Raw genomic sequence first — 64,095 nt, forward strand, 5'->3', positions numbered from 1 at the left:
TAGAAATTTACAGTTGGGGAGGTCTGTTTTTTTCAGTTTCTTCCCTTCAATCCATTCACAGCCAGTTAATATACAAACAGGCAAAATTGAGGTTACAAAAGGACAGATTTTGTTAGAAATATTTTTCATATCTACACTACTTATTTGAAAAGCTAAACAATTTTTAAATTGACTAAATGCATTTTGATAGAATATCTGACTGCTGTACTAAAGAAGTTACGTTCAAAAAGATTTGGGCCGAGACAATGTGATGGGTCGGTCAGGATCTGTGAACAAACATTTTTTTAAGATAGGAGTCGGCCTCGGCGTTGGGGTCTAGATCTAACATACTGAACTAAACAACTGATAACAAATGGTTTGAAAACTTTATATCTGAACAATATTTTCATTGTTTAATCCAAATATTTTTAACTGCATCCCCGTGCACGTCTTACAAGTCGGGCTTCGTTCTTTTTACTGTATCGAACAAAAGTAGAACGTGGCTACTCCATTACCTACCGGCACATCGAAGGCCATGTGTGGCACTAGCACAGACACTCCAGATTTAAAACAAATGTTGAACAACACCATAATTCCTGACTTTTTGAGTTTGGGTCATCAGCTACATGTATTACGGATGCATGAAATCCGATCAATATCATTTTGACGCATTAAAACGGCGATAAAACCTGTTTTGCTGTTATTATTCCGGACCGCGTAATCGGAAAAAAAAATATTTTTTTCGGAGACTTTTATGTACGTGCGGGCGGGTGATTTTTATTTTTTTTCTCGGGAATAAAATTATTGAAGCGGTAGTTCCGACGAACGACATATCAATTTGGTATGGCCCTAGGGGCACTGTTGTACCAATTTCTACACCGTAAGGAAAGACAGTCACTTGAAAGTGTTACAGAGACAGGGTACTGAAAGCTGTTAAACGAAAATACAAAGCAAATGCGTTCAAGGACTGGTCTTCTCGGTCTCTATTTGATCCATAGCAACGTTGTGGTTGACATGAGTGTCATTGTTTAAAAGTTTCTGAGAGATGAAAAAGTGGTACAAATCAAGTTACTGAAAATTTCCACTTTCCAAGGCTGAAAAAAGACGCAGACTAGACGCAACTATTCATCTAATAAAGCACTTGGGACTGGTATGTTTCAGTTACTTAAGGCCACACCAAGAGAAGACTACCCTACACCGTTCACCCCCTGGATTTCTCTACTGTGGAAAAGTGTATAAGTCAAGGGCGAATACTTTGAAGGGATAAACTAAATTTGAAGTCTGTACACATTATACTGTGCAACATATTCCAGCATGATTGCCATTATTTTTCGAATGGCCCTCGTAACTCTAGTTTTTAATATCTGGAAACTAATAGGAAACGGGAATACCTCTATTTGGTCTAACTGACCCTTACAAACAGTAGTCTGTAGGTCCCGTATCTGTTGTGACACTACAATCGAAGAAGTAAAACACTCCATAATGATCGAGATATTTTGATAAAAACATAGCTATCTTAAAACATTGTTTGCTAATCTAAAACAATGTGTTTCGGAGACACAAGAAGATTCAGGCATTTTAAAGCTTAAGCACAAACCATTTTTAAATAATAATTTTGAAATAACTTTAATTAGAGAACATTGAGATGTACTAAAATAAATGAGACGCGATTCAGCAGTTTTTGTTTTGGCATGAAATTCATCAGGCCACCAGGCATACACGCTTTGTAATTCATACTGATATGAAAGCAATGAATGCATGGACATATTCAACTGACAAAACCTATTAATATAGAACTGAACGACTTACTGTCGATACGTCGAACAATCTGTCATTCGTACATGTACATTTTATAACACCTGGCCTACTAAAATACCTGTAATTTAATTGCGTATACCTTGAATGTGGAAAGCAGCACACTGATCAATGTATACTCCCGTGTTTGACAAATACCTCGAATCTTCTATGCACAGTTTTACCGTGTGAGGCAATTCATTTGGGCATGTAAGAAGCCATTTCATGATGAAGTTTACAACGCATTTCATGAATCTGTCAAAGGTCCAGTCTGAGACGGATGTTAATAAAAATGCAACAGTTGATGTGTGCTCCCTGCTACAACTCGCCTCATTCATAACTTTCGACAGGGTGTTGGTCAATTTTTCATTCTCTGAGTGATTTCCATCCTTCCGTGGAGGTATGCCCATCTCCACAATGTATCCTCCTTTTAATATGTTCCCTACAATATAGAACACAAGATTGTTTTAATTATTATTAATATTAAACCAGATTGTGCCGATGATATGCACAATTACTCTTCACATAACTCGTGCGGTTTAGTGAAATTCAGCCCAATGGTATATACCAAGTAGCGTAAATACGACACATCTATTTGCGAAATAGTAGTGTTTTTACGAAATAAAAAAACCTGAAAATCTAAAAAAATGTCTGATTCACTTTAGGGGCTCCATAGTATCTTCTGTTGCAAGAAGTGAAATTATATTATGCTACCTTTTATAATAAAATGGGTATTGGGTACTTGTAATTATACTTTCCTTTTCGCCCATTCAGAAAAAATAAGATTTAAGACGAAAGCTGCAATTAAAAATTACCCAGATGGAGAATTTCCAAAGGAAAAATACATAATGAGCAAGATTTTCAACAATGCTCTGGTATGTATTTACAATAGATAATTTACAATAGATAAATCGACAGCATACACATACTTTAATTGTTAAACCGAACGCAGCTCTTATCCATTCCCATATGAAACAGGGGCAAACAAAACAATGTAAGTAAATATTAATTATGAACAGTATTCTACTGTTATAGAATAAGTGCAATGTTATCATGAATAAAACTTTGTTGAGGTAAATATAATATCATAATAATTACATGTTAATGAGAAATCGTCCCGGATACATGCTAGGGTGCCAACCATTTCCATCGTGTACGCAATGTCCCTTTTAAGAAGGAGTGCACGACTAACACATTTATAAATAGAGTAAAATTTATACATAAAATACTTTTTGTATCTCACATCAAAGTGATGTTAAATGACATGTTCCCTTGAATCATTTCTACAAAGTTTAAGTAAGACACGTTCAAATCAAACAAACATACATATTACTGTTTCGGGATATATCTAGCGTACTCTTTTCAGGAGAACATGTATACATGATGTACACGATGTTAATCAATTAAACATGTAACATAGATTATATAAAGCACCTACCTTGATTTTGACTTCTTCTTGTGGGTTTTATCTTAACAAATGCACTCACTTTTTCCAGGCATAAAGTCTCTAACTGAATTATTTTCTTGTTTTTAGAGACTGACCATTGGGTGTGATCGTCATGCACTTCTTTGAAAACTTGTGTTTTTTTGTTACCAATTATTTGAAAGTTCTGCTTCTCGAGTAAAACATGGAAATCCTTCTCTATCTGAGGAAATTGAAGACTTGAATCAGAATACAATAATAGCTGAACGGATTTATTCTCTGTAAACACGATCTCTTCTCTCTCAATAGCTTTTTCAAGTTTTCCAATGAATTGAATGGCTTTTTGTACTTTGTCTTTGGAACCATAAACTTCTACTGAATAACCCTTCTGTAGGAACTCTATCTTCACATTTAATGTTTCAGCTCGTTTTCTTATGTACTCGGAGTTTTCCAAATATCTTAAATGCAAACTTGAACGCACTAGGTAGTTGTCATTGACTTCAGGTTGCGATTCGATATCACCGACAGCCATATCAGATACAATGACTCGCCCTTCTTGAATATCCGATATCTCGGTCTGCACACTTTCTACAGCTTCTTTTAGACCTACTATATATAAAAAGCTATTTTTATCATCAAAGCCTACTACCATTTGACCCTCATACTTTTCCTTTAAATGTTTCAGAATCGCATGTTTCTTAGCTTTATCTCCCTGTATTTGTTTTTCCCATTCTACGATCAGGTTGCCAACATACGAAACCGCATTTAATAATTCCTTTTCATTAATACTAAATAAAGGTAGGCATGTATTTACTTGCTCTGAAACACAGTTTGGAAAACATTCTTCTAAACGCTTATTGACAACGTCTTCAACATGAAAATCCTCTAGAGCATTGCTTATCATGGCACAGAAACTCACATCCTGCGCTTTCAAACATATCCTTTTTGATTCCAGCTCACTGACAATTATTTTTACAGCACTTTCTGTGCCTTTTACTATGCACACAGTTTCATTTTCTTGATCCCCAGGTCTACACCAAACAGTACCGCTGTCCAGGTAAGCCTGTTTTATTGACGGGATTTTAAGTAACACATTTTTAACTGTTAACTGTCTTGTTATCAAAACTTCTCCTATCTCATTTTTACAGCCTGCAATAAAATGCTTAACGTTTTTCCTTTGTCCAGTTGGAAAAACAACATAAATGCGACATTGAATAACTTCAGCATAAGCAATTTCCTGACCGAATGATTCATTTAATTTCTCTGCTTCTTTTATGGAACCTTTCGTGTTACATTCAATCGACACTACACTCAGTATTGGACCAAGCTTGTGAACAGCATATTCGAAGACCTTTCTTGTGATCTGCCTTGCGTGTTCCTTATTTGAAACAGGAGATTTTATAGTAATTGAAGAGTCTGATTCAAATGTAATGTTTTCAGACGAAAAGTGTTTTCTACAATTGTCACATTGCCTTGGTGAATTCATCATATACTTCCATACCATATATTCGTGTAGACTGCATTCTAAATGCGGTCTGATTGTAAAGTTTTTCCTGGCGCCGATGCTGAAATTTACTTCTACCTGCAATTGTGTTTCACTTCTTTTACTTCCCAACTGACCTTAAATTTCGAAATGGCAAAAATCAAACTTTTTTTTTGGCAGTCAAACTATTATACAAGTAATACAAGTAACAATAATAGTTAAAGGGAAACAATAATAACTAGAAAATGCTTTTGTAAAAAAGCGCATGTCTCCCCCAATGCAAAGTCCTATAGGCAAGAAGTCAATAGGGGTCAGGAGCGAAAGTCAAAGAGACACTGATGGTTGGCTGCAATAGGGATCATCTACTTGGCATGTCCAGTCATCCCGCTAAATTTCAACACTCTTGGCCTAGTGGTTCTCAAGTCACTGTTCAGGCTCCTGTGACCTTGACCTTTGATCAGATGACCTCAAAATAAATAGGGGTCACCTACTCTGCATGTCCAATCATCCTATTAAGTTTCAACATTGTAGGTCAAGTGGTTCTCAAGTTATTTCCAAAAAAAAGTTTTACATGAACAGGCCACTGTGACCTTGACCTTTAATAGACTGACCCCAAAAACAATAGGGGTTATTTACTCTGCATGAACAATCATCCTATGAAGTTTCAACATTCTGGGTCGAGAGGTTCTCAAGTTATTGATTGGAAATGGTTTTCCATGTTCAGGCCCCTGTGGCCTTGACCTTTAACAGAGTGACCCTAAAATCGTTAGGGGTCATCTACTCTGCATGATCAATCATCCTATGAAGTTTCATCATTCTGGGTCAAGTGGTTCTCAAGTTACTGATCGGAAATGGTTTTCAATGTTCAGGCCCCTGTGACCTTGACCTTTCACAGAGTGACCCCAAAATCGTTAGGGGTCATCTACTCTGCATGAGCAATCATCCTATTAAGTTTCAACATTCTGGGTCAAGTGGTTCTCAAGTTACTGACCAGAAATGGTTTTCAATGTTCAGGCCCCTGTGACCTTGACCTTTGACGGAGTGACCCCAAAATCAATAGGGGTCATCTACTGTTCATGACCAATCATCCTATGAAGTTTCAACATTCTGGGTCAAGTGGTTCTCTAGTTATTGATCGGAAATGGTTTTCAATGTTCAGGCCCCTGTGACCTTGACCTTTGACGGAGTGACCCCAAAAGCAATAGGGGTCATCTACTCTTCATGACCAATCATCCTATGAAGTTTCAACATTCTGGGTCAAGTGGTTATCTAGTTATTGATCGGAAATGGTTTTCAATGTTCAGGCCCCTGTGACCTTGACCTTTGACGGAGTGACCCCAAAAACAATAGGGGCCGTCTACTCCAGCAGCCCTACAACCTTATGAAGTTTGAAGGTTCTAGGTCAAATGGTTCTCCAGTTATTGCTCGGAAATGAAGTGTGACGTACGGACGGACGGACGGAAGGACGGACGGACGGACAGGGCAAAAACAATATGTCTCCTAGGGGAGACATAATAATAACTTTCAGATCTTATCATATGTAGGCAAACCAATATGTAACACAATAATTACGTTTGATACGTTGTAAGTAAAATAATGTCTAAAGTGTTATCTAGTTTATGAAATGAATCTATATATTCAAGTATCATTTCAGTATATGATTCACATATTATTTATCTTGTAAAACCTACACACATAAATGAAAATGTCGAAGACTGTCAAATTTTAGGTGTAATTCAAAATTAATAACAAACAACTAAAAACTTAAATGAAACAAAAACAGTACGCATGTTAAAAAGACTAATAAGACTATGAAATGTGCAATGAGAATATGTTTCCTGATAACAATGATTTGACCCGTACATACTTCAAAGACATTAGTTTGACAATTGAGAAATTTGTTTGCCAAGGGACGACAACTTTTAATTGTATAATATGTCTTGTCTTTTATAATTCGGATAAAAATGAAATACATACAAATATTTTCCCTGCGAGCTTCACTTTGTGCTTCCATCTTCGACATTTTCCCTGTATCTTCGTTTGGGGTTTGGTGGTTTAGAACTACACACTCCTGTTTATTAATAGGCTGAAAGTCATTAACACAATAAAATGAGTTTTAAAATACAAATATATATTTCCCTTTATCAAGTGAATAACAAAGTCCGTACTCGAAGTAAATGTTATCAAAATCAAGGTCCTTCTCACCCCTTTCTATATGATAGTGGTGCGTAAATGCTAGGAATAAAATTATAGATATAGTAAGTCAGAACTGACACCATTCAGCTTGGAAATGGCTTATATTCTTGCTTTCTTTAACGTCACTCATGCTGAAGATGAATTTATATAAGCCTCTTGGATAAGTTCATGATTCAATCCATCCACAACACTAATAACAAGACAACATGCATATTAGCAGCATAGGAATATGAAATAGATGCTTTTTAAACAAATCATTCCATTTATACTATACTTTTTCGTTCAAACATAATGACTGACCTGACCATTATGTTCTTGCCATGAAACTCCTGCCTCATCACTAATGCTTCCTGTAGTCTCAGCAGTACACTGCGCAGTGAAAGTTTCTGACGGCACATCTAGCCCATGAGATTGGTCATGTATGCCATTGTTACCATGATGTTGCGTCCACGGCAGCTTTCAACCCTGGCCCGCGGTATTCATTCCTCAGCCTTAATATCATTCAAGACTTTTGATTAAAGAAACTTCATGGACAGTAACCAGGAATCAATTAAATTTAGGCAAATGTTTTTTCTTCAAAAGCTAAAACATCAATTCAATGCAAAACTATTTCGTTTAATTTTTCTGCGTAACTTGAATATACTAGGTAAAACTCCGTTAAATAAAACATCAATGGCACTGATACATCAGATCGTTGTACAAGAAAGCGCATATCAAAACCAATTTGATCTTATATAGATTAGTATAGATAGTATTTATACATGTCCAAATCTCTAAATCTAAGTTCTAGAATCCTGTTCATATTTTGTATGTATATATGTTAAATGTGTGCTATGTAATTGTAAAGCGCAATAGAATATTTTATAATTTTTGCGCTATATAAATGCCATGCATTTGTATTTGTATTTAATAACAGTTACTTTGACCCTACTTGCCACAAACTTAGACCCCATACCTTTCGACATCCTATTCAGCTACCTATATACAAAGTTCCCTCGCAATATTTCATTCTAAATTAGGGAGTGGAAATCTTTTGTTGTATTTAGTGACAGCGAGATCCAAACACTTTTTATTGCAGCTTGCTCTACAATTTTTTTTTGTGACAGTATGTCCGTCCCATCTGATGATCTCAGCCGGTATAAAATATATGTTAGTAACTGTGACCTTGTCCTTTGCCGGAGTAAATATTACTTCCCCTCAGTTGATGTAGATTAATTAAATTATGATAGAATTGAACTTGATTCCACTGACACCATGTGCAACCCTAACCTTGCTAATTCTTTGAGCTACTTATATCCCAAATTTAATTTCAATATATCAGTCCAAACAAAAGCAACTGTTTTTCTTCTATTTTTAGTAACAGTGACCTTGATTTTGAGTTCGCTGACCCTAAATGCAATCCAAACATTGGTCTTACTATAAACAACATACAGACCAAACAAAATCTGTAAAAAGATACTTTGGAAGCACAGAAGTCAACCAAGCAAAACAATAGCAGTCTCGGTTTGATTGAGTCTGTTCATGAGAGGTAATGAAATATGCAACACCCCTCACACCCCCTAGCACCGGCTTAAGCGGAACACATATATGGAATGGACGTCATGATCCCAAAGGACCAGAAAACATAACAACACTAAAGTGTCATTTAAACAGCTGAACCAAAACTAAAGTTATTAACGGACGGGGCCCAAATGATTTGTTGAATTTCTACTGTCTTAAGTATGATTTCAGGAATTATTTTTCAGAATTACATTCCAAAATAAAAAAAAAATGGATGGAAGAAGACCGCGAATGAGTTTGATTAGCAAATATATTCATTCAGCTGTATTCTTTGTCGTTTGTTCGAACACTTCTGTATTCGCATTTGTAAACATAATGAAATATCTCACCACATGCATTGCATATATACATTGGGATGTTACTTAAGCGCTAAACCGGTTCGGTAAAGAATCATATTGATCAAACGCAGCAAGAGTGAACTGTGTCCCTACGCAACATATGTAATGAATTAAATATCGTTTTATTTAAAGAAATGCAACTGTTTAAACACTATTTACACTATAACACAAAATTATACGAGAAAATCTCGTTTAAACACAACGAATGAAAGAAGTAAATGGTATACTATTATTGACACTTGAGGCATGGAATAAATTATGTGATATTCATCACTAGAAGGAAATATCGACCAAAGCGCTAGCATCTATCAAAATAACATTTTCAGACCTAACTGCAGTATCCACAATTTATGTGTTTTAGAACGTCAAAATATAAATAGTACGGAAAATGTGACGTTATGTTTATGACTTCATTTAATTTGATGAAAAAAAAAAAAACTTGATAAGGAGACATGTTGTCCATGATGGCCTGTCGTAGGCAAATGGGTATCTATTATGTATGCTGTGGCCATGAACTTTGACCACATTTTCTCAGAAACAAATGGGGTTATCTACTGAATACAGACACTCAAGACTGACAGACAAAGCCTGCGGAAACAGCCTGGAGTTCACTGTGACCAGGCCGTTTATTGACCACAGGCAATTATGTAGTGTAAGTGTTTTCAGTCTGAGTTAACTGTAACATTGACCTTTGACCTACCGAGCCTCAAAAGAATAGGGAATATCTATTGACCACAAGCAATTATCCTATGATAGATGTCCGGATCGATTTTGTGGAGAAATAGTAATAATATGTTTATCCGTAGGGTAAAAGAAAAATGAAGTAGAAATGCGTTCAGAAGAAGTTTGTCTTCTTTCTCGGATTAAACTGCATCAGAATCAGCCAGTATCTCCCACATAAGGACGGCGTTTTACGAAGGAGACTTATGATACTTTTATCAAATTTTGAGTGGAAGCCGTGAAAATTGGGTTCGAAATGATCTTCTAAAATAAGAAAGTGATACTTTAAAAAAAAATCACTGTTATCTGAAGCAACTCGCATGACTTTAGAAATGAAAAATACGGGGTTCATCAAAGCGTGAATAAATCAGACTGATTAAAGTAATCTGTATATTAGAATTCTATTAGTGTAACATTATTTTGACGTTGACCTAGTTTCAAATATTTAATTTGTGTAGTGGATACAATATATTTAATTTCCTTATGATAAAGTTGCTTTTTACATATACAGAAATCCGTTTAAATTCGCCAAAAGTTTAAAACGCTGTACAACTATGTTTCTATAGTGTGTGAAAAAATCGTTAAGCTCTAACAACACTCACTGCACATGTTACATGAACGAGCACCTGTTCCGTACCGAGATGGAATGAAAACGTGCAATACCCCTGGCTTTCTTTAAAGCGAAACTCCATTATACAAAACAATATTGAATATTCAAATGAACTCGTGTGTCAGTTAAATATGCTTAGTAACACAATAAAAAATTAAGTGTATAAAAACAGATATCAAACAGAATTTAATTATGAATCTTCCGTTATTTAAAAAGTCGTTAGAAAAAGTAAACATTTAATTGAGATATTGGTCAGTTCTTTACTTCCTTGTTTCTGTTTCGAAAACGAAAGTAGAATTTTAAATACTTATTTACTCGTATAGATATCACTTGTTCCGTTCATTGTTTATTTCGACCTTTATTTTTAAAAGCAGTTAAAACACTAACCTACCTCACATCAAAACAAAAACATTATTTCTCTGGCCATAGTTCGCGGCTATCAATATGGAAAATCCCATATAATAACGGAAGTTTAAAAATTCAGAGACATTAAAAAGTCAGTCTATCAATAACTATCAATAACTTACCGGAATGATATCACCGGGTCAAATGTATCCTTTGAATGGAATCTGACTGTTGTTCAAATAAAACGAAGTAGTATTAATAGTATAGCAGTATTTCAAACCGAAAGTAGCTTTGTTAAATTTTGTCCTGGTTTGATAAAACCCGTTCATGTTTACCGGAATACAACGTTCACTAACTTGCGTAATTTAGACGAAAATTTTATTGAAAAGATTTATTTGTTGTATTTTCAACTGAAGTTGAAATCTGTAGATCTAATGTGTTTTGCTTGTATATATATATATTCTACAGTAAAGTCAAAACAATAAAATGATCTTTAATATTCCATGCAGGTCTCAGGAACCAATTATGTTTAGTATTTCATCCAAAAATCATATAAGAACATTGCCATAACTTTCTAACATAAGATAACCAAAATTGTCAGAAAGTTAAAACAATGTTCTTATACGATATTCAGATGATATTTACATGTGACTGTTCAATTAACACCGGCGGAATGTAGACGTGTTCATGGGGCAGGGTTCGTATTACGGTTTGGGTATAATTTTCGCACTGTGTATTTTTGTGTTGAATATGTTACGCTTTTTAAAGTCCATACCGTTGAATATCAAGACATAACGGCAGCATTCAGTACATTATTCAGCCTGCTTTGCTGCTTTTAATTATGAAATCATATAACAAGTTTAGCAGATCGATATCACACAGAACGTACAAATAACCAATAATTTCAATATTGAAACGGCAATGTCTACTTGTTCAAGAATAATCATTTTTAAAGCTTTTTACTGCTGCTTTGAAATATTGTAACGCATACATCAAAACCGCACACATTATTCTATGGCAGCTAATGAGGTCCGCATCCGTCTGCATTTTTCTAACTAGACCAAGCTATTCTTTCTTTGACATTCTAGTATTTGTCGAAATGTTGTTGTTTTTTTTCACAAGTTTAATACATTTTCTTTTACCTAATTAAACATCCTAATTCGTTACAAAATAACTAGGTAAATGTGATCAGTAAACTTATTTGTTAGGCTATCTTAATTTTATAAGAAAATTTTATTTGGTTGCAATACACGAGTATTTTCAATTGGTAAGACAGATCTATATAACATGGCCGTTCTAAAACTCGTAATAAATTAGCGCCACATTGCATTTTATTGACAGATTGACAGATTTTGGCAAAAACATGATGTTAACATTCGAAACCTCGATAATAACAAAACAGTAGCAGAGGTTTCCGTTGATTCGCTGTTGATTCTTAAAAGTAAAAATGCATTTACAAATGACTTACACTGTCAGTTTCCTATCGCGGTTTATGAGGTCAGCAGATGAATATTGTCTAAATGTTAATTTGCCAAAAGTAACTGCCTAAATGGCTTTTGCCTTCGGTCAGTTTGCTGTTATTATGTGATGTTTGTCATAAACTATCCTTCAAAACATTCGTCAGCCGATACCGTGTGATTTTTCACTTAAATAGCCTTTCAGACACAAACCGGCATAACCAAAACAATCATTTTCAATTTATTTTTCTTACAACATACCTACTCACTGTAGAAGGACTTTTACAGAGTAGATGCCCACATATTTTTATTATTCTAAAGTGACAATAATTTAAAAGCATGCATTCACCGCAGCAATTAAGATTGTATTGCTTAGCCTTGACACAATTTTCATGATTGTAATTAATGTCTCATTAAATCTCACGGGTAACTCTACACATTTTTCAACCAATTCAAACTCGCTATTCAATAACAAGTGGTCTCCAGTCGTTTGCAGGCCCGAAGACTCCTGACTTTCGACGCCTGGACATCCAACACCATACGTGTCTTCGTGCGACCATAAGCAATCAATATTTAATCCGGCCCGTCTTGACGGGTTAGTAGTAAGCTAGGCTGTTTTCTTGAAAACAATGAAGCTTTCAAATACCATGGAGTTTTTTTATCTAGTTTTCTGTGCAGCTAGCAGCTGGTATACTGAAAACCAAGTAAACTACCGGAATTAGCTGGCAAGTAAACCTATATCGGAATTAGTCCAAAGCGGCTCCTGTTGCTATCAATAGTATGCCAGGATATATGCACTATACAACAAAACTCATTGAGTACATTCGACGGTCACATCTACACATTTACTCAGGAACGATTCTTTTTGGTGTTCATAAAGATGGGTGATAGTGCATGTATAAATCAACTTAAATTAAGATTCTGGACTTTATAATGTTTCCAAACAAATATATTATTTGAAATCAATTCTTCTATGTTTGGGGATGACACAATATTGAGTATACTATGATCATACTGGTCTGTTGGCGGCTTGTATCGCTGGGGTTTGGGACCTGAGAACTTGAATTTTACACAATCAAGAAGCATACAGCCCACTAGAACAACATAGTCTAGTAATTTCCCTAACAATTTGACAAGTCAAAAACAACAAATGCTTGGAGGAGAAAAACAATAAAAACAATAAATTTATTGATAATTATGTTCTATGATTGAACAAAAAAGCCCCTTAATATATACATGCCACGCAAGAGTAAAAGAGTAACAATGACACATTTTTCTATGGTTACTAAAAGATATGTCTTAGACAAAAATACTAATATATATTATCTACAAATGGTTGCATTATATATGCCGCTGCTAATTTACAACACAATAACTTCATAGAAAAAAAAATGAAGAGAATATGAAACAGAAATAATAATTCTAAAAGAAAGAAAAATAATCAGAAATGTAATAAATGCTAAAATAGGGAATAAAAATCCATTTAAAAGTAAGTCTACACGTGACATTTCAACAAACTTTGTTACAATTAGCATTATGAGACGGTGACAATTAGTAAAAATAAATCTTTTATTGTCTTAATCTTATCCATTTCTGTCTTTCATCTCAAACAAAGAACAAATGAAAGCCGCATTTTAGCTAGTCAAAAACATAAGAATTCTGATATTAGAATGCCTTCAAAATATAAAGCCAATATGGCAAAAACATTAAAGGGCTGAAACGGAATTTGGGCGTTGTTTATCTAAAATATTTGAATTAGATGTTGCTTATGTGGTGTAAAAACATGAAACGAAAAATCACATGAGGGACAGTTTCAAAACACTTTACATGAACCTTACCTTTGTCAAATTTCATCTCAACGTAGATTTAATTTTATTCACCGTTAGCTGTCAAGACAAATGAAAATATTGAAGAACTGAAAATCTTTGATGCAATAATTTTAATTAAGCCGTAATACCTTTTCTTAAGTACAAAGCTGATGTAATTTGCCGAACACGATTTTCCAAAAAAAAAAAAAAAAAAAAAAAAAAATAAATAAATAAACGTAAAATCTGTCAAACCTAATTTTGAGCTACAAGTCTTAATTCTGCAACAGGCACGTAGCCTTGTCACAGCAAATGTTTATGCCAAATTAGTAGATAAACTGCAATTTAGGTGTAAAGATGCGATAATAGCCTGACGAGAACCCTACACAAAGATCCTTTGAAAGCGTAGGTTTATAAGAAATGATGAAACGCGTAACGTCCCTCATAGTTTGTGTGGAATTCTAGAATGAAATTGCTGTTCTTATCACTTTTCAGGGGTGTTTAACGAGTTTTGACAGACAGATTCCCGCGCTCACATTCTGTTAAAACACCTTTTTATATATGCACATTCCGTGGCAAAGCAAAAACGTCTTACGGCCCCAAAACGTATCATTCGATAGGAAATAACGTCATTGGAAAAAACGCAGACGTTCCCGTGTCGTGGAAATTTAATGACACTGAGGGACAATATGTTCATTTATTAGTTTTTACGCGTTTTATGCTAGAAGAGCGTTTGCGCATGTTCATTTCATGTTAAAATATCTTCAGGATTCATAGGGAATCGTTGGAACACTCGCTCTACCCCGCTCGGGCACCAACCAATCCCTCGGGATTCTGAGGATGTTAAAACAGGAAAAAAACATGCGTTATCTCAATACTCTATTTCACATAAAAATAACAATGAGTCTAAGTATACCTTATGTATAACTTTCATAACCTGTCAAGTCGAGGACTTGAAACAGAGGCTAGCATATCATATGACTATTGCATAGTATTAAAGACATACGGCACATATTCTTTTTTTGACATTTCGCTCAAACATTGGAGTAGAACTATGCTTTTGTATACCGCATAAGGATATTGACATAAAATCGTTTCACAAAAGTGCAAGAGTTTCACCCTCTTCTGTTTTCTCTCCGAAGTATGGAATTTTAACACACGTAATTTTTATAGATTATGACTTGTATTTTTCTAAAAAGGTGTCATAAAATCAATTTTAAGACAGATTTATCTTAATTTTCTTTGGCTGATATATTAACAAAAGCCAAATAGTTAACTTGTAACTTCTTTATATGATGTTCGTAAGTCCTAAGTTTTACTTTGTCCTAAGTAAGCTTCATGAACCGGGTCCCAGGTAATGCAGGGAAATGCAGGGAAATACCCTTGCAGATAAAACAGAACTTGGCCTCGCTCTTGTATTTTACATATACCCCTAAAACATATTTCCAGTTGAATATTCATAAACAGTTATAATTTCGTGTCTGTCGTAAAGGTTTTCTTGAAATAATCATCTTTTAATTCTTCGATTAATTCCGTCTCGGCATCTTGCAGAGTAACACCCTTGGCTTCTAGTTCCTCACGTACTCTCTGAAGGTATGTCTCGTCAGGATAACCGAACCTGGAAATTAATTTTTATAAGGTACTCCTGACTCATTTTGACAAGTATAATAAACCAAAATTTTGAAGCCCAAAGCTTAAGGGCAAAAATGCCTAGCCTATTATTTGTTGACACACCACCCGAACGACTCTAACATTTCAGGCAATTAAAACAAACTTGATTTCAATATCTTAACAAAAGGTATTTAACAGAAACGATCATCCACACACAAAATTCCACAAAAGTCGCAATTTTTACCGGATAAATATAAGTAAAAAGTTTGATCTTGAGCTTTAAGATTGGAACCTGCGATTTGCGTGCGACACTCTGTCTCACGGAGGTAAATATTCATTCCAAATATAAACAACATTCCTTTATGCATGTCAAAGTTATTTTCCGAACAAAATAATATGGACGGACGCAGGCTCGACAAAGAAAGCTATTCCTTAATCCGAAAAGGATAGGTATACAGTTTCGATAGCCTAAAATTGAGACACAAGGCAATGTTATTAACATGCCGACTCGCTATCTTTGGGTTGAACTGCGTTTTTAAAAATAAGCAAACCGTTGCCAAACATTTTCAGAGGAATCACACACTTGGCTGCCACCCCATAGATATAACATTGACATCTTCCATCTCTCCCAACCACCAAATCCGCGTCAAGTTATGACAGAAAGATTTACAGGCTGCACAAATTACAAAAGAAAATACTTCTTCGAATTGCGTTAATACTCTGAGCTAACGCTTTTTATGAATAAAAAGTTTAATTAATAACATTACTGTGTATTTGGTCTCATGTCTGTTTTGTGGTGTATATCATTCCAAGTTATCACACATTCCTTGCCGGTGGTCCTTGAAGTTCCAATCGTGAACACCAATCGCCGCGTAAAAGCTATCTTCAACATTGCGCATATCCTCCTGCCTTTCTTGTTATCAGGTAAATATGCACTACGTCTTATACCTTTGTAAGGCGCTCCTGGCCGAGGGTGGACACTCTGGAAAGAACATTTGTACTCGATTTTCAATTTCAAAACGTGTGTTTCCCCATCTTTACCCGCAAATTTCAATTTATCCTGTCACTTGCAGGATTTTCGACCCGATATCAGGGTGCCGTATATCTTTCTTGATATACTGTCAGTTGACACGTGACCAGTGATATACGGTCAGTTGATCATGTGACCTTATGATCGATATTGTTGTCATAAGAAATTTTGCATTGAAACCATCACCATTGTGTTGGAAATGTCCGAACTAAGAAAATGAGTGGTCAAATAATGAGTTTTTATTCAAAAACGAAGAAGTATTTGCAATTTTCAATTGTAACCACATTACTGTGTCGGTGATGACGTCATTACATAAGTGACGTCATTACGAATATGACGCCTTTAGAACAGTTGTTGCACACTAATTTTTGTAAATTAAAAAATTGCCAAATATCGGACAATGAAGTAATGACAAGATATTGTTGCCATAAGAAATTTTGCATTGAAACCATCACCATTGTGTTGGAAATGTCCGAACTAAGAAAATGAGTGGTCAAATAATGAGTTTTTATTCAAAAACGAAGAAGTTATTGCAATTTTCAATTGTAACCACATTACTGTGTCGGTGATGACGTCATTACATAAGTGACGTCATTACGAATATGACGCCTTTAGAACAGTTGTTGCACACTAATTTTTGTAAATTAAAAAATTGCCAAATATCGGACAATGAAGTAATGACAAGATATTGTTGTCATAAGAAATTTTGCATTGAAACCATCACCATTGTGTTGGAAATGTCCGAACTAAGAAAATGAGTGGTCAAATAATGAGTTTTTATTCAAAAACGAAGAAGTTATTGCAATTTTCAATTGTAACCACATTACTGTGTCGGTGATGACGTCATTACGAATACGACGCCTTTAGAACAGTTGTTGCACACTAATTTTTGTAAATTAAAAAATTGCCAAATATCGGACAATGAAGTAATGACAAGATAACCTCCTCCACCTCGCCAGATAAACTTTCTCATCTACGGCATTAACCTATTATTCTCTATAACCTCGTCTCAAAAATAGTTCAAGATTGCTGTCCTACTTTCTTCATTTGTTAGAGGGCATTCTCTCCTTAATTGTGTTAAAATGTCTTGTATGAAATGACAAAATGATATGATATAATTCGATGCAAATTCCTAGTTTCTCTACAGTTTGATAAAAGAATGCAAAAGACAAGATTAATTAGTAACTACCTTATATAATATCATAACTGTATAGTAATCAACTTATTATCGTAGTTACCAATTGTGTTCCGTCATTGAAGCAGTAAGTGATGGCGATGCTTTTGTATTTTTCGAATCCTGCGACACTCGATAGCTGTTTACCAATTATCATCATTCCGTCTGGCTGGTCCCCTGTAATTGTGCCGCAAACTTTCCCACATGTCGGGCATACCTTCTTTACCTAAAATTAAAGTCAAATTGTGTTTTATTACGAATGTTTAAAATTATTACCGAGGTATTAAATCAAATTTCCTATCTAAACTTGTTGAAATACCGAATCAGTAATGGAAAAAATGAATAATATGTGCTTTATTTTTGAGTTATTAACAAGCCGTGGAACGGATGTCGTGTAAGAATCGAAATAACAAGTTCCCAAGTGTGATTTATCGTACAATAACCCGTGTTTTGAGTTCTTATGCGTAAGAATATATCACGAAGGCCGTATGCTACTATAAATCACACTTGAGAACTTGTTATTTCGATTCTAACACGACATACTAGTATCAACAGTGTTAGAAAAAATGGTAACTACGTTTTACGACATGACGTCACTACTTTGCACGCTCATGGGTTATCGCAAAACAGTTGATTTTCTCCTATGTGTATACAGTTTATTTACTGGTCGTGTTAGAATTACAATAATTAATACGTATTTAGCCGGCAACATATGCTAAACAAACAAATGTTGTAAACTGCAGAATATCTTATATTCGCGAGTAAGCATTGAATTATAGTACACGGAGCATGTTTAAGGTGTGCAGCATTTGGTAAATGTGATATACATGAACGTCAAGAGTGATAATATATTTTACTATAACTTCATATGCATCATTAAAGTATATGTATTTAGACTAAGTATTGAAAACTGTAATGCATTCACTTAGATTCTGCTTAATATTTAAGAACTTCAAAATAATATCCAAAACACATACTGCTAGAGCTTAAAGCTAGAAATTTAGCAAGTGCTCCTGGCGAGCCCTTAGGAACGTTTAAAGTTTGGTGAGCAATGTGTTTCTTCTGATCGGCAGACTAGAACTTTCAGTGCTGAATACAGTTTGTAAAAACTCTAAAAATCCGTCGGTGTTGTTTTTGCTGGATTTCAGTCCAAAGAGAACCCATAACTTGATCTACTGACCACACGTAATTATTCAATCAAATTTGACAGATCCTTAAGTTATTGAACAGAAACCATTTTCAATCTCTAGATTGCTGTGGCATTGATCATTGGCAAACGTACTCCCGAAAAATCTAAAAATTGTCCAATGACCACAGGCAATAATAATCGTCTTAAGTTCAACAATGCTTTGATAGAGCATTCTCCAGTTATTAATTGGAAACCGTTTGCAAACCCGAAGTAATTGTAATCTTGACCGTTGACCTCTTAGAGACATTACACTTTTACCTACTAACTAACATTTGCAAGTACAAGGCAGAGAAAAGCAGGTTCACAAACTGGAGATATTTTAATGGGCACTCACTCGGAAATATCCTTCTATGCATTCTGCACAAAACATATGTCCACATTCCAGTGTCTTCGCATCTGTAACAGTGTCCATGCATATAACACAGTCACTGTTCGCTTCAGCCTGCTGGACAAAAAGTTTAGTTAAATACAAACAAAATTGCTAGTCAGTGTATAACGAGAAATAGTATGAGCTGACACATTTAACAAGAGGGCCAAGATGGCCCTAGGTCGCTCACCTGAGAAACACACCATAACGCTGTAAACATGTTTGACCTAGTGTTTGCATGGAAACAAATATTCTGACCAATTTTCATTAAGATTGGCACAAAAATCTTGAGAGTAAACAAGTATGTTCTTTGATTTTACCTAGTGACCTAGATTTTGACCCCACATGACCCAGATTCGTGCTTGTCCAAGATTCCACAAAGTTTCAGGAAGAATTGAGCAAAAAGTGACCTCTAGAGTGTATACAAGCTTTTCCTTTGATTTGATCTAGTTTTTGGCCCCACATGACCCACATTCGAAATCATCCAAGACTTTAAACATCAATATATAGCTTTTGACCAAATTCCATGAAGATATTGTCATAAACGTGGCTTCTAAAGTGATATCAAGCTTTTCCTTTGATTGGACCAGATGACGTAATTTTTGATCCAACAAGACCCACATTCAAACCTGACCTACATGTCATCAAGACAAACATTGTGATCAAATTTCAAGAATATCCAGTGTAAAATGCAGTTCCTATTGCATACACAAAGTATTTCTTTGATTTGATCTTGTGACCTAGTTTTTGACCACAGATTATCCATATTTAAACTTGACCTAGATTTTATCAAGGCAGCCATTCTGACTAAATTTTATGAATATCTAGTGTAAAATGTAGCCCCGATTGCGTACAAAAGATTTTTCTTTGATTTCACCAGGTGACTTAGTTTTTAAACCCAGATGACCCATATTCAAACTTGACCTAGATTGCATCCAGACAAACATTCTGATTAAATTTCATGAAGATCGGGCGTAAAATGTAGTCCCTGTTGCTTACACAATGTTTTTCTTTGATTTGTCCTAGTGACCTAGTTTTTGATCCAAGATAACCAATATTCAAAACTGACCTAGATTTGATCAAGGCAATCATTCTGACTAAATTTTATGAACCTAAATTGAAAATACAGCTTCTATCGCAAACAGAGAGTTTTTCTTTGATTTGTCCTAGTGACCTAGTTTTTGACCCCAGGTGACCCATATTCGAACTTGACCTACATTTCATCAAGGTAATCATTCTGATTAAATTTGATGAATATCCAGTGTAAAAAGCAGCCCCTATTGCGTACAAAAGGCTTTTCTTTGATCTAATCAGGTGACCTAGTTTTTGACCCCGGATGACCCATATTTAAACCTCACCTAGATTGCATCCAGACACAAATTTTGAATAAATTTCATAACGGTCCGGTGTAAAATGCAGTCCCCATTGCATACACAAGGTTTTTATTTGATTTGATCTAGTGACTTAGTTTTTGATCCCAGATAACCTATTTTCAAACTTGACCTTAATTTCATCAAGGCTATCATTCTGACTAAATTTCATGAAAATACAGCCTCTGTCGCATACACAAGGTTTTTCTTTGATTTGACCTAATAATCTACTTTTTGACCCCAGATGACCCATTGTCTAATTTGACCTAGATTTTATCAACGCAATCATTCTAACTAAATCTTATGAATATCCTGTGTAAAATGCAGCCCCTATTGCGTACACAAGGCTTTTCTTTGATTTGTCCGGATGATCTAGTTTTTAACCTTGGATGACCTGTATTTAAACTCGACCTAGATTTCATCCTGACAGACATTCTGATCAAATTTCATGAAGATCTAATGTAAAATGCAGTCCCTATTGCATACACAAGTTTCTTTTTTATTTGACCTAGTGACCTAGTTTTTGACCCAAGATGACCAATATTCAAACTTGACCTAGATTTGACCAAGGCAATCATTCTGCCCAAAATTCATGAAGATCAATTGAAAAATACAGCCTCTATCGCATACACAAGGTTTTTCTTTGATTTGACCTAGTGATCTAGTTTCTGACCTCAGATGACCCGTATTCAAACTTGGCCTAGATTTTATCAAGGTAATCATTCTGACCGAATTGGATGAAGATCAATTGAGAAATACAGCCTCTATCGCATACACAAGCTAAATGTTGACTGACAGACAGACAGACGTCGGATGCCGGACATCGAGCGATCATAATAACTCACCTGAGTATGACCACTTTTTCTGTCAAAAATAAATGTTTAAGAGTAGAATCTGAGGAACTTCTACGGAACATTCGTACTTGCAATTTCAAATGACAGGACAATTTGTCTAATAGGTTAGCTGCATATATGGTTGGATTTCATATGGCGTTACCAAGCTGGCTTACGGAAGGTCGGTGGTTCTACCCACGTGCCCGCCTATGCCTGAAACAATACACGGACAGGTTGGCGTCTTTCCCCTCAGTCGAAAGCTGGAAAAGTCGCCATATCACCTAAATTGAGTTTGTGAGACCCTCAACCCAACAAAAATACATAGCTTTGCCATATACATCACAATTTTTACATTTTACTTGGCTATTGTTAACATTTCCATTTTTTTTACAAGTATCAATCTGGACAGATGAGAATTTTAAGTGAGTGTCTCATGGCAATTTCATCAGACAACGAGAAGATAAAGTAGACTTGTTTTGTTTAAGTAAATTTACCTTTTCGTGTAATTCAGCAGTTCCTTTATCAGTTGGTGCAGTCTTCCCCTCGAAATGCTGAGAATCCCGATGTTCCGTATCACGATCAGCCATTGGTTTCTTTTTGATTTCATCTATATTTCTTTTAAATACATCTTTGACGATATCAGCGGTTTGTTTTTCGTTGATTGCAATGTGTAGCGTAAACACATTTTTTCCTTTGGTTTGGCAAAACTGTATTAATTCACCAAAAAGCATTTCCGAACAGTGTTTTGGATCTACGTCGCCAACACCTGTTACAAAAGTGATCAATATATTTCATATCTGTAAACTGATGTAAAATTTACAAATTTAATGGGTATTTCAAATTACTGTTTTAAATTGTAACACGATCTAGTCTTGTTTTAAGCTGTTAATCGACATTAAGCTGCTAATGGTATCTACTTCACATCACTAAAATAATATATTATATATCTTCAGAATGTATCTTTAACACAAAAATAAGCGCTTGTTTTCAAGGACGTGCAAGGACTGAGAGGATATGTGTCCCAACGAAGTAAATTTGTAGTACAAAATTTATTCTATTTTGTTTCAAATGATTAATTATCAAATAAAGTCCTATTGATCATGATTAGGTAAACTTTTCTGTTATTTGAATAATACGTTTAGATATATTACCTGTTCCTAGCAAGGGTATGGCAACAGATGTATATCCTTTTGATTCTACTTCTTGGAATATTTTTCTATACATCAAGGGAATTGCGTTTGGATCCTTCCGTGGAATTATCGCATGCATAATCCAAGAATAACTGTTTCCTCCTCCAGGAGTTGTGATGATTTCACCAAAAATCGGCTGACATTTAAACCTGGAGGCTTTCTCCTGCTTGTATTCATCACCTCCTTTTTTCAACAATAATCTCGATACTATCCCTTTAGCGTTTCCCGCTCTATCCTCACTGCATACTACAGCATCAATATCTTTCAGATTTACTATATCACTTTCGTATACTTGAACTTCAAGTTGGGTATCTACTTCTAACTTGCATGTAAGCTTCATGCTGTTGGATTTGTAGGCGGCATTTACTGTAAAATCTCTGTCAGGGTTCATGTTTAAAGCTTTGGTGACAGACTTAGGACGATCCCTAGCTGTATTCCTAAATGTTTTCCATCTACCGCTTCCATCCGCACCAGCAGTTCCCGTCTGTTCGATAAACTTGGATGTATCAAATGGTGCGGGTTTTCCATGCGTAATCATAGCATCAAACGTTGTGCGCACAATGTCAATCATGTCTCGGCTTTTATCGACAAAGTGAATTTCCCGAAGTGAGGATCTGGTAGAACTAAATTCCTTCAGTGCTTTTGCATACTGAATTGCACATACTTCTTTTGGAACATGGAAAAGGCCTTTAAAATAAAGAAAGAAAGATAGCTAATGAAATGCATTGTACGTGTGTTTTGAAGCGTTACGGTTAGGACGATATACCGTTGATACTACCGATAGGATAAAAGATACACATAATTAATTTGAGACAGACACGTAAAGCGTAAACCATTGTTTGATTAGACCATTTGTTACATTAGTTACTGTTTTTAAACTGCATGTAAAGTGTAGGTGCACGTCGCGACCAAAATCCAACATCTAAGCAACGTCGGTACGACGTCAGATGTTTACTGGGCTGAACGTACTGTTCATTCTTACATGGTCATTGAAATAGTTTGGTGAAAATTATGCTGGGCTTCATTTATTCGAGTTGTAATGAACCGGATGTCATTATTATTGACGCCACAATGCTCTCTTACCGGTCCGCGCGTCAACCATTGCTTATCGTACATTATACAGAGCTTGAACTTCTTCTTTGTTTAACTAGCAATCAAATCGAGGCATGACAGAATTTCTAGATCAATATATATATTATGGTAAAGACTGAAATGCAAATAATAGAGAAGTAGTATGCACGAGCATTTAAACTATATTTAAATTGTAATGGCGACGCAGGTACCCAGACATGCTATTTTGTTTTATTTCTTCATTTTAAGTACCTTCATGATTGTACGCTCTGTATTTCACTAACACACTATGTAGGTGTTTATTTGCAATATAGGTAAATGGAGCAGCACATCCCAGAAAATAACTTTAATATTATATACCGGCGTGTTCAATTAAAAGATGGGTAATGTATAAATATTTATGTTCCATAGTGATATTAATTTTATGTTAAAACTGATAAACCAGCTGCCCAAATAGAGAATATGCATAATTACATATTTTAAAAGTACTGTTTGCAATACTGTATATGAGCTAATACTTTAGAGCCATAATGAAAGGTATTAAAAATGAATTCCATAATACTTTGTTCCATGTTATTAAAATAATCAAACCTATGAAAAATATACTATTACCTTAAATACTAAGTTTGAGATGAGAAGAAAATCATACACTTATGGTCGTAATATAAAAATGTCAAAGCCACATAAAACCAAAGCCATTTTAATAAATTGTTATAAAATCATAATATAGTTTTACGTGCCAGAGCTTATCATAGGTAACGCGATGCTTTGCAGTTTCATGTCTGATGCCTCAGTCAAACAAGTGCGGATAGTTTCATGTAGATCATGTTCACATTTGTTGAGGTTTGATTTCATGATTGGCGAGTAGTCTGCAAAATGTGGACCGACCGCATGCAGTACACACTTGTAACGGCTAAGATTCCCAGCGGTCGTTCTCACTACAGATGTAACAGGAAGACGTCCTGAAAGAGTTTGTATTGAGAAAACTAACACCACAAGGATATTGAGATACAGGAAATCATCACGTTCTACTTCTTCCTAATCATGCAAAATTCTTATATGACTTTTGAATTTTACGACTTGAGTTAATTTCATGCAATCATAATTATCATTCATTGTAAGTTAAACAGAGCAATTACAAATTCGCCTCTCCGAAAAGTTATTTACACGGAGAAAGGAAAATATGCAAAAAAGTAATCGTAAACGTTGACTGATTAACTTGGGCGTTTAGCTTCGGAATTTTTGGAAGAAGATACCTTTTCCTAATGTCAATAAGCGTCTACCGCAACGTTGCGCACATTGTAAACAAAGTAATGACCACTGTGGTGCTTTCATGCCATATCAAATAGAAAGGAATTCTAGCTCTAAACCTTAAATTTGCATCTGTTACGGCTTGCTGAATGCTGTTGTAAGATGGACCGCATCAACAGAATGAGAACAAACTAGTAAAGTGGTAAACACGCGTTATTTTCCATCTAGAGAGGGTCATAGCGAAGAAAAGATACTCCGCAGCCTTGCAATAGCATTTTTATAGGCATACAATCAAACAACTGCGAGATTTCGAATATTGGTATTCATTATGACATCTGATCTATGACAGATTAAACTTTTCAGAAATACTGGAATAGAAATATGCAGTATGCACACATCTTGACATTTCCTACAACGTTTATGAGTAAGTTTTGAAGATGTCAATTTCAAATGTAAACAAACGTAACTGACCCCCATCCAGCGTTTAGGCCTATGCAAACATGGAGGAGATGTTTTCGAAACTATCTAAGTATAGATATTTTTCTCGTAGTAAGACAGTTTATTACAGTAAGTCAGAAAATCACAATCACATGTACTTTGAGTCTTTTGATATATAACGACTTAAATAGGGGACAATATGCGTCGAAATAGAAACAAAGTCTTCATAGATATGACGAAAATGACTTAAAACACACTGTTCATAAACATGTATTTGAGCTGAAGGCAGACCAATTCCGATTTAGGCATTGCCTTATTTCATTTTACTACTGAATAGACTGCTGGAAACTGTCGTCAGCACAAATCAAACAAAACAAATCATTCAAAACTACTACAGGAAGGTTTTTAAAATTCAAGAATTTCCAGTTTCCACCATCTTTTGATATTTGAAATATTATTATTTAGCATTTAATAAGTTACCAATCGGAATGTTACAGCAACAAATGTTTGTACATTTAACACTACATTTTTTATACAAACGGATAAAAGTAAAACTTTCATTTGTCTAGTGCAGTATTTAGTAAATATATCTCGATTTAGATAATCTAAACAATCAGTAATCAAAACAAACGCATAAATTATCTGTAAATTACCTTTTTCTTTTATTATTAATGAGCACTCTTGCGTAAGAGACAACCCTGCTGCTTCGGCAATATCTTTTGCTACACCACCACTGTGCTGAAGGTCGCCATTCGCAGCATTAACAATGCAGTCAACAGGAACATCTAGAATGTTTGCCTCATACACTCTCACGAAAATGTTTCCACACGTGTATGATCGCTCTTTCTTGGTATGTGTCGACCAAGAACAATATCTGTCTGTGCCCGATCTCTCTGACGCTGTATCGGTGCTCTCATCTTTCGCAATCGGTGTCGCATCTTTCGCAATGGTTTTAACTTTTGACGTAAGCCAGGTTTTACAGTCCTTAACATTCTGTCTTAATCCAGTTATATTATACTCGATTATAACTTCAGAGTGTACTGGAACTGGCTTCTTCACTATATAATAATTATTTATATTAGATAAACTATTGCTTTGAGGAAAAGATAGCATATTAAAACGTTTTAATTTTTGCTTCTGAAACGTTACAATTTGCTGTATTTGCCGTTACACTAACAAAACATAAAATGGAAAATTATCTTAGACTTATCCCATTACAAGGCATGTAATTGACAGTACGTCAACCGCTTACATGTATTTAACATGAATTTCCTAAATTTACTGTAAGTTACTAAACTGAATAAATCGTCAACTCTGTACAAAAATAAACTTATAATTCTATAGTGGTTTTGTCAATGTCAGGTATGAAAAGCTTACAAGTAAGCATACTTCCACTCCAGCTAAATATGACTGAAGCCATGATTGAAACTTTAGTTTTAACACAATCAAAGCTTTGAATGGCTCTTTAGATTTACTGTATCAATTTCTATAAAATGAATAATGGGCCTTAGAAATGTTTATTGATGTCTAACCATTAATTTCCCATGCTCATAACGAAAAACGTAAAAAAAAATGAATTATTACTACAGCTGAATTACAAAGATCTGCGGAAAGGGCAATTATCTGGCACTAGTAAGGCTGAGATTGCACACATGCATGTAAGATATCATTAAAAACATTTAATTTCGATAAGTTGTTTGCGGGGTTTAACGTCGCACCGACACAATCAGGTCATATGTCGACTTTCCAACTTTGATGCTTGAGGAAGACCCCATGTGCCCCTCCACGTATTATTTCATCACGATCGGGCACTTGAGTAGAACCACCGACCTTCCGTAAGCCAGCTGGAAGCCTTCCTCACATTAAGAATTCAACGCCCCGAGTGAGGCTCGAACCCACGTCATCGATGAGGGGCAAGTGATTTGAAGTCAGACCTTAACCCTTCGGCCACGGAGTCCCGATGGGCGTCTTAGGTTTAAAAACTTGACTTATTGCAGCTGTAGTGGAATGGTTCTAGAACCATATGGCAAACGTGTTAGTGAAATCGATTTACCTAATTTTTTCTCCATTTTCTGAAATGTCTGGAAAAAAGAAACATTAAATATAACATAGAGCTACATCTAAACATATACAGGAAGTCTTACTTCTTATTGTATATCTATATTGATCGATTCTGTTCATTGAGAGGTAATGAACATCGCAACAACCCTAAACCTTTATATACATACTGAATACAACTTGAATTATTTTGAAATATTACATACAATTACATTCTTTGATTTTCATACAAGCTTTCAATTTCTGATCATTTTGGGATTATAGAGTCTAATAAATGTTCTGTTATAACAGACCTCCTCTTAAGCGATTGCTAGGGGTAACGACGTAAAAGGTGCTGTACTTTCCATTACCTCTCATGAACAGAATCACTACCTAGTCTGCTATTGTTTCGCTTGGTTTAGTTAAATGCGATCAAAGGCAGGTTTTATAACTAACACAACAGTAGTCTTTATGTGCAGTGTAGCGGCCGTAAGTGTGTCCCGTACTTGAACTCAGTGTTGTTATAGTTCCTGGTCAATTGTATTTGTATAATTGAATTCCACTTGAGCTTATGGCTTGAGCTTATGGCAGGGGCGTACCAGAAGATTGTATAGTTCATTATGCCATACATACTCATGATACTGACTCAATCAACGGAGTGTTATTAATTTGCGTGGTTGTGTTTTTTGCTTCGAAAGGATTTCTTATGGATCTTATTCACTATTATTGTTTTACTCTTTGTGATATTATAAATGCGCAATCACAGGTTTATAATAAACATTGGGGAATAAACTCAAATGTCACTTCCACAAGTATGCCGAGCCGCTTTAAAAACGTAACACTTTCTGACATTTAGCAAATATTATTGTGAATATCTGAAGCAACATTTTTGATAATATAATTTTAAACCTGATACGTTTAATTTTGAAATCATGCATGCGTGAAAACCTTGTAAAAAAATTAAGGGTTTATATCACGATCTGCGGAATGCGATCAATTCGATGCGATATATGAGGTTACTAATTATCAGGCATGAGAACAGGACATTTCAAAATCAGACTAACTTTAATCGGCAGGGGTCCAGGTGAGGTGGGGGGAGAGGTCAAAGGGCGGTGAATCCCTCCTGAAGCTCCTGGTTTTAGCAATTTAGAGGACTTTAAAATGCCTCAAAATTGTGCCCAAATCCTTGTAATGACATGTTCATTTCTGGGCTTCAAATGTAAAGGAACAGCAGTTCAAAGTGACTAACTAGTAAACTGAATTAACGGTTTTATTTGGCAAATTAATATAGCTACATTTGTAGTAAATAAAGATCGGTGATGTGTAAATAAATGACTAGGATATATCGAATCACACATACCATACACAAAGAAACAATATATATACAGCTTACAACAATAATACAACAAATGCATTATACATGAAATATATTTTGAAAATTCCTTTTCTATTAATGGGCAGTGTCCAAAAAACATTTTTTCACTAAAAAATTTAAACATTGGGTATGTCAATATTTTTCCATCTCAGGACATACAGAGGTGATTTTACCACACAAACGTAAGTTCGAAGTTTCACGTTCTTACGCCTTCTAAAATTTAACACGAAACAACATGCTATTTTAGCAAAATATCTCGCTACTGATAACGAGACAGCCTTAAGAAAAGCTCCTTGATTTACACCTGAGGGGGAACCAACATATGTATTCCCAAATGGGCACCGCTTAAAATCATATGTTGTGCTTCCGGTAGTACATATGTTGTAAACATTTCACAGAAAAACAGGGCGGATTTTTATTTGTGAGTGAATTTTGTGAAACTGACATTGTTTTGCCAAAATATCGCGATGCAGTGCAACCGAGTATACATTACCAAGCACGTAAGTGCATTTACCTTACCTGTATTTGTAGAAAAGACGGAGAAAAACTTATCCTCCGTGAAGCGGTATGACTGAAAGATTAGCAACATTTTTATCAACAGATGGAAATATGTTGTATTTGCCCTTCGCCTGCTTAAAGTTTGTCCCCGAAATTTTCCGTATGCTAAACCCTACCCAGAGGAAAAATTATATATGGCCATTACTTTGCTAGAAAATTATTTATTGGCGAAAAACCTAATGGGATACATATGTTGTGCATGACAACTTCGAAACGACATTTTCAAGGTTTAAGAATTTTAAGAACATTTTAAATGAAAGGACTGTATTTTTGTTACATACAGTAACTCTCTGTAAGTAGTTATGATCTCCGGTACAAGAGAGTGCCTTGTTAATGTTGAATTGCTTATTTCTAGATTATGTCAATATTTCCATATTTGTTAAAATTTTCCTTTTTTGGTTGCGGGTTTATCCCACTACCAAAGTTAAAGTGTATTTCTGACAATAACAGCATCTTTATTTTATTCCAAATCACATCCAAAGGATGTTCATATGCTACACAAAATAATCCCATTCATGAACAATGCGGATGAATTATCAATGAACAAGCAGTTCTTATTCAACCTGTATCCATTCACACTGACCATTTAGATTGTATAAGATCTATCAATGATGAGGTATTCCAGCCCTTGGTTACATCACAAGCTAGGCCAGGCAGAGTTCATCTTAGATATGAGGTACATTACATTTGTATTTGTTTCTCATTCATGTATATTCATAGACTTGCATTTAAACAGAAAATAAACCTACCAAAAACCCGCAACCATCAGACATTTCAAGGCTTTGATTTTGTTACGGGTTTGCGATGTTTTGGCGAGTCCCTTGTCAAAATAGATAACAAGGATCTGCAAGCATAGTTACTCTTATGCTCCATACATATATAGTTACGGTTTTGTCCACAGGTAATGATGCAAAATACCGCCGAAGATATATGAGCCGCGTCATGAGAAAACCAACAGAGTGGGTTTGCGACCAGCATGGATCCAGACCAGCCTGCGCATCCGTGCAGTCTGGTCAGGATCCATGCTGTTCTCTTTCAAAGTGTATTGCAATTAGAGAAACCGTTAGCGAACAGCATGGATCCTGACCAGACTGCGCGGATGCGCAGGCTGGTCTGGATCTATGCTGGTCGCAAACCCACTATGTTGGTTTTCTCATGGCACGGCTCATATATAGAGGCGGACATGAACGGGTAGAACAAACATGAAAAAAACCCACTTGGTTCAAGAACATATATTTTCGCAGAGCGTATCGGCAACTAATATACTATACACAAAACTATACATGCATATTCCCGACATCCACATGTCAACACACATAAGCAACATATAAACGCCTTCGGATTTAGGAGAGACGTTATGACTCCTAAATGGAATGTTCTACATCAAATTTAAGCTTAAAGCTATGTTCGTTTCTTGTCCCGAGGTCACAGGTTAACTCTTTAATATACATGTATATAATATTTGGAATGATGTGACATATACATGATAAGTATTTCAAGTTCATTTCTTTATGCAGGTACCATTTTAGCTCAAGAGTTTTAAAAATATTAATGCACCACATATGAAGCCCATGCACAACATATGTATCCCATTCGGTTTTTCGCCAATAAATATTTTTCTAGCAAAGTGATTGCCATATAATTTTTCTTCTGGGTGGGGTTTAGAATACGGAATATTTCAAGGGCAAACTTTAAGCAGGCGAAGGGCAAATACAACATATATACATGTGTTGATAAAAATGTTGCTAATCTACAGTCATACCGCTTCACGGTGGATAAGTTTTTCTCCGTCATTTCTACAAATACAGATAAGGTAAATGTCATTTTCACAAAATTCACTCACAAATAAAAATCTCCTCTGTTTTTTACGAAATGTTTAAAAGTTATAGAGCAAAAAGAATTTTTACTTGACCTTCAATAGTAACCTTGACCTTTGACCTACAAAAATAAGTCATGTACGTACATAATTTTGTCAACAATGCTTCCTTCTTAGAAAATTTGAATCAAAACCTAAGCTTAAATAGCTATTTAGAGCTATGTACGTCTTGCATTTATAATGCCGTTAAGTACGTAAAAAAGGAAACAGTTTTGCAAAATCTCTTAATGTCTAGTCTCATTTGAAACATCACTATCAGTCTTATTAAAGAAAAGAAAACTAATAAGAAATGTTTACCTGAAACAGAGTTGCATCTGATGGAAAAATCACAAACTGCACTTCTCGTATTGAAGTCGTTTTTGAATATTCACGTGTGAACCTCTCAACAGCCATTATCATTTCAGAAGCAACTTCTTCAGGTGGATACCTCAGTGAGCCAGTTCCCATGGCAGGAAAAGCTAAAGACTTATAACCGTAGTCAGATGCAGCCTTGAAGCAAAGCGACATGGCATTGCGTACACTCTGAAATACATTTTGTTTCCATGTCACACCAGGTAGACGAGATATCTAGACAAAGCGATATAAACACGCTAATATTAATCGATCGCCCAGAGCATTATAGCTTGAAAGGCGCTACTGCTATTTACAAAATCGGAACAACTACTTCGATGTAATTACCTTTATATCATAATTATGTAAAGGAAATGGTATTGACAACCCACTTGTATAAAACCTTCAGTTGATCTGTCCTGGGACTGGAGACTGATATGAAATACTTTCTTGCAGTTTAATTTATAGCCATCTGTTACAGCTATTTCATCACATTTTATTCCATTCGGATGGTATTTCCTACATTCGTTTTGAAGTTCCTGACCAGCTTCCTTCAGAAGTGCTAAAGATACGCTGCCATAGGAAAGATCCAAATTCCTAGCTGTTGTATTCACTATCACATCAGCCTGTAAAGAAACCATTGCAATATAGCAATGCCAACTGAAAACTAAGTAAACAGTTAAACAAATCATACCAAGTTAGATAAACATGATAGCAGCAACTTAATACAACATCAATAAAAAGATTACAACTTACACTTAAAAAATAAAAAAAAAACTATGTTAAAAGGAGTAACTTACAATAGCCTTGTCCAAATGTCCTTTCACAACATGGATTTTTGGTTGTTTATTTACAAGACCGCCATCTGAAAATGCGAATTTATCTGTGTTTGTTACTTTTTTATTATTGTATTCATTTCTGTTGATATTTACACTTGATAATCTGGTATGTGCGTTTATACATTTCATCCTGCTTTTCCTGTTGCAACTCTTGTCCTTGATTTGTATAAATTAACGTTTAAAATGGCATTATTTTTCTATTCCTTTTTAACTTTTGATGCAAGAATATACAATATGGCATTACCGAATGGATCCGGAAGTCGGAAATACGAGCTTATTTTAAATATAAACACAAGTAATATGAGAAACAAATGAAACTGTAATAGAACAAAGAGTAAGGCGTAAAAAATGTTTGTTTCCGGTATCTCGCCTACTCTAAATTGTTGGCCCGACCCTATTTGTTTTTATGGCCTTAGAGAATATAGTTTTCAGTTTTAGACAAAAAGTTGCAAAACTGCACTTTCTATGCTTTAAATATGGTCAGTGATGTTAGAAATCAAGTTACTGGTGCTCTTAATGCATAACCCCCTTATTTGTATTCATTTTTGACACAAAGATAATTTCCGAAATGTCTCACTTAATAAAAAAACTATTAAAGTGTCCGAACTACCTATCCCAATTATCATGAGCATGTTACCGGAAACAAAGAATTGTTTAGGCCTAACAATGAAATATAGCTTGATAAATAACATTGCTTTTGCATTTTTGTAATAAAATACAAAGGCTTATAAAGTTCCTTTTATCTTGATTATCTGAAAGTCATACTGGCATAATGTATTCCATTCTACGTTGGACATTGTATACTGACATAAAATTTAATCATTTATCTTCTTTCTCTCTTTCTCTATCATTTTATATTGAAATACAGTTTAATATGACACTTTCTATCCTGGTCAATTTATACTGAAATACAGTATTTCACTTGAATTCTATTTACCTTTTGCCCTGGTCATTGTAGACTCACAAACAGTTTAATTAATTACCTTCTATCCGAGTCCATAAACAATTACCAATACATTCATCTGTTCTGAAGAAAACTTCACGTTCTTCCGTACAAAGAAGAACCGAATATGGCTGTTTATTTGAGCTTGTCAGTAGCCAGTCTACAAAGCTCTCTACCATGCAGTTCATCAGGATGCCAAAATCCCAATTTGTGACAGGTGATATAAGAAATGCAGCTGACTTAACGGTGTAATCAGCACAAGCTTCCTCCAAAGCTCGTTTCAAAATTGCATCCACTACTTTAGTATTCTCTGGCATTGAAGCACCCTTGACCATATCAGGAACAACTATTCTGATAATATTTCCTTTAGCTTTAAACCTTCCACCTAGAAGAAAAATGATTTATATTCACTCCAAGTATCAATTTCATGAAAACAACAACAATATTATTTGAATACAAATAATTGCTTTTGTAAATTGCTTTCACTCAAAACTCAATAAATTATTAATGGCACTTTCCTACTGAGGGCTATAAAATTAAGCTTTAGATTATATTTAGTTCATCTGCAAAACATTATCAAATAGACAAGTACGAATTATGAAAGCCTATAGTTTAGCCGAGTATATAAGTAGTTAGTTTATGTTACATTTACGTTCATAGGATTTTAAAACACTCTCCTTTAAATATCATATTTTCAAAGGTATTCATGATTTTTTTTTTTTATCAAAGAATTAACCATGTGCAAAGTCTTGCCTTTAGTTTGGTCAATCCTTGACGGCATAAACTTAACGTCTGCTACCAAATTTTCAAAACTATAACATTCGACAGCTAGTAATTTTCCTTCGAATGTTGACCACAAGCTGCAACCGTTGTGAAGATCGTTTATCACTTTTGGTTTTCCGCAATTAAAAGTTTGCCTTTTCTTCTCTAGAAATACGTCAAAATTGTTCATGCAGAACTCAGTATCGTTTTCGTTTTCATGCGTTGTGAAAGATCCTATTGACTTAGGACTCAATATTTCAATCTTTTCAGTAATGATAGAAGTCTTAATAAGGCGCAAATCTTCAGCAGCCCGTGAAACACTGTCTGGCTGTCCTTTAATTGTTATGGTGTTATCTAAATCCTGTGGACAAACGGTCACTTTATTATGATTTGACACCTGTGCTAACTTCACTGACCTTTTCAAAAACCAAAATTGAGCTGGCTCCAGAGGCCCGAAGACTTTTGTTACGTCCTGGTGCAAGTTTAAGAATGTACCCTCCGTTGAAAGTGACTTTCTTCCCCTTGTAATATCTACACACTCAGTGCTTGCTTCCTCAACTGCCCCCTTCTGGCCTACCATATGCAACCGACACACGTTATCAACATATACCATAATTCTATTATGATATTTGTTCTTAAAATGGTCTACAACGTGTTTTTTGTTCTCTCTGAGATGACCACAAAGCAGGATGTCAAACTGTACTATCGACTTACTAAGAAACACCCTTGCATTTTCTACGACTTCTTTATCAAATCCATACAAGAGGACTTCATTTCTCAGCTGCTGTGCGACGCATGCTGAATATTGACCTTTCAACAGATCACTAACGAGATCTTCTATGGAAAGGTCTCTAAGGGCGTCGCCTGTTTTTGTAGAAAAAATCACTTTTGTTTCATAAAGCATCTTTTCCATATCTTGAAGGGTTATTTTAGCATTTTTGACATCATCCGGCGTTCCTTGCAGTATACAAAGTGCATTCTCGCTGTTTCTTTCAAACTTGACTGATACTGTTGAATGCCTTTCATTAAGACTTTTTTCTATTACAGAAGAAAACTTGTAAAATACGCTCTTCGTGGTGACCTTTTCTTCTGTTGTTACATTTGCCCTACCATGGACTGTTGTTTTCCCTGGAAAAAGAGTAAGTTAGAACTCTGTTTAATATAGACACGGATATCTTACGTAGAGTTTATGTATTCCCATGTTTATAACGTTATATTGTGCTCTTCGAGTACACAATTTCATTTCATCGTCTTTACATATATATCTGCTTCAATTACGTTTGAAGGAACACTCATACAAGTTTGATTTGCCAATTTTGCAAAAAACAACAACTGCAAAATAGGTTTTCACATAATGACTGAAATCAACTGAATTACATAAATGCCACACTGAACGATTTTATCATTCAAATTCATCAAAATAGTTTCGATATAACTTAGATTATTACTTATTTTAGCTTCTTTGTTGAACCCATTTCTTGAGAAAACTGGTTTGGTAGTCAGAATCCTAGTATCCGTAATTTTAAGCCAAAATGTTTGAGCAGACGATTTGTATACCAGCGGAGTTGTCAAAGAGAGACGTATACAAGAACTTTGACAAAATTATATGTTACAAGTGAAACATGTGTTTCTTTCTTTACAAAATAATTTTAAAGATAACATTTTTCCTAGTAATATTACTTTAATCATTTCCCACTTCCAATCGTCAACGCGTATGGTGACACCAATTACCTATTGAATTACAAGTAACTTTCTGTTGTCAGATGGTTGTTCAGACTGGCAATTAAATGACGAAAATATACGTTTTATTTTTGTTTTGTGCATGTTCTAGCTTAATCACAGTCCTCTCTAAACCAACTTCTTCCATCTTTATAAGTATTATATTATAGCTCTTGTTGTTTTATTCTTGCGTGTAACTCATATGATTATAAAGGTGCCCGTAGACATACCTAGTCCTTATTTATCGATAAATTCCTTCTGAAATGAATACATTTCCAATCTTTTAGTCTTTGAATTGCCTTTCTATGTCCCCTTATGCGTTGCATCGATAAGAAAGTCGACGATGACCTTAGACTGATTGCAATCCTATATACATGTTCTAGTTGTTTTCGACGTATGTCTTAGAAATGATACCATACCTTTTTCCTCTAGAGATTTCGACAGCAATCTACCTCCAGTTGCATTGAGTGTGCTTTGTCGTGTGCTTCCAATTGTGCTGGACAATGAATTTCCTCCATATCCAGTTGAAGATAAGGGAGTTCTGGAAGCCTGTTTAACAGAAATAATTTGTATTTATTTTCAGTTATTAAAAGAAAGCCTTGCCAAATATCACATAAGACGCAATATCATTTGTAAAGATTGTTACATGTATAATGATTTAAACTTTTACTGGTGGGCAGCAGATTCTAGGCGATTAACCCTTCATGCATACCTTCTGAAGACCACTAAGGTATGTTCATCATTCAAATATTTCTAGGATCAGACGTCTCACTACAGAGAAACAAACTGGTTTTAAGCAAGCGTTCGTATCTTTCCGAACAGAGGAGTGGGGCCCTGACGTGACATACTTTAATTAGAAACGTAAAAAAACCCAAACCTTCGAAATCTGCCCTGCAGGTATATTTGGTGGATATTTCACATCTTCATTTTTCAGTGAATTCGTCTGATCCATCCTAGATTGTTCGTTTTGATGCACACAATCGGGGATTGTTTTTGTCCGGGATTCTAGGTATTCCGTTTTCTCCAGTGGCCATATTGCTGTTTACTTAGTTTACATGATGATCGTCAAAACTCCATGAGTATCGTGGACCTCTTTCTTTAATGTTTTATGGAGGAGGGAGAGAACGTGAAACAGGTAATAACTTATCAGGTTGGAAGCATAATTTATTTAAGGTTTTATAAAATTTTGGTTACGATGAATCAAATTCTGTTTGCCATTTGCTATTTGGCGATTGCTAATTTCTGTTTGCAACTTGCTAACTGCCAGCTATTTGCCCAGTGCTATTTGATAATTCGATAATTCCTATTTGTTAATTGGTAGTTTTGCTCTAGTAAAATTTCCAGTAAATTTGATAGATACAGATTTCAATACTTGGACGTCGGCAGCGTTCAAAGAACGCAGACATCTCAGAACAAAACCCACAATAAACAACAAATACCTATGAGCATTTAACAAATAACTGACAATTAGTAAATAGCAATAAGCACTTAGCAAGTAACAACTGGCAAATAACAACAAACATGTATTGTAGCTGTCTTTATTTTCTTTTAAATAACAAATACCAATTATAAAATTGCAACACTTGCAAATAAACAGGGCTGAAGGAATGCTGTCATTTCTCCTGCTTTATTTTAATGAGTTATGACAGTTTTCAATTCAAGCCCCGATATGAATGTATTTATTGGATATAGATGTAGGGACATTTACCGACATTTCAAAGAAAAACAACTAATAACATGCGACCCCTAAACAATTTTTCTTAGGTACCAAATTGTTAATATATTATATAATTCATGAGTATGCAGATGAAGATGATTGGTATTCTATTATTGGTGAATGCTTTCAAATTATAGTATCTGTATTTCAAAAACTTAATACCGCTTCATTTTTTTAAAAATATAATGAAACATTTGATCATTAAAGGGAAGTAATGAAAAGAAACAAATGAAATGCGTGACTTTGGGAGGCAACATTTATATGGTACTCATGAAACTTGTTTTTAAACTGCACCTCAGTGAAACTTAACTTAATACTGGTGTTGGTCAACGCATAGAGCAGGAATGTAAAACAATCTAATGTTACAGTAGAACAAACATAATAATGTTTTATCTACCTATTTATACTATATAAAGTTATTTATACAATAAAGTTACAATTATACCTAGGTTAACAATTGTTTATAGCTTTTCATATCTATCAATACATTAAACATAATTCCATTTTTAGTTTCGTGGGAAAATTGATAAAAAAACACGTTTTGTAGTTTATGATATAAAAGGAAAGTAATTGCATGTATCATCATAGAAAGTTTACTTGGGTAACTGTGGCTTTGACTTTTGAGAGCGGGGTCTCAGTATTGCGCATGAAATATGGTCTTGAAATGTTGAATTGTAACGCCATGTTATTTGAATATACATCCATGCATAAAACGTTACAGACCAAACGAAAAGAGATACCACAAATCAATTATTTCCGAGTGTGACCTTGACCTTGAGCTAGAGGTCTGTCTTACATGCGACATATCATATTGTGACTGTTTGTTCCAAGTTATTTGAATGACCATCCATGCAAAGCAAAGTTTTTAACAAGAAAAAAGAGCCTATTATCTTTGCCCTCAAAGGGTGACTTTGACCTCTGAGCAAGGGGCCTTGGTCTTGCATGCGACATGTTTTCTCATTATGGGAAACATTTGTGGCATGTAACTTCAAAATATCTTGATGAATGGCAGAACTATGGACCGGGCACGAAAAACATACCCTGATAACCTCTGACTTGAAATTGGAGCTTGGGGTATGGGTCTTGCGCGCGACACGTCGTGTTATTGGGAACATTTGTGTTAAGAAATTTCAAAATCACCTTGATGAATGGCAGAACTATGGACTGGACACGTGACGGACGGACAGGCGGGCAAACGGGCGGATGGACGGGAGGATGCATCCCATTTCTATCCTCTTTATTTCTTCGAAAAAGGCGGGGGATAATATACAAATTGGCATACTTATCAATATTAATGAGACTATTACAAAATGATAAAAAAAACTCTAAGATATTGTATCAAACAGTTTTAATCTGACCTTAAATTCCCCCAGTATCTATTTACCTGTATATTGGCCAAATGCCAGATAATTGATCATTTTATACAACTATTATAGATGAATCCATTCTCAAGATACAAATAAACAGCTAGAACATTGTTTGCATATTAAAATTCACTCTGTTACAGACAAGTATATAATTATAGTGTTGTTAGTCGCATTCATACTTTCTTTTATCTTTTGTTCAGTAATTAGTTATTTAGTGAGTACTTATTCTTGAATCTATGTGATTGTACAGCTATATATATATCACTGTGCATCAAAATCTCTTCTAAACAAGATTTAGATTTTTCCCGGCTACGGAAATGAAATGTTTATAGATTCGCCTTAATAACCGACTATATATGTTATAATAATACACATACAGCACCTTCAAGACACCTGACATATAAAGCTTTTTATTGTTGCATCGACACAATTCAGGTCATATTACATATAAAGGGAGTAAATTCAGGGTGCAAAATCCATCCTCTACCAGTGAGAATAGAAAGCTCCAAGAACGTAGTGATAGTGAACTCTTTTCAGACTCTTTTCTGTATCACTCATGATTTAGCTTATAAATAAAGTATGTGAGTTATATGAACGAAGCAAAATTTATTTCAAATATGATTCTGTATGAATAAGATGGACTTTTAATTCTTACCTGAATACCGTCGGTATTTAAATCAAATAATCAAATAATTGAAGTCAGTAAAAACGAAAGTAAAAGATACACAAAAGCGAAAGTAGGAAGTTCCATAACGGAAGTTACACCAATGCGGAAGTTAATTGTCTATATATAGGTTAAACACTGCCAATTTAAAAATTGTAACGGACGAGTACAAATATATGCTGTCTCACTTTTCTAAAAACAACAGGCAGATAAATATGTATAATGTAGAGATTCGCATCAAATTACCCTATACTTTATCTTAGTATTAACTGGGATCTAGCGGAGAATTGTCTCATTTAACGTATGGACATTAGTGGCAGCTACAATAGTAACTTCTCCGTTTTAATATTTGATTTAGTGAAATTCTGCGATTTATTAATCAAAGTAAATAAAGTAATAGGTACATATGTAATTTTTTCACTTGATACGCACCAAGATTTGCTATTAAGTGTTGTAAATTGTTTAACATATTTCACTATATACATTGCTTATCGGAATCTATTATTGAGAAACACTCCATGTTCAAAATAACCATCTATGTATTTTGTGTAATATCTGTCGTTTCCATATCAACATTGAAACGAGTAACCTGGTATCCATATGTTGGCTAGAAAATTGTCATATCCGGGTAAAAATTCACAACCCTTTGTTTGACGCCAGTGTTCGTATAATACGTTTTAAAAAAATATAAATGAAAGATGATAAAAGCAACATACAGCTTAAAATTTTGTACGAACATTTGACCGTTATATGCTTATTCACCGCACCCGCACCCACCCCCACCTTTCCTATGCATAAGTCCATACAAGTTGCCTTAATTAGCCATAATATACACCCGTTTATGCTTTGGCATGTTTTTTTCCCACAAATCCTCTGTTACTAGGGTTTGATTTAGCTTGTCTTGCTGCTTTAAACGATTTCAGATGTTTTTGAACTTGTAACACTATCTTTATAGTTTTGTTAAATGCTATTATCCTCAGTAAAGGAGATAGCCTATGGTTAACAAACAAGATACAATAAAGTGTTCCGGTAAGCCCACCGACTATGGACTCTAACTTACTCTCTAACCGAATGACAAAGAAAGACTTTCTTTTCTTTCTATCATAAAACTGCGTTTATCTTTGAAAGCGCACAATATAATTATGTTCTATAATATATAATTGCGATAAGGATATCATTATGATGTATAAGAGCATATCGCGGGCTTAGCGCAAAACGGTTGTAACTCTTTCTTTATTTCATATGAATTACAACCGTTTTGCGCTAAGCTCGTGATATGAAGAAGATGCTTGGAAGCATATAATTCAACCACAAGAATCTTGCACGCCCTTTGTCATCGGATTAATGGAAACTCTGTTATTCAGAATAGGAAAGTAGGATTTGATGGTCCCTCAGGTAACAAAAATAAAACAAATATTAAATCTTCTGTTACTCTCTGCAGTATAAAGAACGCAAATGATATGATTTAAAATACTGAAGCTTAGATAACGCCATAGAAAGACTATAATAACCGGATGCGTTTTTTTTATCTTTATACACACGCAAAAAAAATATACACAAATCTGACCAAAGTAAAAAGTTAAATGTTAAAAATGTTGAAAAGTTAAAGTTTTTTTCCCAAACGCTGTGCTCAACCAAAATCTAAACTATCTTTTTAAACTAATATTAAGGTTGGATAACTGATATTGCACTATAATGAATACATATACTATATAAATTCCCTCTATTAATGTTTTTTTTCTGTCAAGTATCAAAGTTAATTGAAGCGCAATGCAAAAGAAAACTACAATTTGTATGAACAAGATATGTCTTTATTCGAAAAAGAATAAAAAACTGATTTCAATTTGATGATAATGATATACAGCAAAATTTCACTAAATTGACATTTAAACGAAAAACGAAAATATCTTCCTGATTGTATACAAAATACAAATTAAATGTTTTATAAAAGCTAAAGACAGCTGTTACCGCTGTCCCTCGCAAATTACATATGAATATCTATAACTTATTGCCCGAATCGCGAAAACACTAGAATACTTGTATGGAAGTTTATGATATCCAATCCATTTGCTTAACTTTGTGCATTTATTTTTTTACGTATATACAAGCAATATTGTATTGTTATTTAGGAGCTGCTAACATTGGCATTCTTACTGATGACCCAACGCTTTACAAATCTGGCCATGAAAAATAACCTGTAAGTGATGGTCCCGGGTTCGAACCCCGGACCAACTGCACATTTCTCTCATCCTGTGACATCGACGCTATTTTAGAAGAGGCAGCTTTCACAATAGTTACCGTAGCTTGGGTAAAAAGGTATATAACACTTTAAAACATATTGTGAAAGCTGCCTCTTCTACATGCCGATTTTCAACTTGATTGCTTGAACAAAAATGGTCACTTATTTCACGCATTATTTGAAGTGGCATTACGTTCTCTTTTGGCATTCAAACGTAGAATCAACCAGTTTCTTGTTGTTGACTTTTAAAAAACTTTTGTAAGCCGATATCAATGTAACTTTAAGAGCGAAACGATATTCTTTTATTAAAACGAGTTCAATAAATTCAGTATTGAAACTGCTTAAATCTAGTTTCTGTTTAACGTAATCAACTTAGTAAAATAACATAATACCTTTATTCCAAAACAATAAATTTGCGCTGATTAAAAAGTTCCATTATCAACGTAATCAATAATAAAGAAAACAAGGGGTGAATGTCTTTAAAAAAGACTAACGGCGTAGAGGTAATAATGTTTGGCGCATGGAAAAATCAGAATTAAACAGCATGTACAGACAGAAAAGATTTGGATATGCATATATGAACACATGATTCATTTGCATATAAGATGGCTTTGATTTCATGCACTTTAATGCATTCGGTCATCAATGCCATAATATGAGAACGCACACAGATTAATATATCTTGTCGGAGCCGTTTTATGAATCAAAAATAAACATTTAACGAGGTACCTAGTATTTTAAGTTCTATAAGAATATATTTTGGAACTTTAATGGACATTTTCATTTAAAACTATAAAAGTGTAGTTACAAAAAAATCTAAATTCGTAAGATATGAATCAAATCCAGGACTATAACTACACACTGAAGGAAAACACCTAATATAAATCTCTAATTATTTTATTTCATATGTTTACATGCCAGATCATTTTCATATCGAAAATGTATCGTGAGCAGAAGTCATTATCCGTAATTTAATAGAATAATTATGATAAACTTGAATTCCGCAAAAAATAGAACAGATAAAGAATGTAAATGTAGAACACCCCTCCCCGCTACACGCACCCTCTCTATTAAATCTGACCGCGTCCGAACCAATTCGATAGTGTCATATAAAAACTTTCAAATTCGAAGAATCAATAAAAATAAAAAAATAACAGTTTTAAAATGATTATTATTATATTTATGATTTTTCTTTATTTTATTTTTTTTTTTTTTTCTTTGAATTCGGAATGAATTGATCAGTATGATTGGATAAAAAAAATCAAAGGCTGAACTTTGTTATTTTCAACTGCGTCATTTAATTATATTTTAAGTATCATGTAAGCTAATTGCGACAGGTTGTAAGTTATGTGAGATCATGTTAGGAAATAGAACAAAAACTTTACTAATTCATGGAAAATACCTTTTTTTTTTCATTTTTTCTTAACCTGAATTTGTCGAGAACAAAATTAACATTGCTGAAAAAATGTTTATTAATCCAAAATCATCAAAGATAATGCGCATTAGTTAAACTATATCAGCTGTAGGTTTGCAAAGATCTACATATATTTTCGTTGTCTTTCAGTGAATATTTACTATAAAAAAAACTCATTATTGATCGAATAGATTGAAATACAGAATAACTATAGGCTGAACACCACTAAATCCAGCTGTTCTTTATTTCATATAAAATCTACTTACTTCATAACGGTTTTTCGACATTTTCTAGCATATCAGATTTTCAGAGACTTATATTCCCATAAAGAACTAGATCGCTACTTTAGAAAAACAAAAAGAAAAGGGGGTGTTAACTTTTATATAAGAAAACTACAGTTCGTTAAATACAACCCGCTGAATTTACTACTTTTCGCTTCTTTCAATTTCTCTTTACTGGTCATTAAATTCTTACACCGCCATTTTTACCTAGCATGCGATAGGAACATGCCGATTTCAATAGAATGTAAAGTGATACATACTGAAACGCGGTAGGGTAAAAGTAAGCACGTTCCTGCCGAGAAAATGCACTAGGAAAGGAAAAAAAGATCAGTACTATTTATATTGGACTACTTGTGACTAGACCTGCGGAGGCTTACATTCTATTTGGTAGTGATCAGCCTATAAGAGAAAATTTTTATTTAGTCTTTCCATGAATTTGCATTCATTCTCAAGGTACACCTGTTTTACAATGGTTCTGCTTAGTTTTGGTGCAAAATATTGAGAAAATCTAGAGAAATGACAATTCATTACAGGCCACCCCCTTCCTCAAAATTACGCGAAATTTAGCCCTGTGCAAGCAATAATTCATTTTTTTTACCTTATTCGTGAAGTTTTCATTTAAGAATCATTTAATCGTAATGATGTTTATCATTTTCATTCAGAAACATGCTAATTTCAATAATACACAGACAATTGAAGTGCGAAAATGCGAGAAAAGACATTTACTAGGTTCTAAAACGAACCAAAATAGAACCACCTGGTCGAAAATTCGATCTAAATTCCAGAAACACAAGAAATTTAACAGTTTTCAGTCATTTGTTACCGTTTTACATCATAAAAAATAGATTAATTGCATTTCCAATCATTTTCGAGGAGTTTCAGAAAATACCATGTATTGCCCCTTATAGGCTGAACACCACTAAATCCAGCTGTTCTTTATTTCATATAAAATCTACTTACTTCATAACGGTTTTTCGACATTTTCTAGCATATCAGATTTTCAGAGACTTATATTCCCATAAAGAACTAGATCGCTACTTTAGAAAATCAAAAAGAAAAGGGGGTGTTAACTTTTATATAAGAAAACTACAGTTCATTAAATACAACCCGCTGAATTTACTACTTTTCGCTTCTTTCAATTTCTCTTTACTGGTCATTAAATTCTTACACCGCCATTTTTACCTAGCATGCGATAGGAACATGCCGATTTCAATAGAATGTAAAGTGATACATACTGAAACGCGGTAGGGTAAAAGTAAGCACGTTGCTGCCGAGAAAATGCACTAGGAAAGGAAAAAAAGATCAGTACTATTTATATTGGACTACTTGTGACTAGACCTGCGGAGGCTTACATTCTATTTGGTAGTGATCAGCCCTAACGTAATTTATATTGTTCAGTCTACGCAGAGTGCGCATGCGCGAAAATTGTTTCCCGTTGCTAAGAAATTAGCACGGAGTAAATTCAATTCACCACTTTTCAAAATGCAAACCGTACTAATCCTTTTAAACATGATATGCGGCCTAATCCTTTACTCAATGAATGATTTCAAAATTATGCGTGATATATTGATTTTTTGTTTAAAAGTTCAACAAAGTTATGGTGCATTTTAAAGCGGCTGAGTGTACTGGTAATCAGCCAGCTACATTTTATTTAAGTATTTAGATTTTAAGATAATGTTCAAAACAAACTTGGCATGCATAAATGATTCACTAATGTATTGCAACATATCCTCGCATTAAAGATAAATTTCGTCAATTTTAATCTACCAGTATCACGTTGCAAATACAAATACATGGCATTTTTATAGCGCATAAATTATAAAATATTCTATTGCGCTTTACAATTAAATGACACACATTTAAAACATACACATTCAAAATATGAACAGGATTCTAGAAGTTAGATTTAGATATATATAAGTACTATTTTATATCACTACAGATATTTCGTATTTAACAAGAGCACACTCATTGTTCTTGAAACTGGCTAAACAAATGTGTTTTCAGTTTTGATCTAAAGCTGGCTTCAGACTGAATGTCTTTCAGATAGCTCTGTAGATTGTTCCACCATTTGGAACCAACAACGGCCATAACCCTGTCTGCTAATTTTGTTCGCTGTCTAGGGATATTAAAGTTAGTGTCACTTTGTGATCGCAGTCTCTACCGTTGTCGAGTAGGTACAAACATTTCCCTAGATATACTAGAGCTATACCATTGATGACACGGAAGACTATTACTAGGACTTTGAACATGACTCTAGCCTTAACTGGAAGCCAGTGTAATTCTTTCATAAATTCCGTACTTGGTTGTTCATAGGAAGCATTCATGACTACTCTAGCGGCATGATTTTGGCCAACGTTTAAACTTTTGATGTTCAATTTCGCTAACTGTTGTCTGGTTCCATACATAATTATTTCAGTTTTAGACTGATTCATTTTTAGTTTGAAGGTTGTCATCCATTTTATGATTTCATTATTTCAGAACAATGTCTGACGTGATTCTTGTGAATTCAGACATAAGATCATTGACATTGGACGAGTTCACTACAATGTTGTTTAATTGTCCAAAATCTGCTTGTTAGATGTCACTGTACACAGGATTTGATTTCTTTCCTGATCAAATTCATATAAAATATTCAGGGTAATGATGAGGACATACTTGGTAGGTTCATGAGTTGATAAAACAGTTTAAGTAATACAGAATGATGAACTAAAAAGAACAACAAGTATTGTTCCTCATTAAAAAAATTAATTATAGCCAGCGATCACAAACACAAATTATTTTGAATAAAAGCAAATGCCATTCGCTGTGTACCAGAAACTGGAAAGAATTCGGTGTTTTACTTTTCAGTATTTTCTACGAAATGAATTTAACTCGCACCAAACTAATTTCAGCTCCTCCTATTTCTGCAAAAGTAATAAGTACTCCCTATTGACGTAAATTCTGAATTTCCGAGGGGCTCAAATAGGGTCATAAAAAGCAGCGGTAAACCAGATACCGGACAATTATTTCTTTTCGTATGATTCGCTGTAATTGTGATGGAAAACATGTAACTTGTCTAACATTGAACATTAAAGGTAGCCCTGACAGTCAAAAATGCTTGCACTACCTTCTTACATAGACATGTAGAAATGTAACCATAGAAAGAATGAAAAATTATGCATGCTGACGTTATTGAATGAATTGTAAAGGTAAATTCTTTCTATCCCATTCGGTACCTTAAAATAGTTGATTTGAGGCACAGGTGAGATTTAACGTTAAAACTCTCTCCTAGGCATTAAAAACAAATATCCGAATAATTCGAATCAGGTGATTAAAACTGAAGCGGTTATTACCCTTGTCTGGAAACTGGTCCTGTTCAGCTCAGCAATGCAGCGACATTAAATAAATGACATAAAATTGAACACAAGCTTAGCTTTGTAAAGAAGCTATTACGCGGCACGTTGTCGATTTAATTTCGTGAAAGTAGTTACTTTAACATGTTTTAAACTTTTATTTAGTTCGTTTAACAAAAATATTTATAGACGCTCATCGATTCAGCACGAATATAGTATACACGATCTTATATCTGATACAAAATTACTATTTTTTACATTAATTGATTTAAGGTGAATCCTAAAACAAATTCTGTCAATTCACATCTCATTCATGGAGATAACGAGTTTGAGAGAATAGCCTGTTCTATCCGCATAATGCTGAGCATATAAGGGGTAAACTTTTAGCACATCCTTTGTACACGACCGGGGTTCGAATCCGCGACCTTCCGCCCCGGAGGAGACGCTCTGCCATCAGACAAAATTACTTCACACTGAAAGTGGAATCATGTGCCATGATAGCTCGGGGGTAGAGCGTTCGCCTCCGGACCGAGAGCTCCGGAGTTTGAACCCCACAGGAGAGAGAGACAAAGTGACAGAGAGAGAGGTAACAGTTAGGCAGAGTAGCTGGTCCAGCAAAGAAACTTTATTCCTGAAAGACAGATCTTCAGATGACGTTAAAGCATTGCAGCTAGTCCGAGGCGGGCCGAAATAATTACAAGTTACGGAGTAGAAACGCTTTTCTCTATTTGTTTAAATAACTCACCTGAGCCTATATAGAAATATTGTTGGGGGAATCTTTACAACTGTGAACAAAATCATGTGTTTAATTACCGCAAACTGTATTTTGTCGTTTTATAAAAAGTTGTTTGGAGTTTAAGTGCGTCCTTGTAATACTAGTATAATAATACAATCAATAATACAATATATCTAAATGATAAAATAATGATTTTATTCAAGAGCGGGTTACTGTTTAAGATATAATTTTAAAGATACTTGCCTCCAGATCGTTCGGCAACAACAAAAAAATTATTTTTAGATATCTAGAAATTAATGCAATATTTCTTAACAATGCTTTGAAACTTAATTACGGACCGACTATATGTTACAGAAACACATGATCATTATTTATTTCTACTACTTTTTTACGATGAAGTTCAAAAGCGCTTGTAACGTTTTACTCGACGTAATCTGCCTAAATTATGAATATCTATATTAACGTGCATTGGGCACTTAATCCTTCTTAACACTATTGGTAGCGACAGCGGAAAACTTTTTCAGGCCGTGGCGGTCCGGGTTCGATTCCCGACGCGGTCATCTATTTTTTCTTGATTTGCCATTTTCAAAATAGTTTAGAAACAAAAACTCATATTCTAATGTTCATAATTTGACCAAACTTCAATTTGAAAGAAAGATCATTTTTAGTCCAATTCTGGAGGTAAGTGCCTTTAAATTTCAAAGCATTATCAAGGATAATTATCTACATCTTTAAGATATTCATCAAATATATCACAAACAGTGATTTGTCGTCATTGAGTAAAATCGTTGCTTGGAATATAAATGCGCGTGTTATTATATACACATCTGAATGACAAGTAATGATTTTATTAAAGAGTCACTGTTTAAGATATATTATACTGATTTCAAAACATTATAAATCTTGAAGATATTCATCAAATGTTTGCTTATTTGTGTTGTTTCCTTTTCCAGCGCGCCTCAATGACGTTTCACACGATGGCGCAATAATTATGACGTACAAACAGTGTACATCGTTGTGAAAAGTTTAGTACTGTATGGTATCATTCATAAATGCAAATCAGTGAGTCGGGGTGTATATACAATCGATCAGTTACATAAAATAAAATTCTCAGCTTGCCAATGCAATTGTAATTTAAGAAATTTTATTCTTTCATTACAATCGGCTTAATATTGCGGAATAAACTTTTTCTGCCTTTAAAATCTAGAAAAGTCTAGTAGATCTCGTTTTGTTTTGCCTCCTCTGATCGGCTGTAGGTTTTATTTAGTTTTAATCTGTTGGATTTTGATAGGTTTTATTTCAGTCTGTAATTCCAGTTTTAGCCAGATCTTTTACTTTGATTAAATCACGTCAAAATGTGACGTATTCTAAAGGACTTGATAAACCAAATAGGAAATGTTTTATTCATGTTTTGTTACAGTTATAACCAAAGAGCTATAAAGATGTATTATATACTTCTTTGACTTGTTTGTTAGAACCAAAGACAATTTTTTATCGTAATAGTGTACTTTTTTTGCTTTTGCTCTTTTACATGATATATTGTGTTTAACCTGCAGACATGGCTGCTAGGCATCCATTCGACGCAAAGCAAAGAAGAGTATTTGATATACCATATTCCATTTCATTCACGATTAATCACCTCTCAAAATATGTGAAGGATTGGTAACATTGGACAAGTTTCATATAGCTCCAAATACTACATATTTGTTGTTATTGTTGCTGCTGTTATTGACTCAATACAATGAATGCTACCATAATTAAGGAATACAATGTGACCTTGGCTAATACTAACGGGTATATATGCCCGGAAAAGTAACAGCAGATATGGTTTGATCAAGTCCGCTCACAAGAGGTAATAAAAAGTGCAACAGCATTCACTCTTTCAAGTAAGAGTTTCGTCTTTATCACATTGTTTTTGTGAGGCAAAATGTATTGCAAAAATACTACTGTGTAACAGTACATTACTTCTTCGCAAACCAAGAACTAAATATGTATACTCCCCGAGACTCATGCGTCACAACGTTTAATTTTACATCGTTTTTAAGGATTTTTTAATGTAAAATGTTGACAAGAATTAGTAATGTCAATTGTCAACTAGACTATAGTATGAAAAGCTCGTCTAACATTCCTTCAAAGTAGCTCGCACTCAAATGTTATTAATTCTGAAAGAGCTGTGTTATTTCAATATAATAACATAATTAATTAAATAAAGCAAAAGTATCATAAAATATAACACGCTTGTCATGTACTTATAAAGGCTGATATATTTGATTCAATGAATGATCAATACTTAATATGTACAAGCAATTATCCTGATCTATCAAAAACTTAAAATACAGCTTACAAAACTTACTTGCCAGGAGCTAATCTGGTAAAAAACTTGCACGTGTGTGTTTCACTTAAAACACAGTAAAAAGTTCCGCCCAACTGCAAAAATATTATAACCACTGTTAGGGTGCTAAGAAAAAATCCTTAATTCACCTTAGTTCGCTCTAATAATTTGAAGGATATGTGACACACCGATAATGAAATCTGGACGAAGAAAAATAAGCCTCAATTCCCATTTTCGTTGGGAGCTCAGACGTGATACTGGGGCCGAGAACATACATCCACACGAGCATGCTCACGTGTAATGTTTCGCATGTATACCAATAAATATCTGTTATCAATATGCCATGGAACTCATCTAGTGTATGTTTCACGCACATATAAATACAATGAACACGTTTACCTGTGAAACCGTGAAAAGTTTGGCAATTTACTAGGACATGTTGTGTATACCAGACTGACTGGACGCGACATAGAACATCAAGCTAATTGTACAAAATATACATGTGCCTCCTTCATTCTTGAAAACATTTTTTTCACATGCCATAGGTAGATAAATAACTGTTACTGTCACTTTACGTTCCTAAGTACGGGCATCCTATATGTATACTCATCGAGAAATGAAGTAAGAAGTTTTTGTAAGCCAACCTCTATGTAGGTCGTCACTGTGTATTGAGCCCTGCATTCCATGAATATACTACCACTTTAGATTTCTCTACAGATTGTTAACTCAGCGCCAGGTTATAGTGATTAAGGTATTAGGCCCCTAATAGTAATGTTTAAAAAATGGCATTTGCTGGGTATATTCTTACCGTTGACCGTGCTTCGCACTTAGTTGCAAATTTTTAAAAACTTTTACCGTGCCGTTTTTTATCAATTTTGTGTAATTTATGGTATTTCCTCAAGCTCAAGTAGAGATAAATTTAAAAGTGGTGGCCTTTATCCAAAACGTTTGCAGAGAATTCATTATACCATTATTTTCTATGCAAGAAACATCAAACTATTGGTAAACAATTATAAAACTTAAAATAAAAACTGTCAATAGCATTTTTGCTAGGGTGCCTCGAGTGAACGGATTTAAGGAGACAGAATTGTAACTCCAACATTGAAAAATTAAGGTCGAATCCTGCGGGTCTGTTTTGAATTTTGCTCACTTCATTCAAAAATAACCTTGGGGCAGAAGTAAAACCTACCTACATTTCTTCCACAATATGTAATCTAAAGAATGAAGGCAAAATAAATTGAGAACTTTTACCGTACGTAACTCAGTATTTTTAGAGATGTCTAACTCTACCCCTTCTGTTTCAGAGGTAAATTCACTTTGAACAGCAAGAAATCGCTTAAAAAAATCATTTTTTCCCGTTTTTGTACAATAAATCAATAACAAGTCTTGAAAGAAGTAAAAATTTATTAGAAAAAAGGAAAATAAGGGAAAAAAAATTTGGTCCCAGTGGGGCTTGAACCTACGCCCCCCTGAAAATTGCAGTCAAAGTAGGTTTATGGTAGGAATTGAATACTCTTCAAAAAGGAGGTACCCTATTATGGGCCTAATACCTTAATACATCAAGTCTACCTAACCCTCCGACCCGTGACATTCCGTGCAAAGCATAGTTGTAAATACATGTACACTACTGACTAGTGCGCAAATTAAACTTTCCGGATTATATACAGTATTCTTGGTTATGGGGGTATTTGGTAGTGTATTTATTTACATGTATTTATTTTGTTGGGTTTAACGTCGCACCGACACAATTGTATATCATATGGCGACTTTCCAGCTTTGATGGTGGAAGAAGACCCCAGGTTCTCCTCCGTGCATTATTTCATCACGAACAGGCACCTTGGTAGAACCACCGACCTCCCGTATCCCGTAAGCCAGCTGGGTGGCTTCCTCACATGAAGAATTCAACGCCACGAGTGAGGCTCGAACCTACATCGGTGAGGGGCAAGTGACTTGAAGCGACCTTATCACTCGGCCACGGAGACCCCGTTGGTAGTGTAAGTAAATGCAATTAACATGTATGAGAAAATATAATCTTTAAAATTGCGTCGCCTAACTGTAGACTATCTACACACATTACTTTTACATTCAACTTCGATGTAGTCTGCCTTAAATAGTAGTCTGCCTTAAATAGATATTTGAGAATTAGACATTTGCGAATTAAGTCTACGTGGACTGTGAACACCTAAGACGATCGATTTTTCAAGGGGACCGTCTCAACATGATTATTTTAATTTATGTGTGGTAGGAAAACATTCCTATAATGATGGTAAGGTCAGGCTTATCATGTAACCGCACAGGATAAGATTTTGATTTGCCTGTCCGTCCGTCTGTTCGTCACAGAAATGTTTTGTTATACATATCGCAAAAAGTATTTGATCTAGCGTCATAACACTTTCCTGAAATGTTCTTCAATATTATAAGTTGCGCATCTGCGACAAAGTTGAAAAAAAGAGCTAGTCTGATCGCAATTTATCCGTATTCCATCGTCGTCGTCGTCCGACATGAAAAAATCTAAACTGGGTCAGCTGGGATCAAAATGTAGGTCAGCAGGTAAAACATTGTGAAGACTGTAGAAAATGTAATATCTTGCGTCTCTATTCGTTTGTTGTTATTATACGCCCGAAGGGACAAGTTTTTGTTATACCCCAGGTGTTCATCTGGCCGTCTGTATGTCTGTCTGTCTGTGTGTCCATCTGTCCGTTAGCAATTTCGTGTCGACTCCGCTCTGTAACTCGTGAACCCCTTGAAGGATTTCAAACAAACTTGAAACAAATGTTCTCCACATCAAGACGACGTGCAGAGCGCCTGTATCAGGTGGCTCTCTTTAAGGTCAAGGTCGCACTTAGGGGTTAAGGTCATATGACTTTGTTTCGTGTCCGCTTTGTAACTCTTGATCTTTTTGTAGAATTTTAAAGAAACATTGCACAAATGTCCACCACATCCAGACGAAGTGCAGTGCGCGTGTTTTGGATGTCTGGCTACAAGGTCAGTGTCACACGTAGGTGTCAAAGGTCATATAACTTTGTTTCGAGTGAGTGAATGAGTTAGATTGTACGGCGAATCGACACAAAAAGGCCATATATTGCCGAAAACAAGCGGTTTGAAAACGTAAATTGTAAAGCATCTCTAAAAAACAATTATGTAAAAATGTATAAACATATAAAATATAAAGTAAATTGTAAAGCACGTCTAAAAACATTTATGCAAAAACGTATATAAAGGGTTAAAATATTAGTGACAAACAACAATATTGCAAAATGTTTAATAGTAAGCGGTGTCTGACATGGTACACATTCAGGTTGTTCTTCTTTGTTCGTTTCGGGTGCGATGTGTAACTCTTGAACTGCTTGAATGATTTTAAAGAAACTTGGCATAAATGTTCACCACATTGAGACGACGTGCAAAGCGCATGGCTCGCTTCAAGGTCAAGGTCACACTTAGGGGTCAAAGGTCACATGACTTTGTTTTGTGTTTATGTTGCTTTGCATTGCGGTGCTCTTGGTTTTATTTGGCAGACCCCTTTTTTGTTCACTTACCGTATTTTTTTTATTAAAAATTAAATTACTTCCATTTTATGTTACTATAAATAGGTTATTTTGTAACTTTTTTTATAATTGGCCGTAGGGAAAAACCGAGACCACTTTTCTGTGGTACAACATGGATGGTACCTGCAATGTTAAGGTGTATTTTGACATATCTGTGCCTGGTAAGGATTTTTAGTGGACTTATTATGACCTTTGACCCCTAAGAGTGGGGATGTAAATTTGGCTTCGTCTGTTCGTCTGTCCGTCAGAGAAAATTTGTAATACACATATCGCAAAATGTATTAAACGATCGTTAAGAAATTGTGTGGGACTGTTATTCAACATTAAAAATTGCGCACCCAAGATTTTAGCACATCTGAGAACAAAGTGAGCTATTCTCGGTTGAAGCACAGTGTTCGTTCTCCGTCTTTATCCATTTAACACTCTAGAGCCAATCGGTATGAAACTTAGTCAGAATGTTGTGTAGAAAATTTCGACAGAGTTTGACACTGGGTCTTATGTGACTAGGTTAACACTCTAGATTCCATTTTTTGCTACTGGATCTACATAAGACCTGGTCAGATTATGTCTTAATAAAATCTAATCAAGTTTGAAACTAGATTATCTAGGATATAAAATTAAATGTCAATAGGTGAAATTATGGAAAAAAACATCGTTAACACACTACAGGCCATGATTTATTTCTATCTTTATAAAACCTGGTTAGAATATTTGACTTTATAAAATTTAGATAATGTTTGGAAATCGGATTATCTGTGATTAAAAGTGGGATCACGAGGCTGTATCATGGAATATAAAACATTGTAAATACTGTAGAGGCAATATTTTCTACTGGACCTTATGAAACCGGGTCAGAATAATGCTTTTATCAAATGTAGGTTAACTCTGAAACGGGGAAGTGGGGAGGGCGGAAAATCTTATTCCAGGTCATTAAGCCAAATAACAGAAAAGCCTTGTAAACACCATAGAGACTAAATTGTTGACCTGGTCCCTATGAAACTCAGACATAATTTTTGCCACAATCAATTCTATGTCAAGTTTGAAACTTGGTCATTTAACGTTAAAAGGTAAGACAGTAAATTAAATCATAGAAAAAACATTCTTAACTCTCCAAATGTAATATTTCCTACATGACTATTAGTCAGAACATTTCTCTTTATAAATGTGGAAATAGGAGTATCTGGGATTTAATATATCATAGAAAACATTCTTTACATTATTCAAACCTATTATCTATGTCGTCCGACATCTTGTTAAGACAAAGATTCTGACCAAGTCCCAATACGATTGGGCCATAACTGTTATCTCTGGAGTGTTGAAAGAGAAAACTGTTTACGTCGGACGGCGACCACAGACAGGGGAGTACCTGGATTATTTTGTGCTGTACGCCAGATATGAGGAGAATAATTTTAAACCAAGCAGAGATGCTTCGAGTGTGGGGTAGGTGAGGGCGAGGGTATTTTTAGGTACTTTGGGCCTCCCCCTTAGAAAATTTTGAAAAAGTTTCGGTAAGAGATGCGCTGTCTTGCTAGATCTATATTCCAGAGTTGATATGTTTTGTTTGTCACATTTGTGCTATATATCACGCATTTTGGTGGTCACTATAAAATTTCGGCCGAGTTTTGGTAGTGACAATATGCGTTGCAAGGGTACATATAATGTGTTAAGGAGCATGGAATGGAACGTATTTTGGTAGTTTTTTCTACATCAGAGGCTGTGCTCATTTTTACATTACGCACAAAAGAGAGAGAGATACAAGGAGGGAATGTCTACTATAAAAATGATGGGTTCGAAGTTCCCCTCCCGAGATATAGTTTTCGTATAAAACAACCAAAATGTAGATTCCTGAGCGTGTGGAAGGGGCCTCAAACGACACTTCCTATGCAATAACACCATATTATTTTGTTGTTTAATGTGCTAGTGTTGTCGGAGGGATAGTCGACAGAGATTTTCAATGCACAAAAATGTTGAATTCTGTAAAACGAAGTATAAATGTGAGGATGACACATGGGCCCTCCACCTAGATATTTTTTAAAACATCCCACATAAACATAAATGAGCCATGCCATGAGAAAACCAATATCGTGCGTTTGCGACAAGCAAGGATCCAGACCAGCTGCGCATCCTCGCAGTTTGGTCAGGATCCATGCTGTACGCTTTCAAAGCCTATTGCAATTAGAGAAAATGTTAGTAAACAACATGGATCCTGACCAGACTGCGCGGATGCGCAGGCTGTTCTGGATCCATGCTGGTCGCAAATGCACTATGTTGGTTTTCTCATGGTGCGGCTAAAATTGTGAATTTTCCATTCGTCACAAAATATTCTTATGTAAATCATGAGATTATCATTAATACCGTTTTACGTTGAATGTGTACATATCCAATGCATTTTGGTACTACAGTTTTTAAACCACCAAATTACGTTTAGTGTAACGCATTATGGTAGTGCCTACCAAAACCTGGCCTAATTTTGGCAGTGACTACCAAAATGCCTTGCTACCATTTTGTGGTGCAACAGTGCTATATATTACAAAGATTATAATTTAAATTTATAATTCATTAATCTGCTGATGCTTACTGGCCAGGGATCGTGACAGTGTTTAAAATTGCAACTGCAACAACCCCGGATATTTTGAGGAATATAACCATTTTTCGAATAGAATCCTATGTAATTTTACCTTGGTGTTTCAATGGCTCGGTCGCTCTGGCACGATACTTGACCCGTACAAGTATTCATTAATAATTGATCTAAGATTTTAAAATGTTTAATATCTAATTTGCAGATCGTTTCTTGAATTGCTTCGATACAATAATAAATAACAAAATGAATTATGCTAGAATGTTGAAAAATCATAGTTATGTGAACTGCAAGACCCGTGCAAGACCTAACAATGTGTTTAGCGCTGTTAGGATAACTGCATCTAAATTCATACCTAATCCCAACTGCTACACATGTGAACAAATCGCATATTCGAACCGTGTGCCACTAGATTTTTGTTGTTATCGTTTTTGAAATCTTCGTCAATGTTTAATTCAATGCATTACTTCTGCATCCGCATTTTAACAGGTTTTTGATAAATGCATCTACCCACACATTGCAAATATTTCAAGTTTTCTCATGCGAAACGTAAACAACATCTAATATTGGCAAACGCAAATTCAAACTGCATATATTGCTAAATGTTTTTTCAATATCTAGATTTGGATATAGACTGATAATTTAATTGCAACCATTAAAAGATATTTAATATAACGCCAACAGTGTTATATTTAGCTAAACTGTTTTTCTTACACCGGCCGATTATTTTTGTTCTCCTGCTGCTCTTGATTTACCAATAAAAGTAGTTGTTGTTTTTTTTATATAAAACACATGTCATTTGAAACTTGAACAGCACAATGAGACGGGTTTCCTGTTTTTGTGCAAATGAAATTTTTTGACATGCCCAGTTGAGTACATCGAGGTTCAGTAGACATACATAGTGTTTTGTTGGTATGTTTTTAGAAACGAGCGCTCGATCGTTGTCGTAGAAACTTGTATGCACAATAGATTTGCTGGGTATGACTACGCACCGACACAAATTTGTGAGAAAATGTTTTCACAGAAAATTAAGGCGAGATCCCTAAAACTTTATGGTTTTGTCGCGTTGAAATTCTCGCTTTTGCTCGAACTTTTCAAATACCTTGACTTAAATCTTCGTACAAAGACAGAAACTTTTTATTTTTCGTATTGTTATTGTCGAGAAGTTTTACTTATAATAACAGGAATAGTGTATCTATTTATGTCCCTGATAATAATTACATCGCGGAAAAACTCTTTGCGCGATACTAATAAGATATTTGCCTTTCTCGCCTAAAAAAACTCGCGTTGAAGAAATTATTTCTAACATCTCGACTTAAGCTTGTTGCAAAGAAAAACACTTTTAACATTTCGTACATTTTTTATCGATATGGTTTCCTATTCATCTTTCAAAATAAGTCACACGTTCCATATTTAGTGCCTCTACACTTTAATTAACATTACATTTGCTTTTTATCCTCCCCACAGGGTATGGATAAATTGCGTTGTCCGTCCGTCCGTCGTCCGTCTTTCAGTCCGGTTGGAGACTTATCTGAGACACATTTTGGAGTTATTATAATAAAATATGGTAGAAATTTTTATTGCTACAAGGAAATGCCACCTTGAAAGTTTCAGTCAGATTGTCTGAGAAAGACAATGTTTATCGCCCTTAGTACATCTATAAATAGTACAAATTTAGTGGTTTATTCCAATTTCCGTCCGTCCGAAGCCATACCCAAGATGTGGCATAGACTGTTTTAATTAAACATAGTAGAAATGTTAACTGCGGTAAGGAAATGCGATCATGCAAGTTTCAGTCAGATGAAGACGAGTTAATGCCCCTTGTACTTATATACATATATAGTTCTTATATAGTGTTTTATTGTCTTACTATCCACCTAGAACCATATCTAAGACATTGTTAGGAGATTTTCAATAAAACGTGGTAATGATTTTAACTGCCATTTGGAAATGCGGCACTGCACAAGAATATTGCCCGTAGTACTTGTATAATGTTTACTATAAAGGGCATTTCTTTGCAAATGGGATGTTGCATCCAAATTTTGTACATATCAAGCTTTCTTGAGTGAGGCACGCGTTCTAGTCACCGGGGTCAATGATATTGTCACCGTAACTAAACATACAAAACCTGTTTTCTCACAAAAATGAGATAAGCATACCAAACCTGCTATAGATGTGCAGCCTTCAAAGAGAACAATATATTTTAGTGCATTTTTGGTACCTTGGGTCAAGGTCACTGTTACTAAATTATAGGCAAAAGATTCAGTCAAAAATCGGAAGCATGGAAATCTACACTCTAGAGCCTGAATTCTCGATTTTCAGTAGACCAGTCCTGAAAACACTGTGACCTGATTATTATAATTAACATAATATAAAAAAAAGAGCCGTCACACGAGACAGCGCATTTGATAATTTCGATGCTGGATAGTGAAAATTGGGCACATTTAAAAAAAAAAATTACGACAACTATACGCATTTTCGGAAAACTATCTGCTTAACTGGATGCAGAAATATACCACCATAGATAACCACTCGAGGTAACTCAGCAAAATTAAAATTTTCCAGAAATTGAAAGAAAACCAATGAATTCAAAACTGGGATAAAAGTCTGTACCAAATATAATACTAGTATTCTGCGAGTAATACAGTTTTATGCAATGAAACGCATCGAAATGTTCCGAGAAAATAACACAATTTCAGAGATTTGTACGATCATACTAGAGTATACATAATGACAGACTTGCTTCCAAACATTGCCTTCAGAAACTAATAGCCAGCTAACTGAGTCTTGTAATAAACAGTATATGCTTATTACAAAGCGCTAAGGGAAAACATAAAAACGATCACATACCTACGGAAACGTTTATGGGCCTCGCAATGTCGTGTTAGATAACGCAAATTTCGACACATTTTCGCGAGAAATCAACATATTATCACAACAAGTCGATATATCTTATTGACATGTTGCATTCCTTTTTTCAATGTTTAATCATTTTTACTCGAGATCCGCGTAAGCTGTAATGATATCTCGACATATTATGTCGATATAAACCATCCCTTTCTTGATTTTCTAACGCAAGTTCTCGTCTTAACCCGACTATATGTAAACAAAGTCACTTCAATGACAGTGACCAGGGGCGTAGGAAAGGTGGGGTTGGGTTAAGGATTCAGTATGTATGCGTGGATCTTGGGTCTCGTCAAGCAGAGTTTTGTTTGTTTGTTTCGGGTTTAACGCCGTTTTTTTTTAACAGTAATCCAGTTATGTAACGGCGGACAGTTAACCTAACCAGTGTTCCTGGATTCTGTACCAGTACAAACCTGTTCTCCGCAAGTAGCTGCCAACTTCCCCACATGAATCAGAGGTGGAGGACTATGCGTGGATCAGGGGTTTCGTCAAGCAGATTATACGAATACAAAATGAACATAAACATAAAATAAAAACATGTAGTATCTCTAGAAAAAATGCGGATTCACTGTATAGGCAGTTTACGAGTACTTAGGCACCAAATTTTCACTCGGCGGATCATTTGCCTTTCTATAAAGAGACTCGGCAGAGCTGCTAGTAATAGCAAGACTAAAAATTTATTTCTGGTTTACGGCAGTTTGTAAGTGCCTTAATGCTACTCGTTGACAGATAGTATGAAGCAGAGAATAACGTCATACACAGTTTGGATTGTCTGTGAACAAATAACATATCACTAGCACATAACACATTTTTATCAACCTTTTCTGAGTGCATGTTCTTTCAAAAAAAGTAACAACTAACAAATTAAACAGATAAAGAAAATTAGAAAAAAAACAGTCTCACAGTAAAATATCCACAGTTTTACTTTCACAATAGACGTCCGTCAGGTGTTGTGAAAGTGAAACAAAACTGATTTTTTTTTTCTATTTTTATGGATTTCATAAATGAACACTAAGACACTTTTGTATTAAATAACAAAAATGTTTTTCATAAAGTAGATCTAGGTTAAACATGGATTTCGTAATAAAAAGTAAATATTCAGATTTAAAAAAACATACAATGATTATGTTTTATGAATGCATTTTATTAAAGAACGTTCGAAAAAAAACAACACTTTCTTAAACTAAAAATATAAACAAGTTTTAATTTTTTTATGAAGTACATCTAGAATACAGTCGGATTTCTTTAAAAAGATGATTAAGGGAAATAAATAAATAAAATGAAGTAGATTAAGACTGCTTGGGTTTCCTAAAATATCTGTTGCATTGCATTTGACGGACCAATGTGTTTGTAACATTATCTGCTATCTATGTCATCTCACATGGATTAGGAACTTACATACTATAAGTGGTCAGCTTGAATAGTGTATACTTTTTCATCGATAATTTCTGCATGTTTTATTCATGACAGGAAATATGGAACTTGTTTTTTTTTTTGTGTACATTCATATATCTTTTGTGTGTTGTCAGAATTCAAAGGAATTATGGTAACGTTACTGTTGTTTTTAGGAACCGCTTTTTTAACACATCGCGCTCCCAAAAATTGCAAACTAAGTGCTGATTTATAGTTGTAAAAGTACAGTCTAACCTGCCCTACGGTCACTTTATATTGGCGGTAAGCCAGGCTTCTAGGAACAAGGTCAGTGCAACAATTCCCGAAATAATTTCCAAAATTGCGTTTATTCTACTGATTAAACTTCCAGCTAGTTGATTTGTCTTACTAGCATGGTATTGGAAATGTCCACCCAATATGAAAATACTTCGTACGGGCCTGTAAACCCAAATTCCATATTTCAAAAGAGAGCAATTACTATATATTACGAGAACTCACTTTAGTAAATCAAGAAAGGGTCGTTTCTACGGAAACGTTTATGGGCCTCGCAATATCGTGTTAGATAACGCAAATTTCGACATATTTTCGCGAAAAATCAACATATTATCACAACAAGTCGATATATCTTATTGACTTGTTGCATTCCTTTTTTCAATGTTTAATCATTTTTACTCGAGATCCGCGTAAGCTGTAATGATATCTCGACATATTATGTCGATATAAACCATCCCTTTCTTGATTTTCTAACGCAAGTTCTCGTCTTAACCCGACTATATGTAAACAAAGTCACTTCAATGACAGTGACCAGGGGCGTAGGAAAGGTGGGGTTGGGTTAAGGATTCAGTATGTATGCGTGGATCTTGGGTCTCGTCAAGCAGAGTTTTGTTTGTTTGTTTTGGGTTTAACGCCGTTTTTCAACAGTATTTCAGTTATGTAACGGCGGGCAGTTAACCTAACCAGTGTTCCTGGACTCTGTACCAGTACAAACCTGTTCTCCGCAAGTAGCTGCCAACTTCCCCACATGAATCAGAGGTGGAGGACGAATGATTTCAGACACAATGTCTTTTATCAAATCGTCACGGAGAACATACGCCTCGCCCAGGGCTCGAACTCACGACCCCACGTTCCGTAGATCTGCGCTCTCCCTACTGAGCTAAGCGGGCGGACTGTCAAGCAGAGTAAACAATGAACATAAATATAAAATAAAAACGTATAGTAATTTCAGAATAAAATGCGGATTCACTGTGTATAGGCAGTTTACGAGTACTTAGGCACCAAATATTCACTCGGCGGATCATTTGCCTTTCTATAAAGGGACTCGGTAAAGCTTCTAGTTATAGCAAGACTAAAAATTTATTTCTGGTTTACGGCAATTTGTAAGTGCTTTAATGCTACTCGTTGACAGATAGTATGAAGCAGAGAATAACTGCATACACAGTTTGGTTTGTCTGTGAACAAATAACATATCACTAGCACGTAACACATTTTTATAAATATTTTCTGAGTGCATATTTTTTTCCAAAACAGCAACAGCAAACAAATTAAACAGATAAAGAAAATTAAAAAAGAAAACAACCTCACAGTAAAATATCCACAGTTTTACTTTCACAACAGACGTCCGTCAGATGTTGTGAAAGAGAAGCAATTCTTTGAAAATTATTTTTTCTATTTTTATGGATTTCATAAATGAAACATAGAAACCTTTGTATTAAATAACAAAAATGATGTTTTTCATAAAGCAGATCTAGGTTCAACATGGATTTCATAAGAAAAAGTAAATATTCAAATTAAAAGAAAATACAATGATTATGTTTTATGAATGGATTTCATTAAAAAACGTCCGAAAATAACAACAATTTTAATTAAAAATATAAATAAGTTCATCTAGAATACAGTCGGATTTCTTTAAAAAGGTGATTAAAGGAAATAAATAAATAAAATGTTGATGTTTTATATGAAGAAAATTAAGACTGCTTGGATATCCTAAAATATCTGTAGCATTGCATTTGACGGACCAATGTGTTTGTAACACTGTCTGCTATCTGTCACCTCACATGGATTAGGAACTTACATACTATAAGTGGTCAACTTGAATAGTGTATACTTTTATTCATGACAGGAAATATGGAACTTGTTTTTGTGGTCATTCATATATCTTTTGTGTGTTGTCAAGGGAATCATGGTAACGTTACTGTGGTTTTTAGGAACCGCTTCTTAGGACATTGCGCTCCCAAACATTGCAAACTAAGTGCTGTAATTGTTAAAGTACAGTTTAAACTGCCCTACGGTCACTTTATATTGGTGGTAAACCAGGCTTCTAGGAACAGGGTCAGTGCTACAATTCCCAAAATAATTTCCAAAATTGCGTTTATTCTACTAATTAAACTTCCAGCTATTTGATTTGTCTTACTAGCATGGTATTGAAAATGCCCGCCCAATATGAAAATACTTCCTACGGGCCTGTAAACCCAAATTTCATATTTCTAAAGAGAGCAATTACTATGTAGGGATAACGCATGTTTTTCGTGTTATAACCTTTGCAGAATCCCTAAGGATTGTTTGGTGCCCGAGCCTGTAGGGCGAGGGTACCAACGTATCCCGAGGGATTCTGAAGATGTTATAACACAAAATGAACATGCGCTAACGCTATTCTAGCATAAAACGCGGAAAAAACCTAATAAATGAATACGTTCTACTTCAACGTCATTAAATTTCCATGAAATGCGCGGGAATATCTGAGTTGTTTTTTCACGTTGACGTCATTTCCATTTGAATTATTCGTTTGGAGCCGTAATACGTTTACGCTTTGCCACGGAACGCGCATATATAAAAAGGTGTTATAACAGCACGTGAGCGCGAAAATCTCTCTGTTAACACACGTCTTCTCTCTTGTTAATACACCCCCCAAAAGTGACAAGAACAGCAGTTTTATGCTAGAATATATTACGAGAACTCACTTTAGTAAATCAAGAAAGGGGCGTTTTATATCGTCATACTATGTCGAGATATCTTTATAGCTTACGCGGATCTCGAGAAAAATTATTAAACATTGAAAAAATGAATGCAATAAGTCAATAAAATATATCGACTTGTTGTGATGATATGTTGATTTCTCGCGAAAATATGTCGATATTTGCGTTATCTAACGCGACATTGCGAGGCCCATAAACGTTTCCGTACGTTTCATACCGTCATTATTTGTCGAAATATCTTTATAGCTTACGCGGATCACGAGAAAAAATGGTTAAACATTGGAAAAATGAATGCAATATGTCAATAAAATATATCGACTTGTTGTGATAATATGTTGATTTCTAGCGAAAATATGTCGATATTTGCGTTATCTAAAGCGACATTGCGAGGCCCATAAACGTTTCCGTACATACCGTTTGAATTTCACTCAAACTCCGATACTGGACGTGAAGACTTGGATACAGTTGGAGCACGTGGGCGTCTTTGCAGTTTCTTACAGAGAAGTATTTGAAATGCCTCTTTCCAAAAATAATGTCAAAAAAAAATACACGAAATGCAAAAAGTTTCTTTCTGCAATGTGAGAAATTTAAGACGTAATCACCAAAACATACCTAGCCATCTCACAAAAATTATTCCAACATGTTGATTCAGAGCTAATTGTCGACATAGCAATATACGAAATGACAAAAGCTTTTTTCTTTGCAAATAAATTTAAATCGTATTAATAAAAAATATACAACAATGCCAGAATTTTATTGCGAGAAAACCTTAAAGATTTAGAGATCTCGACTTAATTTTCTGCACTTGTGAAAACCTTTTCTAACAACTGAAGGCCCTTTGAAGCTTCCGTAGAATGTGGAAGTATTTAACTGCTCTTTTAGCTCTATTCAGGCGGTGATACTTATAAAAAGAAGTAGCTAAATAGCTTGATACATTAACAGTAAA

The 64,095-nt window shown here is 34.8% G+C and overlaps 2 protein-coding genes across 3 annotated transcripts; both read right to left on the bottom strand.

Moving 5' to 3' along the window:
• Positions 1-1,370: 1,370 nt before the first annotated feature.
• On the bottom strand, positions 1,371-10,779 carry LOC128553134 (uncharacterized; the record flags this gene model as incomplete). The annotated part of the gene is given in 6 exon segments (XM_053534251.1): positions 1,371-1,432; positions 1,877-2,215; positions 3,212-4,816; positions 6,657-6,765; positions 7,176-7,366; positions 10,631-10,779. Coding segments are annotated over 4 exon segments (2,052 nt in total), but the record flags the coding sequence as incomplete, so codon positions are not given.
• Positions 10,780-13,059: 2,280 nt separating this feature from the next.
• On the bottom strand, positions 13,060-39,506 carry LOC128553135 (uncharacterized). Of its 2 annotated transcripts, XM_053534252.1 has the most exons (17): positions 39,413-39,506; positions 36,551-36,769; positions 36,093-36,222; positions 33,946-35,082; positions 33,233-33,577; positions 32,211-32,275; positions 31,803-32,036; positions 31,378-31,602; positions 27,288-27,315; positions 25,888-26,292; positions 24,286-24,507; positions 22,436-23,161; positions 21,779-22,050; positions 19,049-19,159; positions 17,590-17,751; positions 16,089-16,303; positions 13,060-15,328 (listed from the first exon to the last, which is right to left on the bottom strand). In XM_053534252.1, the coding sequence occupies exons 2-17, from the start codon at positions 36,623-36,625 to the stop codon at positions 15,178-15,180; spliced, it is 4,503 nt and encodes a 1,500-aa protein (XP_053390227.1). In that variant the 5' UTR covers positions 36,626-36,769; positions 39,413-39,506; the 3' UTR covers positions 13,060-15,177. The 2 variants fall into 2 exon arrangements, with proteins under 2 accessions (XP_053390227.1, XP_053390228.1); XM_053534253.1 differs by lacking the exon at positions 39,413-39,506 and having other exon boundaries at positions 19,049-19,156; positions 36,551-36,899.
• Between the last annotated feature and the right edge of the window lie 24,589 nt (positions 39,507-64,095).

The sequence above is a fragment of the Mercenaria mercenaria genome, unplaced genomic scaffold (genome assembly GCF_021730395.1).
Source record: "Mercenaria mercenaria strain notata unplaced genomic scaffold, MADL_Memer_1 contig_3519, whole genome shotgun sequence".
NCBI lineage: Eukaryota > Metazoa > Mollusca > Bivalvia > Venerida > Veneridae > Mercenaria > Mercenaria mercenaria.

What these genes read in the sequence shown, in the direction of transcription:
- LOC128553135 (XM_053534252.1), bottom strand. Translation starts at nt 36,625, where the DNA reads ATGGATCAGACGAATTCACTGAAAAATGAAGATGTGAAATATCCACCA. An exon ending in GAAATCTCTAGAGGAAAAAG is followed by an intron (nt 35,083 to 36,092) that starts GTATGGTATCAT and finishes CTCTTTTTCCAG; the next exon opens with GGAAAACAACAGTCCATGGT. An exon ending in GAAAATGGAGAAAAAATTAG is followed by an intron (nt 26,293 to 27,287) that starts GTAAATCGATTT and finishes ATTATTATATAG; the next exon opens with TGAAGAAGCCAGTTCCAGTA.